General features: G+C 33.1%; 1 protein-coding gene across 1 annotated transcript; it reads right to left on the bottom strand.

Moving 5' to 3' along the window:
* Positions 1–39,091: 39,091 nt before the first annotated feature.
* LOC118179353 (uncharacterized) lies at positions 39,092–53,296 on the bottom strand. Its single transcript, XM_035348526.2, has 3 exons — positions 52,361–53,296; positions 51,685–51,792; positions 39,092–39,566 (listed from the first exon to the last, which is right to left on the bottom strand). The coding sequence occupies exons 1-3, from the start codon at positions 52,857–52,859 to the stop codon at positions 39,271–39,273; spliced, it is 903 nt and encodes a 300-aa protein (XP_035204417.2). The 5' UTR covers positions 52,860–53,296; the 3' UTR covers positions 39,092–39,270.
* Positions 53,297–72,089: the final 18,793 nt, after the last annotated feature.

The following is a 72,089-nucleotide window of genomic DNA, read 5'->3' as shown; positions in this document are numbered from 1 at the left end:
ATCAGATTGAAATCTGTGTTATATTTTATTATCTATTTAATGGAGAGATACTTATTTATTACTGATTTAATGGAGAGATACGTTTTATTATATTACGTTTTTATTGTCAAGTATAGTAATCTTTGAAATATTATAAAAACTGTATAATGGATTGTTTTGCTAAGCAAGTTTTTTCCGAACATTACGCTCTGTTAACTCTTTGTTGAATATGTCCACTGTATTATGAAAAGAAACCTGACATTGTATTAAAAACATATTTCCCTAAAAGATTTAAGGAAGGCAATTATTATTCATTTTCTCAAATATTTGTTTTTATATATTATGTTATGAATGTGGAATATTTATGATTGCAACCTTTGAAATCAATCAAAAATAAATATTTAGGTCAAAAGAATTGTGTATGTAAAAAAACTTGTCCACATATATATTTTCATGTTAACAGAATTTGTTTTTATATATAATGAACAATTATGTGAGTTCATCAATGCAGAGATTCCTTATTGATTTCTACAATATTTGTCCTTGCAATCGTAAAACTGCATATTTGCAAAAAGTATAGATATATTTTCTTTGAAAATAAAAGTAAGACTGTTAAGTAGTGTCTTAGATATCAATTGTTTTATCTTTATTTAAAAATTAGGGCGTAATCGGCAAATTACTGAGAAAATTTAGATGACTAAAAACTAAAGAATTTTAAATGCAAGAATGTTAGATAATTTTAGATATAGATTTTATTGCTTGTTACTATATTTAACTACACTTATTATTGCAGCTTATGTAAAATTTACTGTTTCTGTTTAAAAAGTTGTTCTTTTTTACATCCTTTCACTTTTATGAAGAAAGTTGGAAAGCAGAATTATGGTACAACATTTATTTCATATAATGCCTGCTGAAAAGTAGGACCAATTATGATGTAACAGGAAAAACAAGGAAACCAACAGTTTTAAGGAAGTATCTGCAGATATCAATTTTAACAGCTAGTATCCTAAACATTAGTCAAAGTGTAACAAATTTTTAACTTTTTGACCCATTTGGGCACCTAAATTATAGTGATCTTATAGATTCAAATAATTAGATATTAATAAGTGGTCTTCAACCTGTCTCCTATATCTTGCACAACCAGATATTTCACAACTCACTTTACATTTTCACTGCCATCTCTTTTACAGTTTCCAATGGACTCATTTTTTTACACCGAATATACATGTACTTCTATCTACATAATCTATGTATTCATCATATCATTGTTTCTTTTATTTATGTTTTATTTCTTAAGAAATTGATATGATTTTAAAAAAGGACAACATTTATATTATAAGAAAATGATTTAATGAAGGTGACCCTTTTCTTTTTACAATGAAAAAGAGGACAAAAAGCGAACAAAGCAGGACATTTGCGTCTTTACAAAAATTTTTTAAAGCAGTCACACGAACCGTAAAACGACTAAAATACAAATAAATTGTTGTTATTATTACTTCTACATCAATTGGCATGGCAGATGATACCATGTTTATTGCATTTGACAAAATATGTGTATTACAACCTATGCCTAGTGTTTTCTTTTAGAGTAAATCTGGTAATTTTTCATAGACATTATTTACTCCTTTTGCATCTTTTCCCACCAAAATTTGTATTTGTATTATCTGCTGTTAGTGCAACAACTTTATATTTCAAATTGTTTTCATTTATTACTCTGTATAGATGGTTCACCAAAATTTCTTTGCCCTCAATAGACTTTAAATTAAAAATTTTTATGTGAGTGCCATTGTTAACATTATAATATCTTACTATTATTGGATACAATTTTGTTTCATTATGATTCGATGCCTCAGATAAAACTGTTACAAATACTGCATTTTTCAAGTCTTCTGCAAGTATATTGTCACAATTATTATACTCAGAGTATAATAATTATACAGTGAAAGGAAATTTGTATTTGCATCAGATGTAAATGCGAACTATAATATTATAGACACATTAAAATAAACAAAGTAAAGTGCGCAAAAGTGTGAGGTGCATGACAAGTGTGGCTGCGTGATGTTTTGATATGCCCAGAATGTGTTGTCTGTGCATTTTATAATCGTGTTTCTTCGAACTGCACCATCACATGACCTTTGACGTGTAACATTTCGAAGCAGCATCTTTAACTAATACAGAGATAAACAGATTAGTTGTAAAATATTGAAAAGGAAGACAGTTGGGAGGACACTTCTTGAAGAAGGACAGAGTCTACCAAATGAGGACAATTGGTCTCCTTGCATGGTGGTTCACATGTAACATTCTTTTCATTGTTACCTCCTGGGGCATAGCTAGAGGGGAGTGAGGGTGGACATCTGTCCCTTGCCCCCCCCCCCAAGGGGAGCCAAACTGATGTTACTAAATTTTAAAATTAAATATTTTCCGTTCTTAGCAAACAAAAGGGGGTGCGAAAACTTCAGCTGGGCACTGAAAACCTTACCTATGACTTTGGTTACATTATCAGCTTTAAGATTTTCCCCAGGCAGATTATTATAATTCTCATACTGTCTTCGGACTAGTTGTAAGACATTTTAGCTCTGCGTATTCCTAAACATTCATGATTTCATTTGGATAAAATTTTCGCGGTGAATCATTTCCATAAGTTTCTTCAGAGTATCAGGTATGAGTCAACATTTCAGACATTAGCATCATATTCTGAAACATAAGCACAGAAGCTAACCATACAGAAATAAATGCCAATGATGATTTAATAGCTGTCCTTTTTTAAAAAAAAAAAAAGTATTCTATATAATATCCTTTAATAAAGGTTAGTTTTTCTATATAAATTCACCTTAGCTGCTTCATTACTTTTTACCATTTTGTCTTATTAAAGATTTTACAGCAGTGCTGTTCTTTTGCAAAGTGGAGATCTGTATCAAATTTCTATTTTTTTAGATATGTACTGTTAAATATAATTTAACAGAAATTCAATTATCCTTCATCCTCTCAACAGCAGTTTTTACTATTCACTTATATATTCTGATGGACAGAATGAAACCCCTAAAAGGCGAAAAATAAAAATAAGTAATAATAATAAAAAAGGGTTTAAAATAAACCATATTGTGATAAATATGATTATTTTGTCATTTTATTTATAATAGAGGAATAAATTACTGTTTTAAAAACAAAACAGTACTATGGAATAAAATTACATAGAAAAAAATTTCCATAAAAAATGACAAATGGTCAAATCAATAGTCATGTTTTTCCTGAATATATAAACCTTCATATCCAGCATGTAAAATTTTAATAGAAATTTCTATCCAGCAGTAAGAAATAGTATTGACCTAAAATGGCAAGGATGAGTCATGTTAAAGATGTTTGATATTTATTGTATTTTGTGTAACGATTGTAAGTTATATATTTCTTAAATGCAACTGACTTATATCATAAGAGCTTGCTTTTGTTTGCATAAAGGCACAAATCCACATAGTATTGGAATTTCACTTTGCCAAACAAATTCAAATTTTACACGTACATCCATTTTGATGTTTTCAATGAAAGCAAAAATACCAATCTGCAGTTTGAAAAATTAATCTGGCAATTTAATTATGATCTGTACATTACTTATAATAAGTATAACAAAAGTTAACATATAACACATATGAAATTTTATTATTGTACAAAATCTTTGGTAAAACAATTTTGGAAACTTCTGAAAGTTAATAGTAATTCTGAGAACATAAAAAAGCTTTATTATTGGGCATTAGTAATAGTTATTTTCTTGTTTGAGCAATCTAAAAGCTATTAAAAGAAACAGAAATTGAAAAATCATCAGGAATCATATATGGTCATCTTAGGGAGATTTTATTACATTTAATATAACTTATGTAATAGTTTACTATTTATATATGTATATGTGCTATTTCATCACTGTGTGCTAACATAAGTTGTCAATAACAATTATTAAATGCAGTGGTTTGTGAAATGGGCAGAAGTTTTGATTTTACTGCTTACTTATTTATAATTATTGATCATTTTTAACAGTTACAGTGAAATCATTGGGGCAACCACTTCCTGAAAATGAGTAATGTTTCTGAGATCATAAATCAAACTTCACAGAATTCGTTTTTAAATATTAAGCTTTAAATATCTCTATAAGATGATGGATTCCATGAAAGATAAGAGCCATGGATGCCCTTCTTGCAGAGATTTCACTGTGTAGATATTTAGTTATTGCTATTTCATTACTCATTATTTGCTTCTGCTCTCTCACATAAACTATATGCATGATGCTTAAAAGATTTTCAGAAATATGTTTAATAAAAATTTATAATTTTAATCCAATAGTATATATTATTACATTTTTTTCACATTTCAGAAATGGTTAATATGGAATTTTTATTTACTTTCTCAAGGGGGAAAAAAAACTTAGCATCATGATGTGTTAATGAAATAAACATCCTGAATTTTTTATTCATACATAATTTGTCAATGCATGATCTCATAAAAAAAGTTCTCAGATTTAATATTTAAAAATTATGGAAATTTTTAACTTTTTTTAAAATAAAAATTCTTTTTTTTAATGTAATGAATCTCATTGCTAATGTTGGAAATAAAGATAAAATTGTACCTATCAGATGGGAGATTTCACTGATATGAAGTTATGGCATTAAAAAATTATTCCTGTTAGCATAGAGCTTCTGATAATGGTATTCAGACTTACTAATACTATTTCTAATATCTAATAGTTTGAAAAGACAATAGAACTTTTTAATTCAAAATTTGTGATAATTTAAATTTAGATATCTCTTTCCCTGATGAGTTGTTTTAAAAATGTATACTAACTTTTCTTCATAAATCAAACATAACTTTGATAATTCAAAATTTGTGATAATTTAAATTTCTCTTTCCCTGATGAGTTTGTAGAGGCATTAAGTTATTTTAAAACAAGAGACATGAAAAATGAGCAATGCCCTCTCCGGGAATCGAACCACGGACCTCTCGAAGACCCGCCAAGCATGCAGATCAATACACCACGAAGGCACGCTAAGAAGGTGGGAGAAATATGTTATATACTCCCCCTTTTAAAGGGCACTGTTGATTAATCACCAAACTCTAGTGGTGGAGAATCGTCATCAACCATCATTTTTAGTTCAGGCGGCACTATAGAGATATTGTTTCTTTCTTCTTCTTCTTCTTTTTTTTTAATGCAGTAGAAGTAAAAAATTAGCGACGCCTTCACAGGGAATCGAACCACGGACCTCTGGAATACGCGCCCAGCGTGCTGACCACTACACTACGAAAGCATGCTAAGAAGCTGGGAGAATTACCTTATACACTTCCCCTTTTAAAAGGTGACTGAGGTTTTATGGGACCCACTCGCCAAATCCTGGGTGTGGAGAATCATCATCCACCACTCTTTTAGTTTGAGTGCCACTTTAGAGATATTATGTATTTTTTTGGAAGCAGAAAAGATGAAAAATGAGCAGTGCTCTCGCCGGGAATCCAACAACGGACCTCTGGAATACGCGCCCAGTGTGTAGACCATTACATCATGAAGGCATGCCAAGAAAGTCGGAGAAATACCTTAAAAGTTTTATCAAAAATGGATACTAACTTTTCTTAATAAGTCAAATTTCCTTGGGTGCTGTAATCAAAATTTCAATCAAATTTTCAATTTACTCAAAATTCAGAATTTTGAGTAAGTTTATTTTTCCCCCTACTTTTTCCTATTTATCCTAAATTCATAGAAGTTGTTCTAACTTCTCAGGAGATTCTAATCAATTGAAACCTGGAATGTTAACAAATATGTTCGTCCTGACAAGCAAATGAAATATTGTAACATGAATACAAGTCTGTATCTCAAAAATCGTCCAGAAAAGCATCCGTTCTCTTAGCAGATGTTCCTTACACACTTTAAGTTAATTGAAACAAAATCTACCGTGGTATGTAATTTAAGTTCTTCGAAGGCAGTGTTTTGTCAATATTCAAATTTTTTACACATAACAGTAATATTTGTAATAAATATTTAGAGATATCATGTATCATACAGCATTATTTATTAGGAAAGAACACAATTCTTGGTTTAAGGATGCTAGCATATGAGAACACTGCAGCTTGGTTTCTTGATCAATGCTATATCTTTTGGTACCTCTAAATTTTAATAGTAAATTATTAGTGCTATGTAACTCTTGATTACCTTGGCATTAATTAAATCACACTGTTTCCTTTGCTTGGTCTTAATACTTATATAATGTGCCGTATGTGACTTCAGAAAAAAATCCAAGCTGTTGTCAAACTAAAATGAGAAGCAATGATATAAGAAGCATGATTGCCAGTGCCCAACTTAGCCTAAATGGGGACTTTACCAAAAACGTTTTTGGGACCCTCCTATGCTTTACTGCTTCAAACACGCGAACTTTTTAGATATATTTAAATTTTTATAGTAATAAACTTTCTAGTCGATTAAGGGCCCTTCTGTGATGTGGGGGCCTGGGGCAACTGCCCCGTATGCCCTTGCCTTAGTCAGGATCTGATGATTACATAACCTACAAAGTACATGTTTGAGGACTATATTTCCCACCTATTTGAGTCCCTACTGTCATACTTTGCTTTCTTCCTTGAAATTGGTATTATACTGCTAGCTGCTGAACTTGCTATACCATGACTGCGGCATGCAACAAATGTCAAATTTGCCTAAAGTACTACATGGTGGGATGTGCAAATAGTTAATGATGAGCATTCTAGCGCATGCACACAAAGCAGGTATGAATAACATCTGTATTGTGTATAGTTGTAAAGTCACACCGCGATTTTCATTTAGAAATCACAACTGAACATCGGTCGTTTGAGTATTACGCCTACATATTATAAACGAAAAACTCCTACCAGCACCTGTCAGAAATCGACTGCTCCAGGATTGGAGGGTTTATCGGTCCACTAGCGCCTAGAGGACAGCCATTTCGTCTCGGCTTTTGCGGGATTGTACAATGACTTTACGTGCCCTGAGTCAGGAATTTGGCTCCTCATGTTCAGGACTACGAGTGTCTGCACAGACCGCGCTATGACGTCTGCAGCACCACGAACTGTTAGGACTGCGACCGTTATTGCGGTTTTCAATTGATGACGCAGCAGAGACAGGCGTACGTACCAGTAGATTGACGAATGACGATATTGGACACAAGAGTACCACCACATCCTCTTTGTAGAGGTTCTGCTTCAACATCATGATGAAACTCGGTTCTGCGTCAGCCATCATGATGGACGTATCCATATATGGAAGTGTAGCAATTTTAACGGCCCAAAGCAGAGTACTTTAACCATCAGCTGTGTGCATTTAGAAAAATTATATGATCATCATGAAACATGCAAGAGGAGAAATGAAAATACGATGGAAGCCTATGAGTCTACGCTTAGTCGCCATGCATAATTGGTCTCAAATTGATTGAAGAGCATACTTCGGAACACAAACTACACTCTTTTGCAAAAAATCCAAGCACCATGAAGGAAGTGGTTGTTTTTGATGAAATTGAATATATGTATAACTCATACACAGGTAATAAACTGATTAAAAGGTCAAAGTTATAGTACCTGTTCATGGCTCACAATCACCCATTGAGTGTTCAAGTTAGTAGTTGGTCGAACCGCCTCTGGCGGCAATGCATGCTTTAATTCGTCGAGGCAAGGAATGGTAGAGGTTCCTAATGTCATCCTGCGACACATTCTGCCAAGCATTCATCAGTTGTCGCTACAGATCTGCGATATTTTGTTCTGCCCGAATCTGGCGGCCTACCATGCCATAAAGATTAAAATAGTTCCGACCCGGCAATAAGCCATACAGCATTGAATGCTGTGACACCAAAGGGTGTCTAAAAACTATTTAGCGATCACTCAGCCCGAGTCAGACCTTGGTAGTATCATTACGGATCCCTACCGCGCCTGAGCGCGCACTGAACAGAACGGTGCTTATAGTTCTGTGAAGGCCGCTAATTTTCTCCATATTCCACTCCCAACGTATGCGCAGAATAAGTGAGCAGCGTGGGGGAGGTCAGGTCCGATTAACTCGCATAAGTAGAGCAGCCAACTCATGCATTGCCGTCTCTTCCCTACGTCGACGAAGGACCCACGGAGAGGGACTGATAAACATGGCCCAAGATCCCTAAAAGTGAACTCCTGACGATTGAAAAAAAGACAACTGTAAAAGAGACAACTATTCACTGACGGCAATGAAATTATGCTCTCAGAAAACAGCTATTAGCACTACAGCTTACCACAATATCGCTGCCGATCACATTCACTCAGGACCAGGTTCGGAGCCTGTGCAGCCGTACCGGGCGGTAGCACTTAGGGAAGACAAAATTTTTAGAATTTAGGGAGGCACTGGGCGGCAGAAGTTAAGACAGCAAAGACTGCACCGTGGGGCAAAGAACCTACCATTGGCCCTGCGTACACTCCTTCATTGATGCTATTCCACCAGATGCTAATGTTAACTTTCAAGAGAACGATAGTCACCGTGCATAATTGATCTCATATTGGCTGAAGAGCATATTTCCGAACATAAATAGTGCCAACTCAATTCTTTGGTTTCAATCCTATAAGCACTTTCAGAAACAAAATTGAAACATAATTTCGAAACTTGATGACAAGAGTTTATAATTGTTGATCAGGTTTATGCGCGTTGTCAAACTGTCGTCCTAACACGCCTCATGCATATCACTTTTGGGAAAAAAACTGAAGATCTGGCAAGCAAAAGGGAGGTTGTAATATTAAACAGACATTCCTTGGAGGCGTTGGCCGCATGCAGCTGGCTATTATCTTGCTCAAGGATGATCGCTGACAAATGCCATAATTTTGGCAATACAGAAGTTGGCAGGATCTTGTCCATAAATCATTGGGCTCTTAAAGTGCTGCGAAAGATCAGTACAAATTTGGTTATTATAGAATTTGGCTGCCTAGATAATAATGCCAGTATATACAGAGGTATGGTTGTTTTACGTTGACAAAGGGTACACAGCTCACTGGGACTTCTATGCTGAATTAAGGTAAGCCAATCTTCTTTCACGTATGAATCCCAAGCTAACGAAAATCATAATTCATCGCAGAACATGATCCAGTTCTAACCCGATACATTCGAAAATTATCAGCCGCAACACCAGAATAAACGTTGCTCTCAATGCCCCCTCTCCGGGGATCTACGTCGGAAAATCGGGAAGCTACTGTCTAAGATCTATACATAAGCAGTTTCGGCCACGTGTAATCAGTCTTTACAGGACTAGAACCTACGTTCATTCAGAGAATGTTTCAGGACCATATGGCATCATTCAGGACCTGCAGGGACCATATGGCACCATTCAAAACCTGCAGGGACCATATGGCACTGTCTTGTCTGCCTATTGACTGTAGGTCGCAACATGATTAGATATGAGGCGTTTTCATTGGGTCATTGGCTCTTCGGTCCTCTGGTGCACTTAGTAGATGGAACAACACATCAAATATAATCATTGAAACAGGACTGGTACCCAGCTGGAACTTTTATTGACTGAGCGTTATCTTTCGTCCAATGTTATATATATAAAGTCCGTAGGAGACCGCGTGAGTTACGTCCGCCTGAATGGTCTCCTGCAGATCTGAGGATTTTTTCTGAAAGTTAATCTAGGGCAGGAGCTCGTCTCCAGTGTTCTGTTCTGCTCTCCATGCCTAGGAGTTGTGGATATTGCAACAGACGCCGAAAATTCAAACCACTTTTCCTTACAACACTGTTTTTTAAAACTACACGTCTAGAGTATGTAGGTATGTGATGCTGAATGGTAGAAGCTTTCAACTAATTTGCAGTAACTCTTGCTATCCCACGATCCTTCCCAGAAACTGCCATTCTAGCTCTGCGTCTGTCCTTTTGGTGATTCTGAATGCCTTATTGTAATACTTAGTAACAATACAGTTCTAACTGTATTACACTCTTGTCAGAATTCCGGTTCTCAGGTCAGACGATGCATCAGTAAGATCAGTCCGTTCCCATGAAAGTGGTAATGCAGTCACTGTCGAATTTATTCATTTGGATTATATTGAGTATTCGGATACATTCTCATTAGCTAATGCAAACAAAACTGTGAAATAAGTAGTCAAAGTTATAGAACGTTGACACGTTAGTCGATATGCTTAACTGAATAAACCTTGCTCACGCAGTTTTAAGTAAGACAAGAGAAGGCTTATATAAGCACACTGTTTTTTCGGGAAATGAGCTTGTCCTCACCTACACTGCTGGCCATTAAAATTGCAACACCAGGAAGGAATGATGCGACGAACGGTAAAAGCACGTGAAAGGAAGAAGAGATTTGGTATGCAAATGGATTAGAATTTAAGCGCATGCAAGGAGGGAGAAAAGACATCTGACGTATTGCATAAAAAAAGTTGTATAGTGGATTTCTCATTCGGAACGCGCTTTGTACGGCCAGAGTTTTCTCAGAATATCGTGTTATGCCTCAAATATTAAGACGAAATTCTTACCAGCAAGAGTCGGAATATGGTAGAGGCAGGATTGTTTCCCATAGAGAGTGTGGATTATCGTTCCGCGATATCGCCCGTCGCACTGCTCGACATCCAATCACTGTCATGCGAATATATAATCAATGGGTTGCTGAGGGTCATACTGAACGGCATGCAGGATCTCAACGCCGTCTCCTGACTAACGCTCGAGAGGACAGACATATTGTGAGGTTAGCCTTGAAAAAAAACCGCACAAACACATAACGAACCATTAGTTAGGAAATGGGTATGTTTGCAGTACGCCGAGTATCCGCTCGTACGGTGCTTCGACATTTGCAGCAGAGCAGTGCTTAAATTGCACCGGAGCCCAGCTCTGGTACTTCTCAGTTTTCAAGATAAATTACAATTCTAGCCGGAGTGCACCGGAGCCCTAAATAAGAAGGCTGCGGCAATTCTTTTATGTAACTGAATAACAATTTCCGTAGAAATTTTAACTCGAAAATTTTATTTTTAGCAATAAAATTATATTAAAAATCGCTTATGACATTTTAATTTGTCGCTTTACAATTATTTTAGTTTTAATTATTTCAATAAATAATAATTAATTATCTAATAATTATCAATTAAATTATAATGAATTATATAATAATTGTTAATTGAATAAAATCTATAAACTTTAATTAAATAGCTATTAATTAATTTGAGTATAATTAACTGTTTAATTTTAAAATTATTAATGAGTTTAATAGTCATTTAATTTATTTATTTACTTTTATTGCTCTTTGCTGGCGGTCTTCCATAGGGCTCCGGCACTTATAATTTTAAAATTTAAGCCCTGCAGCGGAGTGAACTATCAACACGATGACCGCTACTTTGGCTTCCCTTGAAAATGCAGCATAGAGAGAGACAGTGATTCTGGTGCACCAAACGACAAAGCTGGATAAAAGAATGTCACAATGTTGTCTTTTCAGACATGTCCCTGTTCAGCGTGTGATATTCTGATGGCCATATATGTGTCTGGAGGCAACGAGGAGACTGCACGTCGTATGCCATACATATCTTTTTGCAATAAATATCTTTTTTGTATTTGCTTTTCTTCACAGTGTTGCTATTTTAATGGCCAACAGTGTACTACTGAAGTGTTCCTAACTGAAACATGTTTCGTTGAAAACTGCGTCTCACCTAGCTAGCGAGATAATTTTATACTTAAACGAAAATGTTTCGTTTGAAGCACTGTTTCTCGTTTGATTTCTCCAAAGAACCGGTTTTCGCATAAGTCAACTGATCAAACAAAGATTATATATTCGACGTTGTATGCATAGATGTTCTTTCTGCACCTTCCCACGCATTGACTGTATTCTCAAAGTGCACATTAATTCTTCTAACACTACATTTCCTGAATGTTTACGCCAGCCCAGAAATTTTACGAGTCATTCATTTTAAGTAATATAGTCTGCTTCTTATTCGATCTATTATTTTTCTTCCAGTCTTTTTTAAATTGCTAATTCTTCATCGATTTAATACATAGCACTGTTGATTTATGTCATAGTGAATGAACTTCATTGCGTTTTTCTGTGATTACATTTCGCTTATTTTGTGACATTGCATCCCCTTTTTTTTTACCAGAAACAATGAACTGTTTGTGTTTTCTGAAATATTAATGCTAGATAATTCATTGCTATGCAGCAACTTGATCAATATGGTTCAGAAGAACCGACTCACTTGTGCCAAGATTCGAACTTCAAATAAGCTATTTTTTTACTGTTATGCTTAAGTACATTAAGGACACTTGAAATCTGTCAGTCCAAAAGTGCTCTGATGTGGATGATAGAAAGCAGGTGTAAACCACAGGAATCTGTCTTTTCGGGTTTTATGTATCGAATCTAAGAAATAATTACCTATACTGCTGCAACATAAACACCACAAGTAGCAGATATAAAGTTGCACTATTATGAATATTCAAGATCTTTCCGCATGTAAAGACTCAGAATAAGTTAACACCACACTTATTGATATGTATAATGTATAATATAAGCAAATGATAATCTCCTTTTCATCGAGTTAGAATGTCATACAATAAACAGTCCATGTTTAAAAGCATCTAGCTAATTTCCTGGTCTTAATCCCATATCAAGTAGAGTTATACCTGACTTACGCAACTTGAAGTTACATGTTTTTTTAAATCATTTTTTAAACTCCAATATATGCATACAACCAATGATTGCATAAGAACTCTGATGGACAAGTGGTATAAGCAATGTACTAACTTACATTTCACAAAAATTTAGACCAGATTTTATGACAGCAATGTAACTAAGAATGCTTTAGATGTATGGAAAAAATTTAATGTTGTAAAGGGCAAAATTATTTTGTTTCCCAGTTGCTTAATGATTTCACTCCTATATATATATACATATGCCAGTATTGGGCTCAAACACTACTCCTGCATGAGTAATGTCTACATGAGAGTGGAGTAGGTCAAACACTACTCCTGCATGTATATTTAGTTTATTAAACGAAAACTTTAGTTATTTTCCCTTTTTTTAAGTGTATTATGTAAGTATAAATGAATATATATATATTCAGAAACAGGTTTGAAACATATTCACATAGATATTAGATTTTTTTTATATGTACATATACAGTATTCTTTATTAGTTCAAAACTGAACTTCACAATATCATCTTCTAAGACACAGGTTCCCAAACTTTTCCATGTCTAGCAGTTCTAAAAAATTATATTCTTGCAGCCCCTAACAAAGTTTCTAGGGAGGGTGAGGAAAAAGAAAACAGTTATGTAATCAAATTTTAATAATAAACAAAAATAAAACATGGAACTAAAAAAAAATATTACAAAATTTAATATTTGCATAAATTTTTCAAAACAATAATTAATAACTATTTCGATTCCTCTGTATTGGATATTTTTTTTCAAATTGTGGCACTTTATTGTTAATAGCAATTCGCATATCTGCTTGAGCATCCAAGCGATTTCTGAATTTTGTTTTGATTGACAAAAGAGCATACTTCACAAAGAATTCCTTCACATGCAGAAAGGCATCTTTTTCTTTTGTGATTGTTTTCATGTCTTCACAGAACAAGACATCTTCCATTATAGCAACACTATGCTGTAGCACCCAGACAGGATAGTAGTTAATGACGCTGCCTACCATACCAAAAGGTTCGAGTTCAAATCCCAAAGAAGGCATGGATGTTGTAATGTAAGTGTGTAATGGTTGTTTAGCAAGGAGCATTAAAAGCAGAAGGTGAGGCGAAAATCCTTGAGAGGTTGGTGGTAGGAGACTTTCTGACCACATTCAGAGCATTCTTCTTCAAAATTCCATTTTGGTGGAAGCTTAGTACTTAGCAAGGCCCAGCAATACCTACCCACTTAGATATACAGGTGCTGGTTTTCCTTCAATCTGTCAGGTACTAAAACAAGCTTATTTTTGTTGCCCATCAGTTATTATGAAGGGACAAACAAACATAAGTTTGATTTAGGTAATTCTGATTATAGATGCTAAAATATACATTATGAACATAAACTCTTTAGAACAAAACAATTTCAATAAATATCTATTTGATTTGAATATATTCAAACATCATATATACTAATATTTTCAGATTTTTTTACCATACAATGTTTACAAGAGAAGGATTCGGGAGACAATTACAAATTATTATTATTTTACAAATCTCTGAAAGCTTTTTATCAGTTTCAAAATTATTTGAATGAAACTATTTTGAATTTACTTAAAAAGTCATATTTTCATCCTTTAACTGAGATGCTCACACGTATGTATTCTGACTCAACACAAATTCAAACATTAAAATAAAAATAACACCAGAAACATATATTATAAAATTTAATTCAATCTAATACATTATTACTAGATGTAAATTAAAGAGTATAAAATTCTAAAATACATATGCAAAATCTGATGTGCACATCACATTACTTATTAAATTATACAAAAACTGCAGATTTTGAAATTTAAAACACTGCTCAGTCTTTGTCACATGGGAGTCAAACTTCTCATAATTTCATTTTTTATAATGAGTATAAAAATGTCCCAGATATTTTTGCAGACATAAGGAAGCTGGAGATCGCATTAAAATAGATTTCGTTATTTGTCAAAATAATTTTAAAAAAAAGTTTTACATTGATAAAACACAACTATTTTCATCATTTAAAGCATTTCAATGATAATTGGGAGTATAGACGACTAGGGCCAATGATTGTGAAAATTAATGCTAGGTAAAGGTGTGTGTGTGTGTATATATATATACACATTTGGTTCTGGCAATTACAATAAAAAGAGAGATGCACAACTATAGCAGTCCCATATACAACAAACATTCTACGGCTAATCTTTTTTAGTTATGTGAGATAAATACATATGTATGTACAGAAATCATTCAAAAAATTCCTTTTGGAAAAGAAGTCGTTTATTCTGTGCATATATACAGATGTTATGCAAAATTATGCATGACTTTATGATAACTCTTATGACAATGCATAAATCGGCAGAGATTTTAAATAAAACTATTAATTTTTTGGGAATCTGACACAGGAGCCCAAAAAAAAAAATTTTTTTTAGACAGCAATGTTCAAAAGTAGAGTTTTATTTAAATTTTCTGTTAAAGGTTGTTCTCAAATTTTGTATTTTCTTAATACAATATTTTGATTTACGGTATAAAATGGGTTTATAACCAGAACATTTTAAAGTTTTTAGTCATTCTCAGTTTTACTTGGGACAACAAATTAACAAATGATATTAAAAAAAATGTTATTGTAACTTTTTTAAGTTTATTTTTTAACAGTTTTAAGATATTAATATATATTTATTTGGTTTAATAAAAATATACAGTTTAATTTAAATATTACAAAAGCCTGATGAACAAAACTGAATTAAGAGTATTAATGAACTATTAAAGCAACAGATTAATAACATATTTAATTTTATAGCATACTTCATTTAAAATCTTTCCTAAAGCAGTTTTGAATAATGAGAATAAATATGGCACTAGTTTCAATTCACTAAGCATCATCAATTTAAAATTTTTTCTCTCTCACAGTTTTCCTCAAAGCAGCTCTTTTACATAATAGGAATAATTATGCCTACGAACCTATTGGCCTTTCTATACATCTAACTTTTAATTTTTCTATTTTAAAAGGGTCAACTTTGTGGTAAACTTCCGACTCGTATTCACGACGCGAACGACCTAATATTAATAATACGACTACGAACAAAGACAGATTGAACAAAAGCTTGGCTACTTTTGAACAGTGCACTTGGCTCTAAAATTTATTCTGGTAACCTTACATTGCATCAGCGATTTCGAAAGGCATCATGGGAAAAAGTACACATTTTTCGGTAAACTTCCGGTATCAGGGACTCAGTTATCTGTAAAATTCAAATTAAGATGCAGAAAATATTTCCCGTTGCCAATTTAAAAAAAACTAACTTTAAATGAAAAGGAGGAGGTCTACAACTCAATCAGTAGTCTACGAACAACTCAACTCCACTCGTGACCACGCCTCCTAGTGTGATGACGTTGCCTTTGGCCCCGCCCTCTGTGTGACGTCATTGACCACACCTACACCTCACACCCCGTGCAGGTGAACCATCATTTTTATACTAGTGCTAATAAATCTCATTTTCAAGAGAAAACAGTTAGCAGTCCAGTATCCAAAGTAATAAATGAAAAACTGCTCCCAAAACCACATTTCAAAAGAATGAAACTATCAACAGAAAGCAATAACCAATCAAAAATTGTGCTTTGTGGATGACATAATTCATATACAAACCACTTTGCCATTAGCTAATAAAGAGAGGGGGGAAATATTCTTTCTGTTGTGCCTCACAAGACACATGCACATCAGAATAAGATTGCTACATGCGTGTTGCATGCATAATTAATAATATTTTATTTCATATTTTCAACAGTCAGCAGTCCAGAATATAAATAATTAAATGAGAAACTGTTCCCAAAACCACATTTCTAAAAGAATGAAACTATTCAAAATGATACAATTTCATCAAAAAAGATTTTTAAAATATCTTATTCAAATTTCGAAAAAATTGCTTAGGTGCACTGGCTCTTGTCTAGATGCACCTATGTACCAAATGTCTTAGCCCTGGGCCTATTAGTTTACTCGCAGCACAAACAAAAGACACACACACAGACTCTTTCTTTATTATATGTAGAGATTGTAAAAATAAAGAATAGAAGGATTCCCCCACCCTTTTAGGTACAAACTCTTTACAAGCATTGCTTTAATCCATAAACCACAAAAAGTAAAAACAAGGTAAAAAATAAACTGATCTAAAAAAAAAAAAAAAAAAAAAAAAAAAAAAAAAAAAAACCAAAATGATTCTCCAACAAACATATGATGCATAAAATAAATCTAAAGTCTAGACATTTAAATCATCCGAAATGGAACAGGTTATAATATTTATCTCAAGCTTTAATCTGACAAACTTCTATCTAGAAAATCAGTCGCTTAATCTCAACAAGTTACAATGCATGTGTATACTAAATTCTGATACTTAAGCATTAAAAAAAAAGTAAGGTGCATTGCATCTTTTCTCAGAAGTCTTAACGTTTTGTCATTTTTCAAATTAAGATGGTAAAATATAAAGGACACCAGATAAATACTTTTTACAGTAATACTTTACTACTTCGAGCTTTGTTTAATAAGAAATCAAGTCTCTTTGAGGCTCTAGCAACCATTCTTCCATGAAATATAAAAACAATAACTCGAAAACAATAATAACAACAAAACAAAACATAAACGGATAACAACAGAAATACAACTCGCTCGCTCTTTATTTAATTCACTACGGATTTAAACTCATAATATTTCCATAACATAAGATGTATACCATTTCTGTATTCTACTAAACTTAAGCATTACAACTCTTTCAACAACAGCAGCTTTATAAAGACCTGACTAGTTGATTAACTCACTAAGGCAATGCAAGTAAGAATTTATCTGCCGAAACAAAACGATGCCTTCATGGAGGATTTTCTAAATGAAACTGGCTCATACTTAACGCTACAACAGAGTAAAAACACGAAATTTTCATTTGAAAGACTAAGTCAACAAAAAGAATAAATCACCCATTTTTTCACAAAATTTTCCAAATTGCGTAATACATTTAAGTAACTTCCTTGAAAAGTACAGTGGCGCGACAAAATAAAGGATAACAATGGAAAAGGCTAAAACTCGTATTCATCTAGAATAAAGGTCGGTAACACGGTGCCTGTGAAACCATTTTAAAGTGCCCGCAGTTTAATTTTCTAAATTTTAGATAGACAACAAGTACTTGTAACGAATAATTTTAGCAAAAACTTTTTTTTTTTTTTTTTTAACCTTATGCCATTTTGCACAGGTAAACTCTTGATAAAAATTGAATCTCTTACGACATCTAGATATTATTACATGACTGAAGAATCAATTTTCGACTGTTAGAAATACCTGATTCCAACACTCATTGAACTATTTTCTGTATCGATTATCCTCGTATACTCTGTACAACCGCAGGGTACTACACTTCACATTCATAATCTCTATTCATATACAGTCAAAAGTCGTTAATTCGGACACCCATAATCCGGACCTCAAAGCTACAAACTTTCTGCGCATGCGCAAAATACGTTTACGAATGCGCGGTTAATGTATAACAGACGGTTTAAGCTAAGCTAAAATTACCTAATTCAGTGATTGTTGCAGATTGCGTTGTTTCTTAATCTTCGAATTGGATTCGGCGTATTATTTTTTGCAGACTGTTAGAGCAATTTTATAAAAGTAAGCTTGAACTTTCGATTATGTCAAATAGAATTTCTGATATATATTTACTAATATGTAAAGGATCTACAAAGCGAAAGTATGTTTCGAAGTCCATTAAACAAAAAGTGGAATTGCTGCAAAAAATGGATAAAGGCATATCCTTTGTTTATCTTTAACGCTGTGGCGCACAATGAATTGGAAGTTGATCTGTCAGCACTATCCTGATCTTCAGCGCAGATGTTTTTATTTTATTTGGCTTATAATTCCTTTCTAAATGTAGTATTTCATCTCGATGTACGCCGTCTTTGATGTGATTTAAATCAAATTCATCGTCATTATAATTCGCTTCCTATAGCGAAGAAAGTGACAGAGGTTATTGAAAACGAAAAATTTCGATTGACAAATTATTCCATATTCTCGACACAATTATAGAACTTGAACAGCGGAACTTTGTAACTGAACAAGAAATTATGTCTGTTTATAGAATTAGAGAGAATATATTATCACATAAAAAACGAAACAACTTACATTGAAAGAAATGTTTAATAAAGTAAACAAATAAATAATAATCTTTTTGTTTTGTAAATTTTGGTATCCTTTAGATCATAATTGTTCTTTATTTCATAAATTACGATTTCATATTTTTAATTTTATAATTTTTGCATGCCATCTTACCAGATTTAAACTGATGATCTATAATCCGGAATCGCCGAAGTCCCGACGAGTCCGGATTAACGACTTTTGACTGTATAAGTATGTAATATACTGAATCTGCATTTAGAGTTATAAGCAGAGAGCGCATCCCTCTCTTCCAATTAGAAGATAACGAAATAATACAGACAAACACTGCTTTTGCAATTGTTGGTACTAAGAAAATTTCGTTTCAGCTGAATGTTGTGCTTAAACAACTCATTTTTTAGGTGCACAAAAGCAACAATATGCAGTTTTGCTTGCCTGTTCTTTTGTATACTTTTTCATACACGTTTCCGCAATAACAAAATGAACTGTTAGAATATCACAGCTTTTACAATCTACATAAGTCAAATCTACTTTGATATAATGATACATTTATTCCTGTTTTCACTATTACTGTATATTTATTTTATTAAATATTTAATGGAATTTTTTCCGATGTCTGTGCCCAAAAAGGGGGGCAGTTCTATATCTCCCGTTCTACTGGGAGGATTGATGAAATTCAAATTACGTTTTTCATGTCTCAAAAGCGCAACGTAGGATATATATTGGATTTAAATGTAGCACTGTTCTAATATAGGTATTTTGATACAAAATTGGACTTTTTCTGAAATGACATTCCAATTCTTTTCATATTTCAATTTTACAACTCGTATTATGCCTAAATATTAAATTTTGTAAAATCTGGTGTGAAATTTAAGGAGAAAACCGGACTTTAGTGGGCACCCTATGTATTTATCCTACACTTTTTCAAGTAATGAAATTTTAATATCATCCAAATTCTAAAATATAACGAAAATTATGCTTCGAGAGTTCAAGGATGTGGATGAAGGGAATACGTTCTAAATTTCCATTTCGTATACATATGATTCTGGCAAGAGCCCATAGATCACTCCAATGATTATTACTTTTGTACAGTGAAAACGTCAGGATATAACATGAAAAACAAATGTAAAATAGGACATCCTAGTTTATCATCAGCTATGCCTCCAGTACTTCACTACGCTGAACTCCCAGTGCCCGTTTTCAAAGAATTACTTTCTTTGGAAATACAGGAATACGATTCTGGTGAATATCGAATTGATCCTAACGAAGAAGGTTTTGAAATTGAAGATGATTCCTTTCGTAACGGATTTGACCGGCAAAAGCTCAATGATTCGGCATGAGACTTGGGACTATTGAAAAACATTTCAAAGCTGTTAGCATCAAGAGAGCACGAGAGAAACTTGCTTATAAAAGTAACTAAGGTATCCTATTTTCGATCAAGAGAAAGTGCATTTCTGGAATACTTTCCAGGTGATGATGGATTTGTATATTGCCATAACGTACATGGTTTAATGGAAGTGTTGAAAATTTTAATCTATAATGCAACTCAATGTTCATCGATAGCTCAAAATGGAACTTGAAGTATATCTTCCTCCACAATAGAAAAGTATATTTGCTACAGTCTAAATAGGCATTTCAGTTCGCTTGTAAAAAGAATATGAAGATATAAACAGTGATTTTTGCAATATCACATGCACCAATGGATCATCCGTATTAACCTTAAAATAGTCTACTTTTCAAGTATCTCCTCCTTTCACATTTCCTAGCCTGTCAATTGAAAAACATAAAGGCCGATGTATTTGATGGTCCACAGATTCAGCAGCTCCTTAACCGCTTGCCTGATTATCCCGAGTTATCTCGGGTTCGTATATATTGCCGTTAATTATTATCCCGAGAAAACTTGGGCGAAGCAGAAATTGTTAGTACGATTTCTTTTATCACGGTTTTACTCGGTCTGGAGGAAATGAAAGGAAATATTTAGCTTTGATTGGCAGTTTGCCAAATTTTGTTGGTTGCGCGGTTCTTTTGGAGGGACTGGTCACGTGTTTCCCTATTGTATAGTATACGTTGGCTTGTGGATTAGTAATGTATAAAGAAGGATGCATGCGTTGGGAAAAAAATAAAATAATGTCGATTATGCAACATAGCGAAAGCGATGATTTTTCAAATAGTGATTATGAAGAGATGGGAGGGGGAAATCAAATCCAACGAGACAGTGTACTCTGTGCTCCCGTGAAAGAGATTCCAGCGGTAAGCCAGTAAGAAAAGAGACCAGATACCAGTTTAGAACGTCAGGTATCACTCTGTGTTGTCCCTTGTTTCAAAAACAATCATACAAAGATTAAAATTTATTTATTTTCGTTTGCCCGAGATAACTCGGGATAGTAAACTAATATTAAAAATAAATGCTTTTACACCTTCAAAAAAATTAAAAATTCAACTTAAAAACCTACATATTTTGATTTATTTCGTTTTGTTGTATTTAATAATAAAATAAAAAAATGTGATGATTTTTGCAATTTTCTTCAAAAAAATTTATAAGGGAAGCGGTTAAAGATGAACATTTCATCAAAACAATGACAGAACTTCAAAAGAATGCTTTGTTGGCATTCAAAAACATTTTCAAAGACTTTCTGGGAAAGACACGAGCACAGAATTATAACGAAACAGTCCAGGAAGTTTTAGATCCTTGGTTAATTTGAAGTTTAAATCCTTGGTTGCAATATCAGCATCAATCAAATTGCATTTTTTTATATAGCCATCTTGATAAATTCCCGAACAATCTTGATGCAGTCAGTGATAAGAAGGGTGATCGATTTCACCAAGATTTGAAGGTTATGGAGGCACGGTACCAAGCAAGATGAGATGTACATGTGATGGTTGACTATTGTTGACGCATCATGCGAGTATGTCCACAGATTAAACATTCCATAAAAAGCCATAAGGGAAAATTTTTACCTTAATATGCATGTTCTGTTTGGTAAAAAAAACTTTACTATTCGTATGAACAAAATTTAAATTGCAGTAACTATATATAGCCTTTGTATAAATAAAACTATTCATTGTAAACAGTATATTTGTTAAGTTTTTCCCTTTATTTTCCTTTACGTGCATATTTTGAATAACTTTTGAGACAAAGAGAGGGTTTCCTGTAGCTTAAAAGGTTGACGTTAACTGCCAAAAACTGTGGTTTTTTTGGATTCAGGGGGTCAAAAGTTAGTCAAAAAACAAGTGACAGATCTAAGACAGTGAAATTGCTACTTCCCAGTATTATAATATCATAATAAATTTTTACCTTAATACCTACTTATGATGAATGAACTTGATCTAATTAACTTTCATCAAATTATCTGAAAACAGAGTTACTGTTTTGATTTATGTTCATTTATTCTTCTGAATTAATGAACATGAATCAAATATAATAAATATAATATTAATAATTTTTTACCTTAATCCGTACTTATGATGAATGAACTTGATCTTAATTAGCTTCTGTCAAATTATCTGAAAACAGAGTTACTGTTTTGATTCATGTTCATTTATTCTTCTGTCTATCATAAGGTAATTAAGATTTCATTCAGTCGTTTTCTTCTGCCATTTTATCTATTGATAGAACATTTCAAAGTATGCTTAATTTGCCAAAATATATTACAAAGACATGCATTAGGATCAATTTTAATGGGCAGAATCGTTTGCAGTTTATAAAAATATTCTTTAAGAGATTTGTTTCATGCCACTGACTTTAGAAAATGTCTACATTAGTACCTGTTTTACTCGCGAAAAGAAACTCATATATGACTTTTTATGAAAAATAGCGAAAAATGAATATAGCATTTATTGCTTTTAGTTTTCAAAATGTGTCTAGGTTGGTGTAAATTCAAGGAATACTAATAACGAATTTAGAATTAACAAAGGATGAAGCAAAGCAATGCTTTCCCCAAACTAACCCCAGTAGTCAAAGCCATCGAACTAGACACAAGTAAATATAGTAGGTGTAGATTTCAAACGGTCATGGACACTTGGCCGACAGCAGTTAGCCGACGGGGCATTAAGCCGACAGTATATTTAACCAACAAGACTAGCCAGCAGCATATTTAACCCATAGTACGTTTAGCTAACAACGTGCACATGTAGATAAAAACCGAAAAAAAAATTAAAATTGTCCATTTGTGATTAGCTAACAAAATTTTGTTTATTTCTCCTGTTCGTACGTAAGATTTCTGTTCCCTGAGGAGTATTTTCAATGCTCTTTCAGTCTGCCGGTATATTTCAAACCACACTGACATGACAAAGCGTGATAAGCTAAAATTCCATAAGAATTAAAATCAGGGATGGGATATTTAATAATTGGACAACAAATTTATTGATGGTTGCAAAAATAACTTCAAAATTGTCTTTGTGGAGAATCCGAGCAATTTTGTAAATAAAAGAAAGATGATATGCTATGATGAAAAGGTTGTTAGGATTATTTTTAATAGCTGAGGGTCATTTATGATAGCAAGAGGAACATTTTTGAAAGGCTTAATCACTGTCAATGACAGAAAATCCTTTCTCAGTGGAAAAAGATATCAAACAATTAGTTTCTTAGAAAGCAAGTATTCTGAAAAGCAAATTTAGGGAGTGTGGTGTACGTAATAGTATAAACGTACATAATAGTATAAAGGAGATATTAAATACAGTAAAGTATAGTATATTAAACATAATATTACAGTAAAGTATAGTATAGTATATTATAGATATTAAATACAGTAAAGTATAGTAATACAGTAAAGTATAGTATATTAAACATAGTATAAAAGAGATTTCGGCTAACGTCCTTGTGGGCTAAGTGTTAAAAACCTGATTTCAAAAGCTGTTTCTTAGATTCTGACGATAATGAAATATTCATATATAACTTCTTCCCTTCTATATCTTAAACACAGCTTAGTCTCAACTTCCTAAAAGATAAAGCTTCACACAGCGCCATTGCTACAGACCTTCTGAAGCACTTACTTGCTCCCAGATTTTGGGTAAAATGAAAATTACCTTCACATACATACATATAATGAAAAATGGGCAGTGCCCTCGCCAGGACTCAAACTACGGACGTCTGAATACGCACCCAGTGTGCTGACCACTACACTACGAAGGCGGGAGAAATACCTTATAATACAATTTAATTTTAATTTAAGCTAGCTCAGTAAATCATCATAACAAATTCAAATGTCGACAGCGGTAATGCAAAGACGAATAATTACAAATTATCAGAGCTAGCAGAAACTAATGCAGGGAGCAAGTGGAGGTCAAAAACACACTCTTGTCTTACACTCCAATAACCTCAGTTTAAAAACTGTCTATGTGATTTGCATTCTGCTGAGGAAACAGAAATGGGAAATTATAGCAAGGGCTGAAATTATAAACAATTGAGTAATTTACATAATAATAACTGTACATATCTTTGAAGAATAATTTCCTTTCTCTTTTTGTATTCAGTTTCATTCTTCCAAGTTTCCTTTTAGAATTTTTGGATTTAATTAAAGCTTTCTGTTATTCGAAAAAAAATAAATGCACTTAGAATGTATATAAAAACCTGCTAATTATATTTCTTAAGTAATATGAATTATATATATGGTGAAGTCCGAATACAGAGCTGGTGTGGCATTTTTATATTTTAGTGACACACCGAGCAACAAAATCTAGAAATGGAAAACTAAGAATTTAGAACAGGCATTGGAAGCAGAATTTAGAAAGGCACCAGACAGCAGAATTTAGGATCAACAGAGACTGCATCAGGTGGCTAAATGCTTAGCACCAGCCCTGCATGTGATGTATTAAGACATATTACATAAATCTTTTAAATTGTCAGTTTTCAATTTCTTTATTAATAAAAACACTCCTTTTTATAATGCCTGTCCATATGATAAGATTAGAAGTATTTTTGATATTTTCCATACTAGTGTCTAGTGAAAAGTCAAGAGATTAGAAAAAATGAAATAATTTCAAAATGCTTATGTTTCATTCTTGCTCGGAAACTCGAGTATCCCACCATTTATATTAGAAATAGGAACAAATTATAACCCATTCAAAAGATAACCATATTTTTCAGTGAATTGGCAAAAATATTTCTCCAAAATGCTAAATCACACTCAAAATGGCAGTCGTAAAAAAAAAAAAAAAAAGACAGAAATTTCAGATCATTAAAATTAAGGACCAAAAATATTTCTCCAAAATGCTAAATCACACTCAAAATGGCAGTCGTAAAAAAAAAGACAGAAATTTCAGATCATTAAAATTAAGGACCATCTGCCGATTTTGGCGGAAATTAAGGACTTTTAAGGACCAAAAATCAATTCCAAAAAAAACCTAAGGACTGTACGTAACATTAATTTCTACTTATTTAAATGGTCTGTGCTTTTAGAATAAAAAATAAATAAATAAATAAAAATAAAAAAAAAACTTCATATTAGAAAATGTTGTTATTTCTCTTTCCTGCAGATATTATAATTCCACTTTAAAATTTCTTTTTCTTATATAAAACTTTGGTGTTCCTGAAAATTTGGTCTGTGTAATTATGGTCTATTAATAATCTTTATTTATGCAATATAAAAAAACTATTTTTTTCGTTGTCCTGTTATATGCAATAATAATTTTTCAAATAACTAATAACCTCAGGAATCGCATATATATATATATTAGATATATTTTGGTACTAAAGCAAGTTAAAAAATCTCTGAATATTACAATAAAAAAATAAGAAAATAAAATGAAGTTAACCTAGAATACAAATCAAACTTTTAAATTGGTTATTGTAATTTTCAAGTATCAATAAAATATTAATAATCTTAAAAATTAGAATCAGTAAAATAAATATGTACGATTTTTTTTAAAATCTTTTGAATGACAAAAGATAATTGCACATTTAAACTTGAAGAAAGCTTCATGCAAATTAATTCAGGAAGGGTAACTATTGGAGAGTAACCTAAAAGACATGATGCCGAGAAAAATGGCATTTAATGTTTGTGTGCAGTCAAAGAAATATGTAAAATAGTGAATAGACTACACAGAAGATCGGTGGAGTCAAATTATTAAAGCTTACGGAACACCTTTCATTTAATTCACCTTCATGAATTTCTGCTGAAGTTCTATTCTTGAGGTACAGTTCAAGATTCTTTTGTTATCAACAGTTTATACAGCTCTGTCTTGTTGTGCTTTGATGTTGAAGAATTTGACTTTTGTAATCTAAATAAAGCTGTTGTAATGTAATCATTGTGTTGTCTTCTTGACTTGCATTTTCAGTATTATTTGTGGCTTGCAGCTGTCCAAACAGCTTTTTTCTTTAGTACAATTATTCTGTTTGTTCTTTAAATCTGATCAAATACTAAAATTATTCATAGAATCTCCAGCTTTGCTTTAATAACACTGATTGTCTTCTCTGTAGAATAAACAATAAAAGTAATTCTTTCTGACTTCAAGTATCTACAGCTGCTGTTGTTATTTTATGATTTTCTGGATAACAAGTTTGCACTTCTAATTTGCTAACTGATATTTGGTTAAGAAAAACCTGCTGATATTTTAATTTTATTATGAACACCACATTTTCTTTCAAATATAACTTGCAGGATATTTATGGTGTCAAGAATATGTAATATAGTGAAATGCAGATTAACAGCAGCAATACCATGGCAAGTCCATGATTAGCTCAAAATCAGGATTAATCAAAAGGCAAGTAAAAAACAGAGGAAAAAGGAGTAAAACATATTATAATTAACAAAAAAGGACTACGAACAATTTCACTATATTTTCAAGCAGTTTCAATATTATTATATTTTAATATGAAGGATAAATTAATTTGGCCATGTAAATTAAATTAGTATTCAGAATACAAAGAAGACACTGTAAACAACAGAAGAATTAACACTATTAGGAATAGTCTAGTTATAAATGGTAGTAAAGAATAATATTTACAAAAGATTTTTGAACAATCTGAATGAGTTCAAACCTTAAAAATTCCAAACTTTTAATAGTAGTTTTTTCATTTATGTAGTCACAATTATATGCAATTAGATCACACACTGTTGTGGATAAAAATTTCCAAATATTATGAAATCATCTACTATGACTTCTATTATCCTATACATTTTTCTGTTCCTTCTTGCATTTCCCTTGTTTCATATTAGTGTTTCCTAGACATTTTTGATTGTGAAACATTTTTTAGGTTCTAAAGTTTTAAGGAACACTAGAGTAAATTTAGGTTTGGTTTGATTTATTTGATTAAGGCAAAGCACTCGAGGGCTATCTGCTTAAGGGAAGGGATGCCTTCGTGGAGGACTTTCGTGAAGACCACGAAAACACCTGCAGGATTTGAACCAAACTAAGGTTTTCAACAATGATAATGAATGATAACAAATATAGATAAACAAAATAAATATTTATTTCAACTTTTATATCATACCTATAAATGTTTATAAATTTTTAATTTTAGAAAAATGGCATCTAAACTTAACAAATTACAAATTCTTTTATTAATGTCAAACACAATGATAGAAACCTGAATTCTTATAGCAGATGCAGCATCAAATGGGTTTTATATTTGGATTTTGTTGCAACATAATGTAAAAAAAACTGCCTCATACTATTACTTGTCTCAAAAGGAAGTAAAATATTAGTAACTTGTTTTTGTTAAAAATATGTGTATATGTGCCAGTCCCAATATTTACTTTATGAAAATTGGCAACAGTAGTTTTTGTTGTCATTTCAGTCCCTATCTGGTGTGCATTGCTGTGGTTGCTTGTTCCCATGTAACCTAATATTCCCAATATATTTTTTATTGTTCAACCTGGACTATGTCGTTTCTTTACTCCACGAATAACTCAAACTTTATCACGTTATCAGCACGAAAAGCTCAAAAGGAAACGCCATTATGATTAAGGATTGAAGATCGCACCAAAGCCTAACCACGTTGTGAATCTGAAGTGAGCGGATAATCATCCTTTGACGAAGCAAAGAAAAATATTTTTTGTGAATTTAGCTCGATACATTTACTTGAAGAATGACATCTGAAGATTATAAAATGCCGAAACTAAATGGCGATAATTTTCACACATGGTGTATCCGTTCGCGTGCCATGCTGGTGCAGAAGAGATGTTGGGAAGCAGTGGAAGCCGGATATGGAATAGAAATGAATGAAGCGGAGAGGAAAAAGAATGATGAAGCTCTTACCCTATTATTCCTCATAGTTGAAGATACATTTCTAGATGATATCAGAGATTTATTAGAGCCAGAGATGCCTGGAACTGTTTAAAAGAAATGCATACAAAATTCGGTCTGCTTCATGTACTGCAACTTGTGAGAGAATTCTTTAACATAAATATGAAGCCAAATGAGTCCGTCCAATCCTATCTAGCAAGATTAATGGACTTACACAGAAAATTAGCTAATGGTGGATATACATTCACAGATAGAGAAGTGGCCCTAGTGATGCTCATTGGGACTGCCTAGAAGTTATGAATCGCTCATCCTAAGTTTGGAAAAAGATGAAGCAAATTAGACAACTACGATCGTGAAACCAAGGCTACTTGTAGAAGAGAAACGTATAATTAGAAATGAGAGTTCAGCCTAAGTGCATCATGAAGAACAAGCTCTTCACACTAAAGCTTTTGCCACCAACCAGAAGAAGCCTGCATTTGGAAAACCCATGAAGAAGTATGCAGCTAAAAGGCCAAATGAAGAAGAAACTAACAGAGGAAGAAGTACTAAATGCTTCAGCTGTGGCCAGTGGGGGCACATATCTAAAATTTGTCAAGAGGGCAAATATCAGAACCAAAACTGCAGTTGACCTCAAGACAAACATTGCACTTCTGGCAAACGAAGAAAAAGTAATCTGTGGATTTTAGACAGTGGAGCTACAGAACACATGACCTTTGATAAAAGAAAATTCTCAGACCTTAAAAAGTACACATCTGAAGTTGAAGTTGCTAATTCAGAAAGAATAAAGGTCACTGGAATTGTAAATATATCATTTTTTGTTGGAGAAGAAGATGGAGAAAAAAACGTCACTATTGAAAATGTCTTATATGTTCCAGAACTAGGAGAAAATCTATTATCCATTGGTAGAATTGAAGAAAGAGGCTTAAAAGTAGAATTTGCTGAAGGAAAAGCCAAAGTGATTGGTAAGAATGGAGATACTCTTTTATCTGGTGAGAAAAAAGGAAGACTATACATAATCGAAGAAAAGATGGCAACTGCCTACGCTACGAAAACTGAAAGTGCCGACTTGGTCATCCACATTTTTATACAACAAAAAATATTGTCCCCATCGGCAGAAACCCGAAATCAACAGTATTAGTAAATGAACCTTGCCAAGTCTGTATTCAGGTCTGAACCAAACATTGATATGTCTGAACATGCCAAGTCTGAACCAAACATTGATAAACATGACAAGATGTTTACTTATCAAGTCCGGAGCAGATCATAGATTTTGGGCTGAAACAATGGCCACTGCAGTCTATCTCCACAACAAGTGCCCATCTATGGCAATTGATGGCGATATTCCAGAAGAAAGATGGTCAGGTCTGGAAGCAAAACAGACCACCTCAGAGTTTTCGGATGCAGAGCCTGGAGTCATGTTCGCTCACAAGAGGAAGCAAACTTGATCCCAAAGCTACAGAATGTGTTTTTGTGGAATATACTAAAGGTGTTAAAGGCTACAAATTGTATGACATGAAGAAGAAACATTTTTTTGTCAGCACAGATGTCATTTTTGAAGAAAATGTTTTCTCCTTAAAACTAAGCAAGTGTGACAATCTTGCAGAAGAAGCTACTCTTAAAATTGAAGACTTTGAATCAGAATATCCCTTGGACCTACTTGAAACAGAAGCTTGTGACTCATCTCTCGATCACGTAACTCCTGAAGTAAATGACTTGGATGAAACCGAACGTCTAAATACAGATCCTACTGACCAAAATTTCGAAAGATGCACAGACATGCAGCTTGGAAATACACCAGATTACGAAGATGAAGGCCAATCAGTTACAGAGATACAAGACATTGCTAACAACCTAGACCCTGAAGTCGAGGCAGCAGCCAGAAACCCTACCCATGGGAGTGAGAGAGGTAAAAAAAGAAAAACCAAAATTCCTAAACATTTCGAAGATTTTTATCTGTACGATGCCCAAGAAATACAACAATCTGAAGAAAAGGATCCAGTAACTCTAAAAGATGTCCTGAAATCACCTGAAGCTGACATGTGCTTGAAAGCCATGGAGGAAGAAATTCAAAACCTCACTCAGGCTCAAACCTAGGAACTAACTACGAAACCACAAGGAGCTAAAGTAATACCATCCAGATGGTTGTTTCGTAAGAAAAAAGACGAGATTGGGAACAAAGCAAAGTTCAAAGCCAGATTGGTAGCAAAAGGCTATCTGCAAATACCTGTAGTGGACTTTCAAGACATCTTTTCACCAGTCATCAAACTTAAATCTATAAGGTTACTGCTTGCCGTAGCTGCAGAGAAAAACCTAGAGGTTCACCAAATGGATATGACAACTGCATACCTTAATGGAATCCTAAAAGAGGACATTTATATGGCTGCATTGAGAAAGGGAAAGAACACCTTGTCTGCCACCTGAAGAAAAGCATTTATGGTCTTCGATAATCAGGACGTGCATGGAATACTTGCTTGAACGACTTCCTGATCCAGTATGGATTGAAAAGATCAAGTGCAGAACCTTGTATTTATTTTTGTCATAAGAAGAACATTATAATTGGAGTTTATGTTGACGACCTCCTGATAGTTGGAAACATGCCAGAGATAAATGAATTCAAGGGAAGCATTAAGATAAAATTCAGTGTCAAGGACCTAGGTCCTGCAAGCCAGATCTTATCCATGCAAATATGCAAAGAAGAAAATGGATCATACACACTAGATCAAATCGTTTATGTATCGGAAATCCTAGAAACATTTAAAATGACTGAAGCAAAATGTGCAACCACGCCACTGGACCCCAGCATAAAATATAAGAAGGTAGATGAACAACAGTGGGTAGAAATCAAAGAAAACAGCAAGGAAATCCCTTACAGACAAGCTATAGGAAGTCTCCTTTATCTGACCTGTGGTACTCGTCCAGACATGGCTTATTCTTCCACCTACATGAGCCAATTTAATGAAAAACACACTGGAGAGGTGTGGAGCACATTCTAAGATACCTAAAGGGAACACAACACAGAAAGTTGAGATTCCAGAAGACAGGTGAGCCACTTCAAGTCTACTCAGATGCTGACTGGGGATGTGACAGAACTGACCGTAAATCTAGTGGTTATATAATGCTACTCGCAGGTACTCCAATCTCATGGTCGAGCTAGAAGCAATCCACAACAGCTTTATCGTCGACAGAAGCAGAGTATGTGGCAATGTGTCACGCTGCCAAGGAAATCTGTAGTGAATTAGCTGCTTCACCTCAAAAAGTGCTAGTCGACAACCAGGGAGCAATCTTCTTAGCCAAGAACCATGTTACTTCTGAAAGAAGTAAGCACATCGATATTAAATTTCATTTTCTGAGAGACCTAGTGAACAAAAATGTGATTATATTTGATCATGTGCCATCCAGTGACAATCTCGCTGATCTCTTAACTAAGCAGACCTCGAAAAAACTTGACATGAACTATGCCGGGACTTGCATGTAAAAATGATCTCCTTTGAAGTTTATGACGGAACATAAACCATTATGATAGTGACTGTGTATTTCAGAAAGAAGCCTAGATACAAATTTTTCTTAATTGTTTTCATGTAAACATTGTGTTTCCTAGTATAACTTAATATGTGTTCATTTAATGATGTAATTCATAAATAGAGGTCGATAGTGTTTATGCATGTAATAGCAGCTACATTGTTGCGTGTTAAAAATATGTGTATATCTGCCAGTCCCAATATTTACTTTATGAAAATTGGCAACAGTAGTTTTTTTGTTGTCATTTCAGTCCCTATCTGATGTGCATTGCTGTGGTTGCTTGTTCCCATGTAACCTAATATTCCCAATATATTTTTTATTGTTCAACCTGGACTATATCGTTTCTTTAATCCACGGATAACTCAAACTTTATCAGTTTTGATCAATTTGGATTAATTCATTCTTCAAGGTTTTTGGGGGAGGGAGGGGGGGGGCACTGTCAGTTGGTTGCCAAATCAATAATTTTTGTTCTCAATCAGCTGTGCTCAATATCAATTGGCTTAACTGTCATCATGAAAGGATATTGAATCTAAGAATACTGACTAAGAATTAACTGTAAATGTTGTAATATTTCTCTATAAACTTTATTTTTAAACCTTTTTCATTTAAAACATTATCTCAGGTAGGAGAAAGTCAAATCTAATCTCTTTTAATGCAGAATATTCTGTATATCTCCATTATAGCAAAAACTGCAAAATTTAATTTTTAAATAGTGCTTTTAATGGTAAAAATACTACAGTTATCAGTAAAAATTTTATATTTACTTATAAGTTTAAAAAAAAAAAAAAGGGAAGAAAACTAACAACTTTAAAATACTAAAATTACAATGAAACATTTCTTTACTTCTGAGCACAGAATAGAAACACAAACAGAAATGCATTTAAGCTACTTTATTGTGTTTCTCTTTAAATTTTTTTACAGTTGTTTTACTTAATGTTTTGTTGTTCTCTAACCTCAGTTTCAGAATTTGTCATGGAACACAGTTTTAGGAAATGCTATTTTAGGTAACAGTTTCAGATAAAAAATTTTCCATCATTCTGCTGCAAATAAGCTTTGTTTTTAGAGAAGGCCTGGTTAAACCACATCCTATAATCAGGAGCTGACTGTATATAATAAAAAATAAGAATGACTACATATTAATTTCAGTTACTTATTTTGAATAACTAACATTTTCTAATAATAGTTTTACAATAGATGTAGCTTTTCATTTTTTCTAAAGGAAAAAAATCTTGAACATTAAAATGCCATTCAGTTCTAAGGAGTAAAACCCAGTTAAAATAACCTTCTTATGTGGCAAAGAAATGAAGCATGTTCCATTAGAAAACCTGTCTGGTTAGCAGACTTCATTGTTTCTTCTACTCTACAGATAACATTTTTCCCCCACTGGCCAAATTTCAGCCTTTACCTAATCTGAGATATCCCATTTTACTTTTCTATTTCAGTAACTTCCAACTGCTACTGAGGAAAAATTTTTTTTTTTCCCTTTTTTTTTTGAAACTGCCCGTTACGCATTAGTAAAACAACATTTAAATGAGGTTGTCCATCATGTAAAGGAAAAATACTTTACTATTACTATGAACCAGGATAAAGATAAAAAGATACGTATATGGCACCTCATTATTCAGGGTGTTTTGTATTGATTGGTACAACAGGAATAGCAAAGTACAAATTACGTAATTGATTTATTAAGCTGAAATAAATTAATTTTGAAACTACAGTTATACAAGTTTCATCTGGCAATGGTGAAAAATCTTCTGGTTACAAAATCACTGATAATCAAGATGACGATATCCATGCAGGAGAAAGCATACTGTGTGGGAATATGCCAAAACATCGTTCACCCAAGACCATGCCAAGACATTTTTGCACCAAACCATACTATCACAGCATCGAACAGGCTGCTCGTGTAAGTAAACCAGCCCAAAATGAAGTGGTTGAAAAAAATTGTGAAATGTTTTACAAAGTCTCACAAAATCAACACGTGCGGGTTTTGAATTCAATGTGTGTCTGTAACGGTGTGGCCCATGTTATGAAAACATCTACCATTCTGGCCATACACCTTTAAGATGGTACAGTCATTAAAACCTTTCAACAAGTCTTTGTATAAAGCTTTCTAGCAGAATTTGCAAAATAAATTGAAGGTAGATGGTTTCTCGAGCAGACTTGTGTTTAAACTCCTTTTCACATTTCTGGCAAAGTTAAACATAATAATTTACAATTTTGGGGCACAGAAAATCTACATGTGTAATGGAACGTAAGTGATTTCCCAAAGGCGAACATTTTCTGCTCGATTTCCAACAGTTATGTTTTTGTTCCTTTTTTCTTTGTATAAAAATTAATGAATGGGTGCATTTACCAAGATATCCAAATGAATGTTTGTTCCCTCAGTTGAAGGAAGTTGTTCCTGGCTTCATTCTGCAGCAAGACAGTACACCACATTTATCGTATTTGCTGGTGTATTAGATGCACTGGTCTATAAGACACACACCTCCTCTTTTATACACATTTTTGAAGGATAAACTTTCTTGTTTTTGTGCATTAATGATGAATCAATGAAATTCACCAATTTTTCCTTCATACTTTTCTTGACTTTTTTTTGCCATATTTTCGTTTTAGTCCTCATACATAGCTGGTTTCTCTTCATGAATTTTGAACTCCATAATATAAAATCGGCAATCTATCAGTCACTATTGCTTTCACTTGATGAATAATCATTTTTGTAGAGACTTGAAGTCCCACTTTTTTATAGTTTAAAATTTAAGTTTTATAGTAAAATTGCCTTTCGTAAGTTCTCCTTACTGTGATTTGCTTTTTTTTTAGATCCTCTTCCTGATTCTGCCAAGTTCTTATGATTTTCTTATTTGGGGATGGCCCGGAATGCCTCTCTGCAGCCCAGTTTCCATGTTCTTTAGCATATGCAATCACACATAACTTGTAACCCATGCTATAGCAATACGAATATTGTTTTTTAGCCATAACTTGCCAATAGATTTAAGATAACTGAAAAGTAGAAATTTCACAGACTTAAAAGTTTAAACGAACCCAGCTGTGATCGTTGATGACAGCGCATGCACATTCACTGAACTCTACGTAACTGTAGTATTCCCACACTTCGCAAGGAAACCCCGCCCCAAAAAAAATTGCATAACTTTGAATAGAGGAAATTATTTAAATAGAGGAACTGAGTATCGATGTATAAGACGCACCCCGTTTTTTAGATCTATTTTCAAAGAAAAAAAGTGAGTCTTATATGCCTGCAAATACAATAAATAAAAACATACGCCAAATACCTGAACGATAATTTACTCCAACACTTGATTGGCCATGCTGGGTCAAATGATATGCCACTGCGATCCCCAGATCTAACATCTAATGATTTTTCTTGCAGAGTTTTGTTAAAGACAAAGTGTTTGTGTCTTTTTTCCCATGACTTACAGCAAGTGAAGCAGTGGATAACTGAAGTGCTTGAATTATTAATAAACAATATCATGAATGTGGCAGGAAGTGGAATACCACCGATATTTGCTGTCTCCGCAGGGGCATAGAACATCTATAGAATTTATAGAAACTTCGATAACTATAGTTTCATTGTAAATTTTATTTATCAAAAAAGAAAGTAATTGCAGCATTCACAGATATGCTTTCCTTTTGTCCCATTCAATATGAAACACCTTATATTTTATCATACAAAGTAGTAGTAAATATGTTGCTACACATCTAGTTTTCAATAATTCGACTATTTAAAAACATATTAATTTTGGTAATAAAATGTTTCTATATAATTTCATTTGTTATTTTAAAATTATATGATGTTTATTTTGATTGAAATTCCAAGTAATTTTAGTAAAGTATACATTCATATTTTAGAATTTAACAAACATTCTCTATTCGTAAAAAGCAAATTTAAAGTTAATTAAATTTTAAATGAAATTGATGATTAATTATTGCTGCGAACTAATCTACAATATCATTTAAATTCTGAGAGCATATGTAAATATCAAACTCTATGAATACATAATTCCAATAAATTTTTTAATCCTAAAAATTTATAAAAATGCTTAAGTGAATAATTGTTGAGCAGGTAGAAGACAGACTTATCAAGGTGAAGTTGCCTCCAAACCTAACTCTTCAATTATTCAATTTGTGTTTCGTCATCCATGTAGGCAAGGGTAAAAAGAAAAAATCAAAACCAAATGTTGTGAATGACTAAAAAGAAATTTAAACAGTGGAATTTTGAGAAATTACTTGCACTTGATTTACATATGCTCTCAGTATTTAAATGATATTGTAGATTAGTTTGCAGCAATAATTAATCATTTATTTGTAATTCAATTTCATTTAAAATTTTTAATTAACTTTAAATTTGCTTTTTACGAATAGAGAATGTTAAATTCAAATTTCATTCCTTGCAGCAATGGTGCAAGAGAATTATTTAAATTTAATTTAACTTACTATATTGTTTTGAAAAAATTTTAATATTTTAGAGATGTACAAATTTAGTAATTGAATTACAGCCAATTTCAAAGCTTCAACTGAACATAAAGAGTCTGCTATGAAACAATCAAAATTATACATGGATGTATAAATAAATAATATACTACCAGGGATTCAGATTTTTAGATCATGTTGCCAAATGAGCAAAAATAGAGGTACATGTATGATTAATGTGAGAATACTAGGAAATAGTGTTAGAACAGACATTACATTTTTTGCGCTAAATGTACTTATTACTGTTTATCCTCAGAGAAATTTTTAGGAATATTTATTTCTCTTTCAGTTATACTTCGGATTGCATGTGTATATGTAAAAAAAGAATAAAAAAAGAGAATACAAACAATCATTACCGTCATAAGTGGTTTGGCTATAAGGGAAAAAGGGTGGGTGACACATGGACTCATACCCTGAAGGTTTTTTTTTCAAAACTGGGCAGAATTGTGCAAAGTTAAAATGTCACCTTTGCCCATACTGATGATGGACAAAATCCTGCACTTCTTGCCATAATGTAATTCATGGATGTGCTGATGTTACTGTCAGAAAACTTTTAAGTACTCTTTTAGTATGTTTCATTATGTAAATTTAGAAGATGTGTATCAATTACTAGAATGAAATTATGAACTTAAAATGAACTCAGTGATGTTAAGGAAAACAAATAATACACTAAATATGACACATCGTGGTTTAACACTCAAAGAGCATATATGAAGAAATGTGATTATGGAAGATTTATTTGAGATAATGCAATTCATTTCCATCTTTCCTCTAAACTTTCTACAACAAGAAAACTTTTTGTGCAGTTCCTGCCATTCTTTTTTTGCGCAGAAGAATAAAGTTTTAGTGTTACAGGGTCAAGAATGACATTATATATTTGCTTTTGTTATGGTAATTACATGTTGGATAGGAGTTTTTTGAAGGCACTATCTTCTTTTGTTAAAATTCAAATTTCTTTAGACTGATTAAATAACTTATTAAAAAGTTATCAAATCAATGTTGATTACATATAATATTCATAAATTAGGTTATAATTTCATAAGCATTAAGCAATATTTTTAGAAATTTCAATCTTAGCACAAATGTCCATTTGCTTGCAATTTCAAATTTAATGATGGGCTGACATAAGGTCCATTTTACAAGGAAGCCATTGAAAAAATCCTTTGTCCAAGTTATGCTTCTTGGAAGCTTTTTTTCAGTTCATTTTATGCCTGTAACTACTCCAACCACAATCTTCTCATCTGGCATTTTCTTTCACTGTTGTTTGAGATTTTGCATTTCCTTTACATCTTAACACTATCTTTCACTTATTTCTTAATACACTTCTTACACAGATCAAATCATAATTTATTCCCGAAGAAAAAGATTACTACCAAGATGAACTAAAATTCTTATTCCTAATATGCCAATTATATTCCATCAATGGTGCTTTTAAATCAGGGGGGGTCTCAGCCAAGAAAAAATTTCATAGTTTCAGAGGGAGAATGAGGTCAGCTTTCTATTATGCCATAGGAAACCTTGCAATATAAGAAATAGTAGTTCTTACTCAAAAAACAGGAAGTTTCCAGCATGAGCATTTCAAATTCTAAATTAACTTAAATTTCCTTTAAACATGACTCAGGTTATTCTTTTATTTATAATTTCTATGTGAAATACAATATATTAATATTTAATTAAATTTTATGTTTTTGGTTAATTTAATTTTGCAATTTTAAACATGATGAAACTAAAATTAACTATTGATGTACATATTATTGTGTCAATAAATTTAATGTTCCATGTAAACAAAATTAAATAAAAATATTTACTAATTAAATGTAGAATTAATCTTCATATAAAGTTCTACAAATGTATTGCAGATTGAATAAAATTTGATGCTAAAAATTATGCTGAAAATCACTAGGAAATAAAATTTGTACAATTAAATTTTCAATAAATATACAATTAATAAAATTATAATTGAACATATTTCCAAAAAACTCTTTCCTTAGTAAAGGCTAAAAATTAAAAGCCAGAAATTTGGTAATTTACTAAGAAATATGATAAAATTGTCTCATTTCTGAATTGAAAACCTTATATTTTACTTATTTTGTATTTATATTTAAGGATTTGTACTAGAAAATATACTACACTCCATAAGTAAATATGATTAATAAGCACTTCCCATAATGATTGATTTACATAACAAGGGGGGATGACTCTCTTAATGAGCAATGTTTCTCAGACATCATGATGTCACAAGCAAGATCTTGCCTGCATCTCGGCTAGAAGTTTGGCTGAACAGCATTGTTGAATGCAACTCTGAGGGGTTTGAGCAAGTGCTTAAAATAAAAGAGATTTTTGTCTCTAGCCAAGATTATGGGGCCAGAAGCAACACTGATGAGCTAATGGAAGAGCACAGCCAGAGAAGAGCTTATGAAGCTGCATTCTGTGCCAGAGCAAGAAGTTGAGAAGTAGGAGCTCAGAGCCTTCCAGTAAAATAAAGGAAATGCTAAAAGCATGGGAGACTGTTGCGTCACCTTAAATAAGGGAGTAGCTATGTGCACTACAAATTTATTTAATGATAATGCTGTATTTATTTTTTGCCAAATTTTGAAGCACAGGCAAAAACATGTCTTTAGACAACTTTCTTGTAAAGGATGTATTATAAATAATAAATTACAAAAGTTCATTTATTTTTTTTTTTTTTCCCAAGGATGGAACACATTATCATGTTTTACATTGATCCATATCAGAAAGATTATTTCATGTAACAAGTGTTTTGCACTATGAGTAAGATTTATAAACAAATTATGCTCACTAATTGAAGTTCTACTATATTCTACCACACAGTCAAATATTAATAGCTTCATAAATCATCCCAGTACGATCAAAGGGTATTCTGACATAATTAAAATTTTTTGTGTGCAAGCAGTGGCAGAACAACTTGAAGAAATAAAACTAGAAAGGCTCAGCTTCCCTCCCACACCCAGTTTTGATTCCAAATGCCTCAATCAGATGATATCTGAGGAACTTGTACCTCTCCCCTTACCACCCACATAGGGCCTTCCACAGAATTTAAGCACATATAAAAACATTACATACTTATAAATACACATAAATTCTTTGTTTGGCAATTGTAATTTCACATAAACAATACTAAAAACAATATTTTGAAATTTATTAAAAACAAATGCACAGTACTGAAATCAGTTCTGTTTGTTCCAATATTAGATGATATAAATGTATTGGAAACTAAAAATTGATGTGGAAACTAAAAAACTGTGACTTATTTGTCTATCTTCTTGAGTTAAACAAAACTGCATGGCATAATTATAGTTACTTATTAACATTATTCACTTTAACTTGATTAATCATGTCTTGAAATGTTGCCATGATTTTAAGCTCATGCTCTCTTTCATCTGCTTTTTGCTTTTCTTCAAATTCCAACCACATTCTTTGAATCCTTTCATCCACAGCAGTCCTTTCATTTTCAATTTGTTCAAGTTTATGTAAAATTTTTGCATCAGAGTCTGTTTGAGATTTCATAAATTTCAAGCTCAAAGAGTCCATCATATTTTTAAAAAGAGACATTCGTAAAGTTAATTTTCTCTTTTTCTTCTCAGAAAGATCACCTGAAATTTAAATAAAATAAAAATTATGTTTAATCTGGAAACTTCAAATTAGCTATAAAATGTAATTAAGTTTATAACTGTTAAAAATATTAAGAAAATGTATCCTTGCTTCAGTTTAAAGGGGTTTAACAAAGTCAACATCAGGAATTTCTGATCTTTTTCTTGCACCAACTCTTTTTAAAAGAATTTTTTTCTTTGTTGACCTCTTACATTTTTCTCTAGCATACATGAAAATCACAAATAATTACACACAAATAGCTTAAAGATAATAATTAGACTAAGAATTTTTTGATGTTTCCATTGGTGCACTTCTTTCACACTGTCCTGACCATTAATTCCATGTGCATGGAATTCCCAAACTGAAATAGAATTTCATATTTATATGTTTCTCCATTTCACTCGTAACAGCGTTGCTGCATTACACCAAACTTTTACAACACATGCATACAAACACTGCACATTTGGATAGCCACCCTGCTTGGAGAATGATGACTGACAGACTTCGGTCTTTACTGACCTGCCTATATTGCATGCCAGTAATCCCTTCAAATATTTATTGACTACAGCTGTACATGTAATGAAGACACCAGGCAAATTGAAAGTATTTAAGGTATCTCTTATATAAAATTCTGATAATACAAGGTGCACTCCTAATGAAAACAAACAATTTATAAATAAGAAAAAGCTTATTAACCTTCAAACAAATTTATCTCCTTCAAAATATTTATCAGAAGAGTTTATACAATTTTTTCAACATTTCCTCAGGCCATCAAAACTTAGTTTATAGGCACTAGAACTAGCATTTGCAAAATATACATAAGATTTGATTTACTATCCAAAACACTATCAGATTGCTAGCCTTTCGTGGCTATCTTAAGCTTTGGAAAAAGGAAAAAATCACCTGACGAAGTAGGGAGATTGGGTGATTTATCACTGAAATTAAATGCTTAGCAAGATACTATTGTACAGACAATGCTGTATGAGGCCTAGCATTATCGTCTAAATGAAATCAAAGGCTGGAATCAAAAAGTTCCTTCCTAACTCACTTTATCCAGTTTCTTATTGAAAAAGCACTTCCTTGTAAAAATACTGATTAATTGATTAATTTTCACAGACAAATTTATGGTGAGTAATTTAGAGTAATTTTTACTTTTGAGATGATAAAATGCAATCAGCATCACCTTAGGCTTTGATTTAGACATCCATGTCTTTTTTTTGGGGGGGGGAGATGGGAGAAGGTGGTGATTTCCACTGTGCACTTTGTCTTTTTGTTTTTGGGTCATATTGAAGACAGCAGGCCTGATCTCTCACTATGATAAACTTTAAGAAAATGTCCTATCTTGCAGCAGTCAGCAAATCTTCACAGCAACCTTTTCATGTCTTCTTTTTCCTGTTGTGTATAAATCCAAGGCACAAATTGAGCACAAACTTTCCTCATTTACGGATTTTCAATTAAAATTAATTTATAGCTTTCTTTGTTTAACTCAAGCATATCTAAAAGTTGAGTTATTAGACATCTATCAGCTTTTACCAAAGAATAAATTTTCTCCACATCATTTTTTGAATTTGAAGGATGCCATATCTTTGGTTTATCTTCAGTGATTTTATGCCTACATTTAAAGTGGCTTATGCACTTGTGTTCTTGATAATGATCATATACTGTTCAAATCATCCATAATGTTCCGATGGCAGATTTACTAATTTTGTAGTAAAGTTTAATGTTATTCTATTTCAAAGCAAATTTTTTTGATACAGTGTCTTCATAGTACATGAAAATGACCATTTTGATATGCAGACCATAAAATAACCAATTTAATCTGACTTTAACAAGCGATGTCATCCTTTCTAAACATACATTTATTCCTTCACTTTTTTATTTTATCGTTTGGTCTTTTAATTTGCTCGGTTACTTTGTGAGCATACCTTAATTAAAAACTTATAAGTTAATATGAAAACAGATGGCAGATGTTAAAGCATAAATTTATTTCTCTTAAAGGAAAAGAAAATTATAAAATTATTTTTTAATCAATAATTATTTAAATAGACTATTAATTTATTTTTCAAGTTTATCTCTTGAATTTATTTTAACTAACAGAAATTCAAGAGATGCGAAAAATTGGTAGAACACTTTTCAGTATCTATATGTTTGTATTTTGATAAAGTAATCCAAACATTTAAAAAATTAATTATGAAAACGTATAAATAACAGAAACACAAAGTTTGCAAATCCAATTAGAGTAATTAATTACTATTATTTAAATCTTATCATTTTGATACATGAACATTTTGTTACTAAAGCACATCTAATCAATACTTGCCAGTTTCTTAAATATGCTAAAAAATTAATTGCAAAGCTTTCCCAGTCAACTAAATTACTTATATTTATAAGCTTTGAAATACTTGTATTACATACATTTTGTCTTTAAATGACTACATTTAATGGGAAATTAAACACAACTGCCATGAGATTTAGAACATTCTATCAAATCCATCTGTCCAGATTTCTTCATTCAGATGCTTCCTCTACCTTGCTGCCAAATAATACTGGAATTCAAACAAAAAATTTGAAGAATGGCAATTTTTTTTTTTAAAATCAAAGTCATAAAAACTTTTTTTTAAACAAGATTCAGTATTCCCTCCCCCCCCCAAAAAAAAGTTTTACTGAATTGTACTAGATTGAAATTTTTGTCTTTTGCTAATTAAATTTTTTTACTAAAAATACAGAATTTTATCTAATAGTATCTACACAAATGTAAGTAAACTCACTGGCCCTTTAATTTTACAACATTATAGTCTTTTAATGCTCTGTGTGTGGGGGGAGGAGGGTCTTTATTGTGCACAATTTTATTGCAATTTGTTTTATATTTTCTTGACTGAATTTTTCTTTCTTTCTAGTTTTTAACTGATAAAGGCTCAAATTCGATTTCATTATTTACAGAATCTTTATGAAAAGTTTTTCGTTTTCTTGGCATTAAAAGTTTAGTTTAGCATAATCGAGGACCACCCATTTTTTAGTGTTGTTTTAAATGACAATTTGTTTTAAAGTATGTTTGTTTTGCTCTTTATATTTAGTTGCTTTTGAATTTCGTATTTGCATATTATAACTGTACACCAATTTGATATTTAATGGTCTTTTTACATAATGTAAAGTTTTGTGGTTTTTATTTTGAGTAGTCAGTTTGCATAATATTATGTTTTTTTTTTTTTTTTTTTTTTCCAAGTATTTTGAAGGTGTGTAGAGAAAATCCTGGTATATTTGAGATTCGATTTTCTATGAATTTTAATGTCTTAAATGAAAATTTAATAGATTCTTTTTTGGTTTTTGATTTCAAATGAACCAGGAGAATGAAACAAATTTTCGAAACATATTAATCGACTTTTATGAAGCTTTAATTCATTTTCCCCTGATAAGTTCTAAATAGGCATTTCAGTAAAAGGAGGTTAATTTAATTTTTGTAATCTTGTATATATTTTTCCCCTTTTCCATTTTCTTTTCTTTTCTTTTTTTTTTTTTACAGTTTGTACTATTAAGAATTCATATTTTAATTTTGATTTGTTTTAGATATTGTGTTAAACCTCTTACACACGATTGCAGTTATTAATATTGTTAACTGCCTTGCTTTGACTCCAATTTACTTTTAACTTCAGATTCTTTAAGTCTCTCTCTCTCTCTCTCTCTATATATATATATTAAATGTTAAAATTAAAAGTGGGAATTCTGATAGATTCATAGATGCTTTTGACTTTTCATAACTGTCAAACATGAGAATTCAAAAGTTTTATATTGAGTTGATATATGATAATGACATAATAATATTGCAAAAAAAAAGCATACTAGTGTATAACAAAATCAGATGAAAAATTACTTTTTTCTTAGCAAAACATATGAAATATTTTTAATCAGTGGTCACTTGATAGAAATATATAGTCTCCATAAAATCATCTATCTAAAATAATTATATATATATATGTGTGTGTGTGTGTGTGTAATGAAAGCACAACATATAGCAAAGCATCTGGCCAACAGGAAAGCACAAGCAAGAGTGACACATCAGTTCATAGAATGAAGGGAGGGAGTCAAAAGTTTTAATGGGTACACAAAATTTTTATAATTGTGATATAATAAATGCAATATTAACATAAATTTGGAAGCACTGATGTAAGGACACTAACACGTAGAAATACTGATGGTGTAGATACTTGATGCTTAGAACATCCATCTATTCTGAAGAATAAGCAGTCGAGCCGGATTAAATTCTACGAGGGCTATCCAGAAAGTAGATTACGTTTTGGAATAAAAAAATAAACAATCTAATTTATAAAATAATACTATACTAAAAAATAAATTAGACTGTTTATAAAATAATAAACAGTCTAATTTATAAAAGTATAGGAAACAAATTTTATTATATACAGATGAAAGCCACACTCAAATACTACTTTTCTACATAGTCACCATACAAATTAAGGCATTTATCGTAGCGATGTACGAGCTTGGAAATTCCTTCGTCGAAAAATTCGGCCGCCTGCGCCTTCAACCACTTCGTTACCTCTTCTTGCAGCTGTGCGTCGTCATCAAAACGCTGCATAGCCAGCCACTTCTTCATTGCTGGGAATAGGTGGAAGTCGCTCGGTGCCAGGTCGGGACTGTACGGCGGATGAGGAAACAACTCCCACTTAAAAGATTCAAGAACTTTACGAGTGACATTTGCCGTGTGGGGCCGGGCGTTGTCGTGAATCAACAAGATCTTAGAGCTCAACATTCCTCTGCGCTTGTTTTGAATTGCTCTTCTGAGTTTTTGGAGAGTTTGGCAATACCTTTGAGAGTTTATTGTAGTGCCTCTTTCCAGGAAGTCCACCAAAATTACACCTTTTCTGTCCCAAAAAACAGTCGCCATCATCTTCCTTGCCGACATTGTTTGCATGCATTTCTTGGGTTTTTGGGGAGAACTTGTGTGCCCCCACTGCATTGATTGCAATTTCGTTTCACAGTTCACATGTTTCACCCGTGTTTCGTCACCAGTAACGATGCGATCGAGTAAAGAGTCACCATCCTTATGGTAAGCGTCCAAAAAGTTCAACGCTGCAGCCATTCGCTGATTTTTGTGGTCCTCTGTCAAGATTTTTGGAATCCATCTTGCACAAAACTTGTGGTAACCAAGCTTTTCGCTGATGATTTCGTGCAACAAACTTCGCGAAATTTGTGGAAAACTCAAAGAAAGTTCCGTTATTGTGAAATTTCGATTTTCACGGACTTTAGCATCGACTTTTTCGAGAAGTTCGGCGGTCACTATGCTGGGTCTCCCACTTCGATCTTTGTCGTGAACATTGGTTCGGCCATTTTGAAATCTTATGACCCACTGACGCACTCCACCTTCAGTGATAATGTTGTCCCCATACACTTCACGAAGCTGCCGATAGATTTCTATCGGTTTACAGTTTTTTGCAGTCGGAAACCTTATTACTGAGCGCACCTCGCAGCTCGCGGGATTTTCAATTAACGCAGATATTTCAAACCGTCACAGTATCTGAACGGAGCACAGCACGAACCTCTCAGTAGCACGGCTAGATGCAGACTGAGCTGCGCAACGCTCTGACCCCAAGATGGCCGCGCTAGCCCCGCCCCTAGCGGACACAGACGGAAACGTAATCTACTTCCTGGATGGCCCTCGTATATTTATTTAAATTCACATTTTGTGGCCACAATTCGCTTGGCACTCCAATCGTGCCTATTTCCAGAACAATTCCGATACTATTGCCATAGAAGCAAACATAGAAGATTGCTGCAGCATCTTAACAGGATGAAAGTATAAGCAAGAAGAGAGAAAGAGTGTTGCAGTACTTCAGAGGAAGAAAGGTGGGAGTCAAAACAGATTTTGGTTTGCAGATTACTTTGACTGGGAAACATATCTGCATTAAGCATTATGCAAGATCGCATGATTTCTTTGAATGATGCAGTTTAGACTTGGACAGAGAGAGAAGTCTCCAAATTAAATAAAAATTAAAGCCAATTAAATTTAGAAGTTTACTTTCACATTTCCCCCTTTCAAAGAAAAAAAGGCAGAGCGATAGAGAAGCCTTTTTGATATATAAAGATTGATTTCAAATTTTCTTAGGAGATACACTGATGATCAACAGGTATAGAGACACACTTCTTATTATTGTACACACACACGCAAACTTTCATATTCAGTTTTCTTCATTAAAAATTTTTAATAAGTAATTTAATTTGTATATGGTTAGTATGACATGCTCATCTTAATGTTTCTAATTTATAATACAAATAAATTTGTGAAAAATTACATACCATAAATAATGCTTAATGCAATTTGTTTACTTTAGTGTCCAAAATGGCATTAAGAACACGCAAAAAAAAATCTACAAAAGTTTTTTTTTTTTTTTTTTTCTTTCTTTCTTTCGGGGGTACTGCAGGCCTGTTTCTAATTGGTTAGCAATCTGTTCCTCCATAAACTACTACAGTCAAAAGTCTTTAATCCGGACTCGTCGGGACTTCGGCGATTCCGGATTATCGATTTTTCCAGATTATAGATCATCAGTTTAAATCTGGTAAGATGGCATGCAGAAGTTATAAAATTAAAAATATGAAACCGTAATTTATGAAATAAAGACCAATTATGATCTAAAGGGTATCAAAATTTATACACACACAAAAAAAAAAAGCTTAATATTTATTTGTTTTTTTATTAAACATTTCTTTCAATGTAAGTTGTTTAAGTTGCTTTGTTTTATGTGATAATACTTTCTCTTTAATTCTATAAACAGACATAATTTCTTCTTCAGTTACAAAGTTCAGCTGGTCAAGTCCTATAATTGCTGTGTCGAGAATACCGACCAATTTGTCAATCGAAATTTTTTCGTTTTCAATAACCTCTGTGTCACTTTCTTCACTATCGGAAGCGAATTATAATGAGGAGGAATTTGATTTAAATCATATCAAAGACGGAGTACATCGAGATAAAATACTACATTTAGTATAGAATTATAAGACAAATAAAATAAAAACATCTGTCCTGAAGATAAGGATAGTGCTGACAGATCAACTTCTAATTCATTGCGCGCCGTGTCCTTTCCCTTCCCCCGCAGAGCAGCGTGAAATTGATAAACATATTTCGGATTATTTGATTAGATAATCAAAGGATATGCCTTTATCCATTTTTTGCAGCAATTCCACTTTTGGTTTAATGGACTTCGAAACATACTTTCGCTTTGTAGATCCTTTACATATTAGTAAATATATATCGGAAATTCTATTTGACATAATCGAAAGTTCAAGCTTACTTTTATAAAATTGCTGTAACAGTCTGCAAAAAATAATAAGCCGGATCCAATTCGAAGATTAAGGAACAACGCAATCTGCAACATTACCTGAATTAGATAATTTCAGCTTAGCTTATACTGTCCGTTATACATTAAACGCACTTGCGTAAACGTATTATGCGCATGCGCACACGCATATTCGCAGCCGTAAAGTCTTACGTCAAAGCGATGCATGCGCAGAAATTTTGTAGATTTAAGGTCCGGATTATAGATTATTCCGGATTATGGGTGTCCGAATTAACGACTTTTGACTGTATTTATTAAAAAACTGTTTACTGCAATTACACATATAATAAAGGATGAAAAGGACATGCATTTTGCATGACAGAGTTATATGCATCAGTTAATAAATACAATTATGCAAAAGAACTGTAATACATAAAATATTACAAGTAGTATTTTCTCAAAATTATTACATTTTTTCTGGAATTCTTAAAAGAATGAGAATTATTAACATGACTGAATATGTTGGGAACATCTGATTGATAAAGCATTATACTTTAGATAAGTAAAATTTTGGGCTGATCTTTGGAATATGGTAACAGGTAGTTTGGCAACATTTTGGAGGCGATAAAGGTTACTACCTAGGACTTTAGTAATAATGTGAGAAGCACTCAGTTCCGATTATGCATTATTTTGTGTGAGGGAAATGAGAGATCATGAGATATGTCATGTGACATTAATGGACGAATTACAGTTCTTTAATCGGAAAAGGGGGTAAATTTGGAAAAATTATTTTGTATTAAGCTTCATTGTGTGTTGTGTGAAATAGTGTTGATTAATTTTCGGATTGCATGGCGCTATGTAAAGTGAATTCTAAATTTTTAATACGTAATAATTAATAATAAGTTGACTACTGGATTTCGGATTTAGAAATTAGCAGTGGTACTGCAGCCAATTGGAACTCTTTCTGTAGGGAAGTGTGCGTGCCACGTAATGAAGATTCTGAAGAAGATTAGGTAAGTTAGTATTTTTAATCATTTGAGGATATTATTTTTATGCATTGTTCGAAATGTAAGGAGTAAATAAATTAAAATGGTATTATTGGAAAATTGTTATTAGCAATGATTTAGTTTAAAGTAATTAGGATTGTAATCTAATTTTTATTAATTTAATGTATGTGCTTATTTATATTTTAAGTAGTGTTTTTTAATTTAATTATATTTTAATTTAATGATCGTGATTTTGTGAGTTATATGTTTGTATTATTTTAGAATATGTTTGAGTAGTATACGTTGAGTATTTTCATGCATTTTCGTGAAATTTTTCTAATTTATGAGAAAAAAGCAGTGTACATGGATATAGTGAAAAGTGTGTGCAATGCCATTTTTGTGCAATTCTGGGATTTTTTTATTAAGTAAAAATAAGTCGACGTGTACATGGTTTAGTGATATTTTAATTAAATGATAGTTATTTTGTGAATTTTAGTTTGTAGGAATTTGGTATACGTTTCAGTTGAAGTAAACGTGTATGGAAATAATTTAAATATTTGACACTAAGTATTTGTAACTATTTTTAATGTTTGCGTATAAATTCGTTGGTGACGTTTATAATATAATAGATAATTTAGAGGTAAAAGTTTTTTGGTATTTTATTTATTTTATAGGTACAACTCTAATAATATACGCCCTAATTTCACCAAATGTGGCGATATGTGTTCTGTGGTGGTTTTTGGCACGATTGCGTGTTCTATGGCAACCCTGTTGACGTTGAAAAATCTTTCGCTGGAGCTCGTTGATTCGCCTCTGTGTCTGAGAAGATGGGAGGGAAAGATAAAATGGTAGTTGTTGAATTGAAGTTCGGCAAAAGGAAATATCATTGTGGCTATCCTGTTGAGGGGTAGTGGGTATTTGGAAGTGTGGAAAAAGGGTCAGGGAGATTATTTTTAATGGCAGTGCATGATAGAAGTAGGGATTTGTGATTTTATTTATTTGTGAACCATAGTATAAATTTTCTGGATAGTGTGTCTGGCTGTCATGTAAATACAATAGTGATTACATGGCGGCATGTTAAAGGCGGTATGAAATTTATAATTCTGCTATTCGAAAACGCATTAATTCGTGGTAAGTGCATTTTATTTTATCCTTGTTCTTATTTTGTAGAATGTTATGTTAATTGGTTCTTTAGTATGAATTTCTGTCGTTATTGTTGTTTTTTTAAATTGTTTGAAATTTATTTTAGTTTATTTTGTTGTTTAGTGTCTAGACTGTGCAATTCGTAAATGTTTTTTAAAGTTGAAACAGAACGCTGTGTACATGGTATTATTTGAAATTTATTGTTGTTATGTTATTTTATTAAAGCGAGGAGTGCGTAGATCGTAGATTCCTTCCTTGCCTAAATTGTGCAATTCGTAGAATTTTTTTAAAGTTTAAACAGGATGCTGTGTACATGGTATTCTTTGAAATTTATTGTTGTTATGTTAATTTATTAAAGCGAGGTGTGCGTAGTTTGTAGATTCGTTGGTTGCCTACATTGTGCCATTTGTAGATGTTTTTTTTAAGTTAAAACACGTCGCTGTGTACATGGATTCTTGTCAAATATTTTTGGTTAGAAACTTTACGTTTTTGCTATCTAAATTTTTTGTTTTTGGATTTTTAGCTAAATTGTATGTTGAAAACGTAGTTTTTGGAGACATTTTAGGCTAAAAGTTCGAAATGTAGACAAAAAATTTAGATAGTAATATGGCAGCGTGAAGTTTCTCGCCAAAGATATTTGGCGCGAAATTTGGCGACTTGAGGGCGCATATCAGAGTAGTTCCATTTTATACTTGGAAAAGTTCATTCTTGGAAAGGGTATATACTTTTTTGCGATCAGGTAATTTCATATATGTTCTTTTTACCGGATTTAAAGATTCACAAAATTTTCATGCATTTTCATGAAATTTTTCTAATTTATGAGAAAAAAGCAGTGTACATGGATATAGTGAAGAGTGTGTGCAATGCCATTTTTTTGCAATTCTGGGATGTTTTTTTAATTAAAAATAAGTCGACGTGTACATGGTTTAGTGATATTTTAATTAAATTATAGTTATTTTGTGAATTTTATGTTTGTAGGAATTTGGTATACGTTTCAGTTGAAGTAAACATGTATGGAAATAATTTAAATATTTGACACTAAGTATTTGTAACTATTTTTAATGTTTGCATATAAATTCGTTGGTGACGTTTATAATATAATAGATAATTTAGAGGTAAAAGCTTTTGGATATTTTATACGTGGAAATGTTCATCCTTGGAAAGGGTATATACTTTTTCGCGATCAGGTAATTTCATATATGTGCTTTTTACCGAGTTTAAAGATTAAGAAAATTTTCCTGCATTTTCGTGCAAATTTTTGTAATTTATGAGAAAATAGCAGTGTAGATGGATAAAGTTAAGAGTGTGTGCAATGCCATTTTTGTGCAATTCTGGGATGTTTTTTAAAGTAAAAATAAGTCGATGTGTAAATGGTTTATGTCTATGTGCTATTCTGAAAAACGCGCAAGGAGTTTGCGATTGTGCACTTTTTCCCAATTTTGCAGTTAATATTTGTCATGATTAAGCAGTTTTGTTACATAAAATTTTTAGCATAAGTGTAATTCGGCTAGTAGATTGTTGAAAAAAGTGTTGAGTAAATAAAAAGAAAAGAAATATGTCTTTACTTCGTGAAGACAAAATGGCGGCGAAAAAAAAAAGTAGAGGTTTGCTGTAGCAGAGTTGGTCGCCAAATTTTCGCCAAAAAATCACCAAGTTACCATAATCCAAAGATCAACCAAATTTTGACCTAAAGTACAATGTTTGGACGGTACTTTTCCATTTTGCCGGCGCAAGCGATAAAGCCGCCAAAAATGGTACAACCGATGCCAAGCAGAATATCCTCGCTGGTAACCTTTTGCGCCTCATTTTCAAAACAAGTCGCAGCCATTTCTTATCAGATTGATTGTTTCTTTCAATACTGGCATACCAGATTTACCAGGTAGCTCAGTTTTATGTTCTAAGACCATTCGCGGTAATTAAGTTAATTAGGATGCAATCACACTGCTCACCCGAAGGCGAAAATATAGAAAAGGCAAAGTCAAGGGTTAAATTCATCCATTCTAATGAGAATGCATTATCGAAGTAAACATTGCGGTTTTACATAATTTCTGAGTAAGCTATTCGTACAAATTGAAATAATTCTTGCATTTAAACTTGTATTCCAAATCAAGATTTAACTTGAAATTAATGTAGATAATTACTGACAGAATTAGATTTTTGTAGCGTAATTTACGTGAGATGAGATCACTTGGGGGTCACGTGATATGAAGCGGCGAATAAAGATGTTATACCATGAAAGCATAGTAATTCTTAAATTAATGTCTTTTTACAAATTTATGGTCTTTATTTATTGTCTTTTTACAAAAGTTTAAACGATATTAAAACGTTTATGTCTTTAAATAAAAATTTCTTAGAACTAATATTTGTTAACATTTTTTATGTGTATACTGTGTGTTGTTGCCAATAAAGTCTGCTTGGCGAGACTTGCGCCGGCGAAACGGAAAAGTACCGTTTGGACTTAATAGAAGCTTATATTTTCTGAGGGCAGCTCTTGGCTAATAAAATACTGTATTGAGTAGAGGGTGACTAAAGTATTTAAATATTTTATTTAAACACAAATGTTTTTCAAAACTAACTCTTTCAAAATTAGAATTCAATTTAGATTTTTCTTTCAAAAACTCCTCACATATAAAAATGTTGTTGCCATAAAAAGATATCCATGCAATATGAAACTTTTCAAAACCAATAATATAAACCTTACTCACCATTTATGGAACTAACTGATGCAGAACTATGATTTTCAAATAAAGTTGATGTAGGTGTTTCTTCTTCTTCAACTAAAAGTACATCTGGAGCCCAAGGATTTTTTACATCTTTAATTGAAATGAAAATTCGTTAAAGAATACACTTTAATTGAAATGAAAATTAAATAAACTAAGTTCACAACTCAAAAACTACCAAAATTTACCTATCATTAAATCAGAAAACATGCAATACTTACTTTAAATAAAAAAAAAAAAGAAAGATTAAAATGTACATATCAGACATTGATATCTATAATATTGTTTTAGTATTCTAAAAATATTACTAATTTTACATTCATTTATTTACCATATTAGTTTTTTTCCCTCAAAAAATGTTAAGCAAATTAACAATTTTATGAAAAATATTTAAATAATCAAACGTACATCTCTTAGAGGGTATCCCAAGAAAAAAGATCAGGAGAAATTTCATAAAATGTAATGCAAATATATTTCAATAAGTTCTGTAACATCCTACAATAAATAAATTTTTAATAAAGATACGCATTCAAAATCCATTAATTATATGTGCAACATCAAGTGTTAATAACTAAAAATTTAAATGTACATAAAATCTAATTATGAATTAAAAGAAGTATAGCTAAAGACGTTTGATATGCTAAATATTATTTACACTTACCTTTATCGAGAGATTCACGTCGCTTTCTAGTCATCGGTGGTTCACTTTTGGGAACCGCAGGTTTAATTTTCCTTTGATTTCTTTCCCAAGTCCTTTTTTTGGTGCTCTCAGCTTCGTCTGCTTCGGATTCTAAACCACTACTATTAGGACAAGATCTCAATGCTGTATTTTTTTGATTTCTTGCTTGCTTTTCTAAGAGAAGTTTCTCAAATTGTTCATAAAATCTCATACTTTTCTTTGGTCCGTTTGACTTTTCATTATATTGTTTTGTTAGAGTATACTCTCGTTTCATTCTTTTAATTTTCTCTCTACACTGAGAGGCTGTCCTAATAAATCCCATACTGCTCATAGTTTCAGAAATTTTTTCGTACACTACAAAATTTCGCTTATTTCCTGTCAGTTCAGATTGGGCGTCATTAGCACCCCATAGCTGAAGTAAGAGCGACGTTTCTTCATCCGACCATGTAAATCCCCGATCGGCTGTGATTGCCGCGCACATTTTCAGTCACATTTATTTTTTTTTTAAATAAACAACCATTACTGATTTTGTAAATGCAAGTATTTCGTTAGGAGAATAATATCTTATTACACATTCTTCTATAATCATCGTGATCTTATTCATGTTTAATATCAGGTTAACAATAAAAATAATATATAAGTAAGTGCTAATGTGTAAAGATTTGGTTTAAGCTAGACCGAACCAAAGAATATGTATGTAAAATAGACATTCTTTGACAGAACAATGTTGCAGTACTCGATCCGGTTCCTACTGCGTATTTTCATCCGGGCTTCGAATCGATTAGCGTCTGGTTCATGGGCGAATCCGATTTCGGACTTTTGGGGGCGACGCTACAGCTGAACGCGTACATTTTCGTTACGATTCGGAAAGAAAGCTTGGGTTTCACTGCTTTTCACTCGTACGTGCCAAGTATTTTGCGTATAAATTCAACAGCACAGAAATCATAGAAGCACAAAACTACGTCAGAATTACTTTCGGCGCCAGATACGTTTCGTTTCGAAGAAAGTACCATGAATTTTCTGGTAAAAATTCTTGTGCGTAAAATAGCATACGAAGAGAGATTTAGAATTTTAGTATGAAAATTAAGCTATTGCTGTGAGTTTAGCAATAGTTATTAACTTACACAATTAATAAGGTTTAATTTCAATAATGGTCTTATGGCAATGCTTAATTCAGTTAATTAATTTTTTGGTCATGAGTTAATAAAAAATTCAATGCTTAATTCAGTTAATTAATTTTTTGGTCATGAGTTAATAAAAAATTCAATTGATAAAGAAACTGCTTTTAAAATGGGTTCTAAAAACCTTTAAAACAAGGGATAATGTTTTTTATTTTATATTTCGATTATTTTTTAGTATAAAGTCAAAATTATATCAATGAGTGGTTCTTCAGTATGGGATGAACATTTTATAGACCTATGGTGTCCGAAAAAAATGTATGTGTTTTAAGCCTAAGGAAATATTGTTCCTTTCTGGTCTTACAAGATTTCAAAATATGAAAAGTCTACACCCTCCATTTCTTCTGTTATGATAAAGAATTTACATTAATAAATTAGAATTTTGTTTTAAATTTTTCTTAATGTATTTTTGAGCCCGAAATTAAAAGTAAAAATATTTAAAATATATATGTAAATAACAAAAGTATATTGCTTTATAGATTCAAGGTTAATTTCGTAAAGTTAAAATTTTTCAAAAATATTCAATATTTTTAAAACTGCAATACACAATTTTAGAGAAAAGTACTTATTAAAACTGCAACATTGATGGTTTAAAATAAGAGTTAAAAAATAACTTATTTTAATCAATATACATGTATGCTGTGTAATAAAATCAGACTATATATAATACTATCATATGCAATAAGATTAATGAAAAAAAAGTCTTTGCAATGTTTTGTAAAGTGACAAAACATTGTGTTTCCTATCTGTTCTGTACCTTATACAGATAATATTAGAAAATTTAAAGCATTTAACTTGCCTTTGAGTTTTAAAGCTTTTCATTTAGAAATTTATTTATTTTTTTTTAAATATGATTAGTACTTGTACTTTAAAGAAATATTTCTATTTTTATAAAAATAAATTGACTTTGTTCCATCTAAATTACAAATAAAAATTTTCTTATCTTCACTATTTTAGGCAACACAGAAATATTTTATTTGTATTTATTAAACCATTATTATTATAACTTATTAAAACTAAGTGTTCCTCAAAATCTTTACAAGTTTCAGAACATAAAATACTGACATTCTCAGTTGCTACCAATTAATATAGAATACCATTAAAGAGTAAGAGAGATCTTAGTAGTTATTAATTTTACAATAGTTTTTTAGAATTCAATATTGAAAAGCACAGATGGTACCAATCAGTTCAGATATCAGTAATTACTCATGTATTTATAATTTGTGTTAATTTCCTTTTTGAAAATTAATTGATATAATAATTAATATGAACAGTGAAATTTCTCAAAATTTCTAAGCAACAAAGCAGGTCTGTGGAGTTGGAGTTAGGCAGATTTGGGGGTAAAAAAGAGTCAGAGCTGGAGTCTCTAAAAACAGGTCGACTCCGACTTCAGTTTTTGTTGGACAGTTTGAATTTGAAATGAAATTAAAGTGAATTGAAAAAAATTAATGACAAACTGAGTTACTATTTTTATTTATGAACTATATACATTGATAAATAGTTATTTTCTGTTTTATTGACATACTATTAATAAATAAATATAAGGGAGGAGGATGGATATGATATTTGCCATTAGTGATTAAACGTATTCGTTTAGTTACTTCATTTAGGTACAAATCTCACTGATAAATTTAGGTAGGCAGGAATAGCAGCAAGAACTCCCAAAACTGATGCCATTCTTAGGAAGCGAGCAGGAAAAAGAGCAATTATTGATCAAGCAAAGTGATAAGGAAGTACATATTTGATGATATAGAAGTTGTTAGAATTAAAAATGTTTTTAGAAGATACAGATAACCCTAATGCTTCACTAACAGAAAGACTATGGAATGATCTTTCAGAATTGGAAACTCTTCTTGTCTACAGTCTGAAGAATTAAGAGGAGGCGAAACTGGAAGAATGTGATGTTTGTTCTTTCTGAAATGGAGGGGGTTTACTGCAGAAGGAATCATTTCTTCAATGAAGAAAAGAAACTAGTTTGCTAGACAATGAGATGTTGCTAGGTTCAATATATGTAGATCCAAAACACCGAGTTTTCTTGGATGATGAACAAATTAAGAAGGTGAAGAAAGCACTCTATGAATTTTCAATAATAATGAAATTATTTTGAGACAATTGGAGTATTGAAATCAGGACAGGCAAACTGCAGACACTGCAACTGAGTCTTTATCATCCTCTTCCAGTGATGAATTAGATTTTGAGACATATTTTTGGATAATATTGAAAAGGCTATGGCGAAGCAAATGAAAATAAAGAACCAAGAGCCGTTAGGTATAAAAATGAAAAAATACAAGCTAGATTTCTACACAGCCTTAGAAGAAATAGAGAAATATGATTGCTCTTGCAAGACACTTCTTTTATAACTTAAAAAAATCTATTCTGAAAAATTAAAAGAAGTAGCTCTAACAGTAATAGCTCTTCCTCCTTCTCAAGTAAGCGTGGAAAGACTCTTCTCAGCTCTGAAGTTTATCAAATCGGATCTATGGTCCTTCAACAAAGAAGATCTTGCCGAAGTTATGCTGTTTTTCAGAAATAACTAATGGCAGTTTTTCCATTTCATAATAAATGCTAATTAATATAAATAATTTGCTATGCCATCATTTTTTTCTGTGGCATTTATTACTTCTTTTATATTAAAAAAAAAGCCTTAACCCATGTGTATATATTTACATATATATAGTACAAAGTCTTTAATCCGGACTTCGGCGATTCCAGATTTGCGGTTTTTCCAGATTCTAGATCATCAATTTAAATCTGGTAAGATGGCATGCAGAAATTATAAAATTAAAAATATGAAACCGTAATTTATGAAATAAAGAGCAATTATGATCTAAAGGGTATCAAAATTTATACACAAAAAAAAAAAAAAAAAGCTTAATATTTATTTGTTTACTTTATTAAACATTTCTTTCAATGTAAGTTGTTTAAGTTGCTTCATTTTATGTGCTAATACTTTCTCTTTAATTCTATAAACAGACATAATTTCGTGTTCAGTTACAAAGTTTCGCTGTTCAAGTCCTGTAATTGCTGTGCCGAGAATACCGACTAACTTGTCAATCGAAATTTTTTCGTTTTCACTAACCTCTCTGCCACTTTCTTCATGCCTTTATCCATTTTTTGCAGCAATTCCACTTTTTGTTTGATGGCCATCGAAACATACTTTCGCTTTGTAGATCCTCTGGCAGCTCCAGAATCGGAAATTCTTTTTGACATAATCTAATGTTTAAGCTTACTTTTTATAAAATTGCTGTAGATAATGCAATTAGTGATATAAAAGAGTGTAGCTACTGCAACTAGTGATATATCTTTATGTTCATTATTTTACTTCAATAGAATTAAATAACGTTTGAAGGAAACAAAAGTACTAAAAACAAAAATATTTGGATTCAGATGGCGAAGTGATAATTAACAGAAAATTATTTATACAATTTTAAGACTGTTATATAGTATATACCGGTGCCCATACTGAGGGTACACAGGGTACACTCCAATAGATGGCAGCATCAGTCTTCTCCTTTTCTACTCTGTGAGATGACAGAATTGCTTTATATTATAACAGTTTATGATGTAATATTTTTTTATGATTAGTTTATGATTCAATATTATTTTTATGGGGGGATGGGGAGTTTACTGACCCTGCTCTGGGATAAAAAACAAGTTGTATATTAGTTTCTTTTTATTCTTTGTTTACTCCAGTCAAATTTCTCATTCGTCATTGTTTAGCTGAAATTTTAATTTGAAATGCTTAAAACAAAACAAAAGCATTTTTATATCATATTAGGCTAAATTTATATATCCATTGTAAATAAAACTATGAAGTTGGAATAAGAACTTTTGAGAGATTTAGCTTTAATAAAAGACATTCTAAAAGAAATTGCTGTACTTTCTACAGCCTTGCAGAAAACAAACGTTTCAAACATGGCAGATTAATACAACAGACCGTAAATGGAAATGGTCTTTTAAAGTTAAATAAAAGACCTAATAAGTTGTTACATTATAAAAATAAACAATAAATTATTTAAAATGGGACTGTTACTAAATGAGAAAATTACTAAAATGGGAAACTGTACTATACCAGTTGGTTTTATGAGAGTTTAGATGAAATACTTTTTAGAAAAATGTACAAAATTAAATTCATTGTTTGGTTACCTGTGAGGCATCCTGGTTTGAATTTAAGACTGAAATAGATAAGTATAGTCATAAAATATATCATTTTATTTAATGACTAAGATTTTGCTGATGGCAGAAATATAGAATAGAAATTGATTCCAGATATTTTTGACAGTTACAATAATTTTGAATATAACTATTGTTTATTCCATCAGACTGACAGATTGTAATATAATGATAATGTAACTGATATAGATGAAAATCTTTACTAATAGAGTATATATTATTCTATTAGTAAAGATTTTCATCTATATCAGTAACATTATCATTATATTACCATTAAGTCATTTAATGGGAAAATCTACAGAAAAATTTGAAACTATTTTGCAATATTCTGGTTGAGACAAGAGCATTCTCTGGAAAAGAAGAAATCCATGTTACAAAAGTATTTCAGAACTGAATCTTTGACAATATAGTTATTGACAAAGTACATTTGAAATGGTATTATATACATGGCATGTAAACAAATGATATGTATATAGACATTATTTTTTCTTCTTAATAAAGTTTACTGGCTATCAAATATTTATGATAGCAACTCTAGATATGTTTTAATTCATTAAAGATTATTTTAAATATTATGTCTTTTTATATTCTTACTTCTAAAAGTGTAGATGAAAAAAATATGAGCAAAAACACCATGAAAAAGATTGTAAAATTGGCTCACGATGAAAATCTTGAAAGTAAAGCCAAATAAAATATTTAAAAATACACATACACAGACACACATATATATGATAATGCTGAAAGCAAATGTATTTAATTCAGTATTTTATTTATGTTGATAGCAATTGGTAGTTGTGGACTGTATAATTCATAAAAGTCAAGTTGAGAAACTTAACAACATTTATTTTCTTTCAAGAACAATATTGCCGCTTAACGGGCAAAGAGTGAGTAAGGAATAATTAACAATTGACTGCCGCTTTGTTCGGGCAGAGGAACGGAGACTCGATGTGGACGGAGTGCATCCCTATTAGAGCTGGAGCAAACCGCATGTATTCTTTACTGAGTAACGGGTACATCGGTTGACTCGAAGTACCGATTCGATACTCACAAATTCATTTCGGTTACTCGCATCTGTCGTACGATGCGGTTTATTTGAGTACGAATGATGCGGTTGCTATACGAATACATACGAATGACAGACAGACAAAGTAGACAGATGTCTTGTTTTGCACCCGCTAAGTCTTTCTGCACCGATAGGCGAAAAATCGAGCATAGGTGCGAAGGAAAGGTATATAATATAGAAGGGGCAATTTCGTATTTGAGGAGAGTAAAAAGAAACTTCGTACATTTTTTACGAGTTCAAAAGGCCAGAACGAAAAGATGGGACAAAATAAAATATAAAATAAATGGCCCAAAAGTAATAGAGGAAAAAAAAAAAAAAAGGCCTGTAGAAAGAAAAGGAAAAGAAGTAGAAAATATCCTAAAATACGATTGTGTCCATGAGTGTAGTTAAGGAGTTCATCTGCAAAAATTAGTGTTTTTAAGAAGCAAACTTTAACTAAGTTTAAAAAAAAAAAAATAAATGAATGAATTCCTACATGGGAATGTGTATGCCCTTATCTTGAGACCTAACTAGAAAAGACATATATCATCACAGAGATGTACATAATATTTTAACTAAAGTAACATTAAATATTACCGTTCCCAAAAAATTCATGTATATTTCAGAAAAACAGTAATTGACAAAATCATAAATCCATATACAGTGTGAGAGCACTTCAGCAAAAATAAATTGTACACTTTATTTTTCTTAAATATTAGTTAAATATAAAATTAATATATTAATTTAACCGTTGTAATTCATTATAGTACAAGTTTAACAAATTCCGTCACACTGTATTTTTATTTGCTAATAATTCTAAGTTTGAGACCTGAAAAAAAAAAAAAAAAAAAAGTCGGGGATTTTAGTTACAAAATTCACAATATATACTCATAAGAACGGACTACTGATAAGGAATGTGGCGTCTCTATGGAATAGTTACGAAGAAAAGAACCACATGACATGCTACTATTACCAACTATTGTATAATGCTAGAATCTTATGAAGAATAATAAATAAAGAAATTTTTGGCTGATCTTTAGAATAAGGTAACTGGTAGTTTGGCGACATTTTGGATGCGATAAAGGTTACTACCTGGGACTTGTGGGTCGATAAAGGTTACTACCTGGCACTAATAATGTGAGCAGTACTCAGTTCCGATTACGCATTATTTTGTGTGAGGGAAATGAGAGATCATGGGATATGTCATGTGATATTAATGGACGAATTACGGTTCTTTAATCGGAAAAGGGGAGCAGTGGCGTAGCAAGCATAACCGGCGCCCGGGGCAAAAAAATCTTTTTGGCGCCCCCCCCAACAAACTTTCAGTACTATAATGTATAGAATATATTCGTAATAAGAAAATAATGCAAATAATAATAAAATGCTGAATCTGCCATAAAATACTCAAAAATATATTAAGATAAGTCACTACCTAACTACACTAGCATTTGGATTCGTAAATGCATATGTGTTGACTGAAAAAATCAGACATACGATGATCTAGAGTTAGTTAAAAAGGTGTTATTTATTTTACATAAGTGTTTTTAAAAAGTACAATTTTTAAACAAAAGTTTAATATACATTATAGATAAATAGATATGTGGCAACTTGCCTACTACAACTCAACTCTGCCAGTCTGGTAACCCATAGCAACCAAAAAACAAAATAATATTTATTCTATTCAATTGTTATAATTATTTAACTATCTGTTTCAAAACCTTGTGCTACCATAATTGACCCATATTTATTACGAATAGCAACCTTCAATGTTGCCCGAATATGGAGTTTATATGTCAAAATTCTGAGCAGCAGTAAGTTATCCAGTGTGATGAGATGCAAGTAAGACATTTTATATGTGATTTCAAGCGTTGTGCCGCATTCCGGTGAGTCACCATATTTCTGTGATAATATCAGCGGATATATGTATCGTCTGCTGCATTTGAGCCGCCAATTTCTCTGATTTCAAGTACCATGAAACTGTGTCACTATGTACATATTGATTATTTTTCTATACATATTATTATTGTGCATATTTGATTGATCTAAAGTGGTTGAAAACGATGCTGCTTCACAATTGGCGAGAGTGGCAGTTAAGCCACCGTCTTTTTGTCGCCGAGACCCATCGTTATGGTTCAATCAATTGGATGCGCAGTTTAAATTGAGTCGCATTACTGCCGACGAAACTCAATTTTATACAGCGATCGATCGCCGCGTTAGAATCAGAGGTACTGCAATCAACTTGTGAAATAATTTTGAATCCACCAGCGACGGACAAATACAAATCTTTTTTAAAAAATTAATTTCTGTCTATGAAGAATCCGAGACAGTTAAAATCAAGCAGCTGTTGCACGATTTATAGTTGTACTCATATCAATGAGGACTTCTCAATTGCTGTCTAAAATGTCAGACTTAGCCGCCGGTAACCTGACGGATAACATTCTTAAAACATTATGGATGAATAGACTCCCATCTAACATGCAAACCATTTTAGCGGCCAGTAGCGAGCCACTTAAAATCTTCCCGAAATCGCTGATAAAATTCACGAGCTGGCCATTTCCAGGGCAAATACACGCAGTGCAGGCTCTGGTCCAGGTATTGTGGCGTTACAGGCTTAAATTGATGATTTGTCCAAACAGGTTGCTCAGTTAGTAGCCATCCAAGCTGAAACGTTTTAGCGCAACCGCTCCACATCACGTGGTCGAAATATACGCCATAACCCACTGAGGAAACGTTATGAAAGCTCTCTTCCGAGTATTTGTTTTTACCACCACAAATTTGGAAATAAAGGCAAACAAATGCCGCCCACCGTGTTGTTATAACGACCAGGGAAACGAGAAGGGCCGTTGCTCAAAGTCGTGAACGACAGCGGCCGGAATTTTGCAAGCCTTTTCGTCATCGAGAAGAATTCGGGCTTAAGGTTTCTTGTAGACACCGGGGCTGATGTTTCCGTCGTTCCACCACATTTTCACGAACAAAAGCGCCTTACCAAGTTACAGCTTTATGTAGCAAATGGAACTCCTACACAAACTTTTGGTGAACGCCTGATATCTGTTGATTTAGGATTGCGCCGCAACTTCCAATGGCCATTCATTATTGCTAGTGTTTCAAGTCCTATTATTGGAGCTGAATTTTTACAAAAAATTTCTTTGCTTGTCGATCTTAAGAATCGCCGTTTGATAGATTCCACAACCAACTTAACTTATCCGGGAGTAATTCTCAATAGTCAAGATCTGAGCATTAAACTGATTTCGAGTAACTCCCCATGGCATCAACTTCTCAGAGAATTCCCTACAATCACGCCCCCAGTTATGGGTATTTCCGAACCCAAGCATGATGACTACATTATATCAAAACTATCGGACCTCCAATTGCCGCTAAACCAAGACGCTTACCTCCGGACATACTTAAAGCTGCCAAAGAGGAATTTCAATTCATGACGGAACAGGGAATTTACCGTCCTTCAAAAAGTTCATGGGCCAGTCCGCTCCATCTATTGTAGTTCGGAAACGCAATGGTAAGTGGCGATTATCGCCGGTTAAATGCAGCTACAATTCCTGATCGTTAGCCAGTCCCGCACATTCAAAACTGTATGCAAGTTTTAGAGGGAAAAGCTATTTTTACAACCCTTGATCTTGAGCGAGCGTATCGCCAAGTGCCCGTTAACCCAGCTGATATTCCAAAAACTGCGGTTATTACGCCTTTTGGACTATTTGAGTTTCCGGTCATGACTTTCGGCTTATGCAATGCTGCTCAAACGTTCCAACGCTTCATGAATCAGGTGTTAAACGGCCTCGACTTTTGTGTACTTTATTTTGATGACGTCTTAATCGCCTCCTCTTCAGAGCAAGAGCACCTACCACATTTGAGAACAGTTTTTGAACGTTTTCACAGGTACGGTGTCAGTCTTAATCCTTTCAAATGCGTTTTTGGCCAACCAAGAGTATCCTTTCTTGATCATGAAATTTCCGCTTCCGCTAATGGCGTTCGACCCCTTACAGATAGAGTCACCGCTATCCGCGGTATACACGAAAGGTAAAGTGAAGGACTTAAAAAGATTTCTTGCTATGCTCACTTTTTATCGACGTTTCTTACCTCCTGCAGCAACCATACAAGCACCCCTAAATTCGTTTTTTGGTTGGAAGTAAGAAAAACTATAAACGTGTTATAACCTGGACCACAGAATCTCGCGAAGCGTTCCAAAAATGCAAAAATGATTTAATTTCGGCAACGAATTTGCAGTATCCTTCCGCACCTAAACCATTATCACTCTACGTTTATAAGGTATTTCTCCCGCTTTCCTAGCGTGCCTGAATGATTTCTGCCGAAGCCGAAATATAATCATTTCTCAACAATTCGGTTTTCGAGCTAAACACTCAACTCAGACCCAGCTACTGAGGGTAGTAGAAATCATTCACACAGGATCTCGCAGTGGAAAGCCTACAGCTATTGTTTACTTAGATGTAGCAAAGGCTTTCGACAGGTGTTGGCACATCGGAATTTTATTCAAGCTTATGCGACTTGAAATTTCGGCTAACTTTGTGCACATAATGCACTCTTATCTCAGTAATCGTTCCTTTTCTGTCAAAGTTAAAAACTCTATTTTTTCTCCTAGACCTATCCAGGCGGGTGTACTACACAGGGAGGAATAATTAGCGCATTACTTTTCAACTTGTATGTAAACGATAAACTACAATCACCCAGTGTTGATCTTGCACTTTATGCAGATGACACAGCCATCATTTCACAACACTCATCACTGCACCTTACTCTCATGCACCTTCAGCAGTACTTATCAGACTTAAAATTAACGTTGCCAAAAGTGCCGCCACAGTTTTCTTTTCCAGGAAGAGGAATGTCCATAATCAACTCCAACCACTCAGGCTCTTTGAAGAGGATGTACCCTGGGTGGATTCTTATAAATATCTAGGAGTCTATCTCGATTCGAAGTTACTCTGGAACACTCACATTAACTACGCAATAGCAAAAGCCAGAACAGCCAGAAATCAACTCTTCAGCCTCATCAATAGAACCAGCCACCTCTCTCTGAAAAACAAAGTCCTCCTCTACAAAAGTACCATCTTCCCAATCCTCACCTATGCAGCAGCCATATGGTCCACAGCAGCTAACAGCCACCTCAAGAAAATTCAAGTGTTTCAGAGTATTACACTTCGTATCTTGACTAATGCTCACTATTATGTCCGAAATGAAGTGCTTCATAATGATCTTCAAATTCAACCCCTTGATGCCTATTTCCGGCACAATTCGGCAAAATTCTTTAATAGATTAATGTTTATTAAAAACCCGGTGCTGCACTCCCTCCCTGTATACAATCCGGCAGAACCTAGTTCTGCCAAGCCACTTAGGAGCGTTCTCTCGAGAACATTTAACATCTTTCCTAGGAAGCCAAAACGGAGGTGTTTGCTTGACTAGGGAATTCTCTTTTCTTCCTAAAGCACTTCACGGGCTTAACCCGACAATCTAAATTTATTTCTCCCACCCCTGGACCTAATCCAGCATCATTTATTTTGACAACCAAATCCGTGCTGCTCAGTTCACCATATTTCCCTTTGCCATGACCTTTACCAATTATCAAAGAAAGCAATTTAAAAAACTGAACTTATCATGGGAAAAATTCGCTTTAATTCCATTCTAAATAATTATAAAGTCATAAGCAATTTTATTCAACTTTTATCTAATCCACCACTGGACATACCTAACTCATCTTAATTTACCTTTAATTAATCACTTTAATTCTTAATAAATCAGTTAAAACTCCTAACCATTCCTCGCAACAGTTTTCATGTTTTATTTTCAGCCACAATCATCAAGCTTGCATTTCTTCAATAACGAATCCAGCCTGAACTCCAACCAGCTAACTCTCACGCAAAAATAATCCCTTTAAATTTTACCGTTAAACTTCTCCTCTCCTAGCTTTTCTTTCCTTTACAATAGCCTTTACTACTCCCCCCCATTCACTCCTCGCGCTTCGAAAAAGTTCTCCAGTTATTTTCGCAGTTAAGCGTCTAACGGTTTCCCTGCGGGCGGTCGGAGTGCAAACTCCCCCCCCCACCTACACTATCGCTCCTCTCTTCTCTCCTCTCCTCTGCCATTTTTGGCCCCCTCTTCAGCCATCTTTGGTCCTCGGACCGGCTCCCTTCCCCCGCTCATCCCAAGGCATTAGCGATTCTGCTGCTTTTCAGAGTAGCCACGACATAACCTTTCCCGGGGCCGGAGGCAAGTTCCTCTCACCCCATTTTCTTTCATTTGTCTCGATTTCATCCACGCAAAGCGTGCAGAAATCGCCTGCATTCTTCTTCGATCTTTCTTATCGCTTGAGGTCAACGACCCTTCCTAAGCGAAATTGAAAGACGAAGGAATTTCTCGTCCCTTGAGTGGACTCCTCATTCACTTCTGGTTTTTAAACCCTTAACGGTTTCGTTCCTCACTTTAGCTATGCTCACTCTTAATTATTCAATTTATTTTCTTAACGAAGTTGTGGAGGTTATTGCATTTATTTGCAAAGGTACTCCGGAAGCAAAACGCCTTGGGCCTTGGGCCTAGTGTGCCTTCGTGGTATAGTGGTTCTGCACGCTGGGCCAGTACTCCAGAGGTCCGCGGCTCGATTCCTGGCGAAGACGTTTCATATTTTTTCATCTCTTCTGCTTCCAAAAAATAACCTAATTTTTCAACACGTTGACGCATCAACAACAGGTATAGGAGCAGTTTTACAACAGAAAGATCAAGAATTAGGGAGACCACTTTCATATTTTTCTAAAAAACTCTCACTAGCACAAACCAGATACAGCACTTACGATCGCGAATTATTAGGAATTTATGAAGCTGTCAAATATTTTCGACATATGCTAGAGGGACGCGTTTTCATGATCTTCACAGATCACAAACCCTTAACCTATGCTTTTCAACAGCGTTCGGATAAAGCTTCTCCTCGTCAAATGAGACACCTAGACTTCATAGGGCAATTTTCAACAGATATCCGTTATATTGAGGGTTCGTGGAACATTGTTGCAGACACACTGTCTCGTACCGTCTTTTTCTGAAAATAAGACATCCTCCGAAAATAAGCCCTCTCGTGATTTTCGGAATTTTTTGTAAAATAAGACATCCTCCGAAAATAAGCCCTCTCGTGATTTTCGGAATTTTTTGTAAAATAAGACATCCTCCGAAAATAAGCCCTCTCGTGATTTTCGAAACTTTTTGTAAAATAAGACATCCCGCCCCCGAAAATAATCCCTAGTTAAAAGAATGTGACAAAAAGAATTCGTTGAAAAATGCTGTTGATTTATTAAGTATAATTAATAATATGTTTAGCTTTCCTAATACTCGTATTTCAGAGAAATGTTTGAAACAAAATATTCCGTAAAATTAATTATTTACCTCTACAGTTCATTTCAAATTAATTCTTAACCAGTTCACCGTTTGCCCCGAGAGAGATACGTTCACAGGAAAGGCACCGTCATCCGTTAGACAAAATAACTGAGACAAAATAACTGATAGTGATGTTTCCAATGCACTACGAACAGGCTACTTAGACAAGAAATATTCATTTAACGATAGCTATATCGCAACACGTGAAAGATTCGGACCAATGATTCAACAGGAAATGGATTTAGAAGAAAATCAGAATATAATTCAGAATTTTATTTATGACGATGTTCCAGAAGAAAATGACATGACTGTAACTGAATAAATTTAAATTTCTGTATTCTGTGTAAAATAAATATTAAATAAAAATATATAAATATACTTTTATTTTTGCCTTTCCCCGAAAATAAGCCCTAGCGCGTATTTTGGACCAAAAAAGAAAGTAAGACAGTGTCTTATTTTCGAAAAAAGACGGTATTGAAGAACTAGCCGTTCCTTCACCAAGAAAAATTTCCTGCCCTTGCGGATGAACTACACCGGGATTCAGAACTACAAACCCTCTTGAAAAGCAAATCTTCCACCAATCTCAACTTGCAGCCTATGCAGCTGTCACCTGGAAAATCACTTTATTGTGATGTTCAGGATTCAAGATTTCGACCTTATGTTCCCTCCGGGTTTTGCCATGCCATTTTTAGTCAATTACATTGTCTATCACATCCTGGCATCAAGGCTTCGAGGAAACTGATACAGCAACGTTTCGTATGGCATAGCATGCAAAAGGGCATAGCCAACTGGACACGTTCGTACTAGGAGTGCCAAAGATCTAAAATTGTAATACACACCAGAAGCCAACTTAAAAATTTTAATTTGCCCTCATCTCGCTTCAATCACGTGCACCTCGACTTGGTCAGGCACTTATATTTATTATCAATAGTATAATACATGAATACAATTAATTACTATGTATACATTTTTCGTACCTTGGATGAAGTAAATTTATCACTTACTTCATTAAAGTCGATCCTTTCAAACTTTTCTCTTTCCACACTTAAAAATGCTAGATGACTTAGGGGATCTTGTCCCATCGTTGATTGTAAATATGTGAAAATTTATTTTAATTTCCCGAACGAACGCTTATAGTTAGCATTTGGTAATGAAATAGTTAGTAGTATTTGAAGTGCGACTCTTAGGTTTAGAAAAAACTTTTCTCTAACGATATGTAGTGGAGTTTTAGGTTCCGTTTCTTTTCTACTGCAGATTAACGTCATGCAGTCACATTCACTGCTCAAAACAATTAGGGGACATTGTGAGTTCGGTATGAAATAACCATATAATCGACAACCTTTTTAGAACAAAAGGAAATAGAAGAGATTATAAAGGAAAATTATAACGTTTACAAAGTTGGGAATATGCAAATTTTGTATTTGACGTCGAAAACTATGCATTTTAGATACGGAGTAAGGAGCGACCTGCAGTATTCCTTTTGTAATAGGAAATTAAAAACAATTGACATGCGTTGAATGCCTCGTAGCAGTGAATATACGATGTGTCAGCAAGATGACTTAGTTGAATCGGTAGCCAGAAAGGCCATCAGTCGTTTACAGGAGAGTCAAACGCAATCCATTGTAGCGGAAGAGTTAGGATTTTTCCAAAATGTCATTTCCAGATTATGGAATCGGATTTCGGAAGCTGGATATGTTTGAAAAATTCGGGACAAGGTCGTGTTATCGTTTTAAAATAAAAAAGCGGGAGATATATGTGCATTTCGTTTAAAAAAATTAAAATATATCTCTACTTTGGAGAAATAAAGTGGTCTGAAAGAACGTTTTGGTTCATGTACTGCAAACATTTTATTACACATTTTATCAGACTAATCAAGAAAATAAATAATTAATTATATTACAATAGTTGTTAATTTTAAATATATTTTTCAGAAATCGATCAAAATAAAAACTGAAATTTTCCTGAAAATCTTGTTTGGAGACCATTTGGCGCCCCTCTACGAGCGGCGCCCGGGGCAACATGCACCCCCTTGCCCCCCCTCCTCGCTACGCCACTGTTGTTCTAGGATCAAAAAAGCGAAATATTTTCTTTGATATTTGATTGTACACCAGATGTTTCGCTTCATGAGCAACTCTGTCAGATTATTGGATACGTGTACATAAAAGACGATCCATATTTATTGAAGAAAGCTTTATAGATTTTATAGAAACAAAGGAGAAAACTGGTAGTGGTTTAGCAAATGAAATTATTTATAAGTTAGAAAAGGATGGCCTCGACGTTCAAAATGTTCGAGGACAAGGTTATGATACCGGGACCAATATGGCTGGATTGTATAAAGGCGTGCAAGTCATTATTTGCCAAAGAAATGATCTGGCTACATATATTCCTTGTTCGGCTCATAGTTTAAATTTAGTATGCAAAAATGCCGCTGCAACAAATTCAAGTATGTTAATATTTTTTGACACTGTACAGATAATTTATATATATATATATATATATATATTGTATCTTCAACGAGCAGATGGGATGCACTGAGAAAAACATTTGAAAACAACATTAAAAAACATTGAAAAGCAAAAACAACATTAAAAGCAATACGGATACACGATGTTCATCAAGAGCAAATGCTGTTAAAGAATTAAATCTACTGTAGAGTCATTAGGTTATTTGGAAGCAGGAGTGATAAAAAATGAGCAACGCCCTCGCCGGGAATCGAACCACGGGCCTCTGGATACGCGCCCAGAGTGCAGACCGCCACACCACGAAGACATGCTAAGAAGGCCATGAGAAATACCTTATATACTCCTCCTTTTAAAGTGCGACTGGGGTTTTTAGGGGACCCAATCGCTAAATCCTCGGTGGGGAGAATCATTATCTACCACCCTTTTAGTTCGGCTCCACTGTACAGTCATTAGGTTATTTCGAAGCAAGCGTGATGAAAAATAAGCAACGCTCTCGCCGGGAATCAAACCACGGAACTTTGGATACACGCCGAGCGTACAGTTCACCACACCACGAAGGTTATGCTAAGAAGGCGGGAGAAATACCTTATACTACAAATAACAGAAAAACATAGATTATTGAAAGATATGCCATTAAATCATGAAAATAACAGCATTTTGAAACAAATAAATTTAAAATTTTTATGTTTGTTATCTGCGTGGGTTTTTAGGGGACCCAATCGCTAAATCCTCGGTGGGGAGAATCATTATCTACCACCCTTTTAGTTCGGCTCCACTGTACAGTCATTAGGTTATTTCGAAGCAAGCGTGATGAAAAATAAGCAACGCTCTCGCCGGGAATCAAACCACGGAACTTTGGATACACGCCGAGCGTACAGACCACCACACCACGAAGGTTATGCTAAGAAGGCGGGAGAAATACCTTATACTACAAATAACAGAAAAACATAGATTATTGAAAGATATGCCATTAAATCATGAAAATAACAGCATTTTGAAACAAATAAATTTAAAATTTTTATGTTTGTTATCTGCGTGGGTTTTTAGGGGACCCAATCGCTAAATCCTCGGTGGGGAGAATCATTATCTACCACCCTTTCAGTTCGGCTCCACTGTACAGTCATTAGGTTATTTCGAAGCAAGCGTGATGAAAAATAAGCAACGCTCTCGCCGGGAATCAAACCACGGAACTTTGGATACACGCCGAGCGTACAGACCACCACACCACGAAGGTTATGCTAAGAAGGCGGGAGAAATACCTTATACTACAAATAACAGAAAAACATAGATTATTGAAAGATATGCCATTAAATCATGAAAATAACAGCATTTTGAAACAAATAAATTTTAAATTTTTATGTTTGTTATCTGCGTGGAATTTAATAATGCAAGAAATCGAAAAAGTAAATAAAGCTTTGCAATCTAAAACTATAATTGTTTATGAAGCTGCACGCTTAATAGAGAGACTATATCTTTCATTACAGGAAATGAAAGAAAATACACCGTGTTTCAAAAAGAATATATTAATAATATATTATAATAAGTGTTATTTTGTCCAAACTATCGATTACTCCGCCTCGGCTCTACTATTTGCGAAACGAATACATAGTCTAGTTTATATTAATAGCCGCTAGATGTCAGTTGTCTTCTGTTTACGTGGTAACCGTCACATGTTTAAAATGGCTACTCCGCAACAGAAATCATTTTGTGTTTTCGAGTTTGTGAAGTGCAATTCCGTGATTACAGTTGTAGAGACATTAGGTTTTTTTGGAAGCTCTAAAGATGAAAAATTAACAACGCCTTCCCCGGGAATCGAACAGCGGACCTCTGGAATACCGGCCCAGTGTGCAGAACCACTACACCACGAAGGCACGCTATGAAAGCGGGAAAAAAAACCTTATATACTCCCCTTTTTAAAGAGCGACTAGGGTTTTTAGGGGACCCAATCGCCTAATCCTAGGTGTAGAGAATCCTCATCCAACACCTTTTTATAGTTCGGGCGCCACTGTAGAGACATTAGGATTTTTGGAAGCCGGAGGAAAAATTAGCAATTGCCTTCGCCGGGAATCGAGCCGCGGACCTCTAGAATACCGGCCCAGCGTTCAGAACCACTACAACACGAAGGCACGCAAGGAGAGCTTGAGAAATACCTTATACAATGCAAAGACGTTTCAAGTTGAGGTATTAAAGTGATCCTCCGAATGGATTGAATATTCGCCGATGGTATCGACAGTTTGTAAATACAGGATGTGTATTTAAAGGAAAGAAACCTGGCCGCCCTCGTGTTCCCGACGAAAATGTTGCACAAATTCAAACTGCTTTCCAACACAGTCCTTCAAAATTAACTCCTCGTGCCAGTCGGGAGTTAGAACTGCTTACAACAACAATTTGGCATGTTTTGAGACGTCGCCTGGTTACGAAACCGTACAAATTACATTTTTTACAGGCTGTGCGTCCTGATGACAAACACGAACGTGTGGCATTTTGTAACGAGATTATTGATGCTATTGATAATGATAACACTTTCGCACAGCGCATCGTGTTCAGTGATGAAGCGACTTTTCATGTTAGTGGTCGTGTAAGCAACAGTGGCGTAGTAAGCATAACTGGCGCCCCCCCCAACAAAAAAACTTTCAGTAATATAATGTATAGAATATATTCGTAATAAAAAAATAATGCAAATAATAATAAAATGCTGAATCTGCCATAAAATACTCAAAAATATATAAAGAATAGTCACTACCTAACTACACTAGCCTTGGATTCGGAAATGTATCTGTGTCGGCGGAAAAATCAGACATACGATGATCTAGAATTAGTTAAAAAGGTATTATTTATTTTACATAGTTACGTAAGTGTTTTTAAAAGGTACAATTTTTAAACAATTAAAAGTTTAATATACGTTAGAGATAAATAGATATATTTATTAATAATATTATAATACATGAATACAACTAATTACTATGTAGTATACGTTTCTCTTACCTTGGACAAAGCAAATTTATCATTTACTTCATCAAAGTCGATCCTTTCAAATTTTTCCCTTTCCACACTTAACAATACTAGATGACTTAGGGGATCTGGTCCCATCGTTGATTGTAAATATGTGAAAATTTATTTTAATTTGCTGAACGAACGTTCATAGCTAGCATTTGATAATGAAATAGTAAGGAGTATTTGAAGTGCGGCTCTTAGGTTTGGAAAAACATTTTCTCTATAGATCTAAGTTGAGTTTTATGTTCCGTTTTTTTTTTTTTTTTTTTTTTTTCTATTGCGGAGTAACATCATGCAGTCACATTCACTGCTCAAAACAATTAGAGGATATTGTGGGTTCGGTATGAAATAACCATATAATCGACAACCTTTTAAAACAAAAGGAAATAGGAAATTATAAAGGAAAATTATAACGTTTACAAAGTTGGGAATATGCAAATTTAGTCTGTGACATCGAAAACTATGCGTTTTAGATA

The sequence above is a fragment of the Stegodyphus dumicola genome, chromosome 6 (assembly GCF_044657685.1).
Source record: "Stegodyphus dumicola isolate Sdum_Otavi_A_Nest chromosome 6, ASM4465768v1".
In the NCBI taxonomy this organism is placed as follows: domain Eukaryota; kingdom Metazoa; phylum Arthropoda; class Arachnida; order Araneae; family Eresidae; genus Stegodyphus; species Stegodyphus dumicola.
The sequence above is the reverse complement of the archived record's forward strand: the minus strand, read 5'-3'. Positions and strand labels throughout refer to the sequence as shown.

What these genes read in the sequence shown, in the direction of transcription:
- LOC118179353 (XM_035348526.2), bottom strand. Translation starts at nt 52,859, where the DNA reads ATGTGCGCGGCAATCACAGCCGATCGGGGATTTACATGGTCGGATGAA. An exon ending in ACGTGAATCTCTCGATAAAG is followed by an intron (nt 51,793 to 52,360) that starts GTAAGTGTAAAT and finishes TTTCAATTAAAG; the next exon opens with ATGTAAAAAATCCTTGGGCT. An exon ending in ATCAGTTAGTTCCATAAATG is followed by an intron (nt 39,567 to 51,684) that starts GTGAGTAAGGTT and finishes TTTAAATTTCAG; the next exon opens with GTGATCTTTCTGAGAAGAAA.